Source organism: Salvia splendens, chromosome 22 (assembly GCF_004379255.2).
Source record: "Salvia splendens isolate huo1 chromosome 22, SspV2, whole genome shotgun sequence".
NCBI lineage: Eukaryota > Viridiplantae > Streptophyta > Magnoliopsida > Lamiales > Lamiaceae > Salvia > Salvia splendens.
The window spans coordinates 12,873,169-12,945,257 of record NC_056053.1 but is presented as its reverse complement, the minus strand read 5'-3'; the positions used below and the strand labels follow the sequence as shown (position 1 = coordinate 12,945,257).

General features: G+C 37.5%; 4 protein-coding genes and 3 long non-coding RNA genes across 67 annotated transcripts in view; 2 read left to right on the top strand and 5 right to left on the bottom strand.

Annotated features, from left to right (window-relative positions):
• Positions 1–4,442, top strand: part of LOC121787378 — a 4,997-nt gene extending 555 nt beyond the window's left edge. The window contains exons 2-4 of one of the 3 annotated variants that reach the window (XR_006047477.1): positions 2,635–2,750; positions 3,045–4,039; positions 4,216–4,442. This is a non-coding gene — a long non-coding RNA (uncharacterized LOC121787378). Of the gene's footprint in view, positions 1–1,954; positions 2,751–3,033; positions 4,040–4,215 lie in introns of those variants that run through there. The other 2 variants (XR_006047476.1, XR_006047475.1) reach the window with 2 other exon arrangements.
• Positions 4,443–16,176: 11,734 nt separating this feature from the next.
• On the bottom strand, positions 16,177–18,189 carry LOC121787370 (nodulin homeobox-like). Its single transcript, XM_042186086.1, has 5 exons — positions 18,048–18,189; positions 17,709–17,855; positions 17,512–17,588; positions 16,958–17,098; positions 16,177–16,448 (listed from the first exon to the last, which is right to left on the bottom strand). Exons 2-5 carry the CDS (start codon positions 17,731–17,733, stop codon positions 16,347–16,349), a joined length of 345 nt encoding a protein of 114 aa, XP_042042020.1. The 5' UTR covers positions 17,734–17,855; positions 18,048–18,189; the 3' UTR covers positions 16,177–16,346.
• On the bottom strand, positions 17,864–51,791 carry LOC121787368 (nodulin homeobox-like). Of its 45 annotated transcripts, none has more exons than XR_006047388.1 (13): positions 51,652–51,791; positions 50,325–50,419; positions 50,216–50,234; positions 49,934–50,017; positions 49,718–49,785; positions 49,435–49,486; positions 49,180–49,247; positions 45,830–46,673; positions 45,630–45,711; positions 41,033–41,424; positions 40,512–40,855; positions 39,952–40,092; positions 39,171–39,442 (listed from the first exon to the last, which is right to left on the bottom strand). XR_006047388.1 is itself a non-coding variant. In XM_042186082.1 (8 exons), coding segments are annotated over exons 4-8 (453 nt in total). In that variant the 5' UTR covers positions 42,926–43,043; positions 43,132–43,223; positions 43,645–43,756; positions 44,321–44,496; the 3' UTR covers positions 17,864–18,023. The 45 variants fall into 45 exon arrangements, 2 of the variants coding, with proteins under 2 accessions (XP_042042016.1, XP_042042017.1); XR_006047390.1 differs by having other exon boundaries at positions 50,205–50,266; positions 50,363–50,419; XR_006047392.1 differs by having other exon boundaries at positions 49,934–50,013; positions 50,205–50,266; positions 50,363–50,419.
• LOC121787374 lies at positions 19,916–20,868 on the bottom strand. Its single transcript, XR_006047466.1, has 2 exons — positions 20,567–20,868; positions 19,916–20,251 (listed from the first exon to the last, which is right to left on the bottom strand). It is a non-coding gene; the product is annotated as an uncharacterized LOC121787374 (long non-coding RNA).
• On the top strand, positions 24,326–29,432 carry LOC121787379. Of its 2 annotated transcripts, XR_006047479.1 has the most exons (4): positions 24,326–24,706; positions 27,536–27,651; positions 27,935–28,940; positions 29,117–29,432. It is a non-coding gene; the product is annotated as an uncharacterized LOC121787379 (long non-coding RNA). The 2 variants fall into 2 exon arrangements; XR_006047478.1 differs by lacking the exon at positions 24,326–24,706 and having other exon boundaries at positions 26,840–27,651.
• Positions 51,792–52,378: 587 nt separating the features above from the next.
• On the bottom strand, positions 52,379–59,517 carry LOC121786740. Its single transcript, XM_042185370.1, has 4 exons — positions 57,207–59,517; positions 56,849–57,164; positions 55,375–55,720; positions 52,379–52,579 (listed from the first exon to the last, which is right to left on the bottom strand). The coding sequence occupies exons 1-4, from the start codon at positions 59,515–59,517 to the stop codon at positions 52,379–52,381; spliced, it is 3,174 nt and encodes a 1,057-aa protein (XP_042041304.1).
• A 4,352-nt stretch (positions 59,518–63,869) lies between these two features.
• LOC121787365 lies at positions 63,870–68,004 on the bottom strand. Of its 14 annotated transcripts, none has more exons than XR_006047354.1 (8): positions 67,699–68,001; positions 67,224–67,383; positions 66,892–66,934; positions 66,583–66,801; positions 65,804–65,887; positions 65,556–65,727; positions 65,028–65,464; positions 63,870–64,193 (listed from the first exon to the last, which is right to left on the bottom strand). XR_006047354.1 is itself a non-coding variant. In XM_042186079.1 (5 exons), the coding sequence occupies exons 1-4, from the start codon at positions 67,999–68,001 to the stop codon at positions 65,623–65,625; spliced, it is 651 nt and encodes a 216-aa protein (XP_042042013.1). In that variant the 5' UTR covers positions 68,002–68,004; the 3' UTR covers positions 65,060–65,464; positions 65,609–65,622. The 14 variants fall into 14 exon arrangements, 1 of the variants encoding a protein (XP_042042013.1); XR_006047353.1 differs by having other exon boundaries at positions 66,583–66,741; positions 67,699–68,000; XR_006047352.1 differs by having other exon boundaries at positions 66,892–67,383.
• Between the last annotated feature and the right edge of the window lie 4,085 nt (positions 68,005–72,089).

Here is a 72,089-nt window from a genome sequence, read left to right as displayed (position 1 = left end):
ACTTCAGATAATAAGAAAGCAAGTAAAACCGAGAAGAATCTCGGCGGGTAATTTAGGAATACGCCGACAGATAACAAGTGTTCTGCAACGCTTCTTTAATTCCCCTTTCTAACTACGCATTACTTTATCTAAGCTAAGCTAAGCTATTCTATCTACGCATTACTTTATCTAAGCTAAGCTGTAGCTGTATAGGTCGGCAAATTGGGATTGCGCGTCGGGGTCATCATAATCGGCTTGAAATACGAAGCCATAGTTATGTTGTGGAGGAGGGGGGTCTTCTGACTTGGTGGGTAGTGTTATATTTGGTTTCATATTCGGTGTAGAGAGTGTGCAAGTTAAACTCGAGGGTTTGTTGGATAATGGACCGGTCCGGGCGGGTTATTTGAAATGTTTCTGAGAGGTCTACTCCAAATTCGTCACTGGTATCAGATTGGAATGCTTAAAGGGGGCCAAGATCAATAGAACTCAAATTGTTATAATAAAAATCTAAAATCCTAGAGGTACCGGCTAATTTCCATTTTGTATCCAGTACCTTTGCAATCAAAAACACGGTTGGAATCTCACTGAAATACTTAAGCCATTTTTCAATCATATAATATAAAACACACCTTAATTCAGGTGAAGAGGAAGCATTTTTCATTGCAGTTTTAAAACCAAGTGATATATACATGCAATGCTCTAAAACACGAACAGCAGTACAGTAATAAACACCCGATAATTCGACAGTAGCATTTTTGAAATATTTGAACAAATTAAATAAAGCCACGCTATGTTCCCAACAACTATGTGAAAGATATAAATCATGAACGAGATAGGTTCTATAAAAATCATATAAAGAATCTTCATGCGTCAAAGTAGAATTCAGACAATCATATGTCGAATTCCATCTATGAGACACATCCATAGTAAAATTCGTATATCTAACATTCTTTTGATGGCAATATTTCTTCCATGCTTTGCCAATAGCCAGCTTTTGATGGATTAATCTAACTGCACTTCTAATAGGACTAACATGCTTTTGCCATAATTCAAGCGCATCTTGTACACATAAATTTAAAATATGACATATGCATCTTTGATGAAAATACTTACCTCCAATTACCGGAGCACAAGCCGCAATCAAATCGCTAATACTTGCGGTGTTTGCAGTTGCATTATCAAAACCAATAGAAAATATCTTGTTGCATAATTGAACTCATTAAAAACTTGTATAATCAAAGAAGCAATTTCGGGTGCAGTGTGTGGAGTTTCAAATTCTCTAAAACCTATTAAACGCTTGTTTAAAGTCCAACTATTGTCCACAAAGTGAACCGTAATGCCCATGTATGAATGCCGGTTAAAACAATCAGTCCACACATCTGAGCAAATGTTCACTTTGTGGCCCAAGTACACTAAATAACGTGATAATTCAACATTTTTCTCTGCCTAACGGTAGATCGGTGAACGGTCATTTGCCCTATTCTTTTGATAGCTACGTTTAAACCACTTTGCATAGTAACCTCCCCCGATTCTTGGCCTTTTATCGCCTTTTGTACTTGCTTGATCAGTTTGGCCTTGCTGCCTTGGTCAAGCGGCATTCCTGCATATTTAACACTTGTTTTGCGCGATAAACCGATCAAGCAGCATACATTTTACCCTTAAACCGATGCATGAAATGAGCCTTATCAGCGTCGTCCACTTTAAGGTAACACAGTCAGTTCTAAAACAAAGGAAAAGCATAATTTCACAACCCAGATAGGCTTTGATTACCTATCGCGAAAGGCTGCAATGCCAGTCTGCATATTTCTAAGCTTTACCGAAATCAGATGATATTGGTGTGGTATAGCACTGAACGGATCTAATAGCAAGACATGTCTTTATGCTATCTACTAAAAGACGGGGTCTTGATAAATAATCATTTCTTAATCAATATATTTAGCATTGAACATTCGTTATTGATTATGCATTACTTTGATTTATCAAATGGTGCGGATTTTCGCAACCCAATAATCATGATATTTTGGGTAGTGTTGATTAATATCTAGCGGTGCTAGGATTGCTATTATATTGGAACGTGCGTCTGGTGAGTCTGGTTTAATAATGTCCTCAAGTGGAGCTCGTTTTATTATTCGGAACCTAGCTAGTTGGAATTTTAATTATTCTATGATAATAAAAAAATGTTTCCTGAAGTCCACTGTTGGAATTAAAAAGATATTAATTAATTAAGTCTATAGAAGACATTAATTAATTAATTGACATTTATATCTTAAGCGTGGATAATAACCTTTTAAAAGTGGAAACCCAGATTACTTGTAATTTTGGATTTGGATGGGTAATACAATATTATTATTTAGTTGCTGATAATAATATTCTAATATAAACTTGAATTAAATTGTGGGTTCAATTTAATTAGAAGAGCTAATTGGGTGCGGCCACATCCAACCTCCATACATCCAACCTCCATAGATCCCTGACTTAGCCCAATATGTAACTTAATATAAATAGTAGAATAAATGATAGACATAAGAATAAGTTTATTATTTTTGCTGAAATTTTCGTCCCCCTCTCTCTGAAGGAGTTGGAATTTCTCCCTTTCCTACTTTGTGTGGGAGTTTTGTCTTCTTTATTTAAGTCTTGGTATTTTGATATGATCAGCCCACCTGGTATCGAAATACAGTTGAGGAACCAGTCAGAAGATTTGTGGTCAAGTATTGAAGATCGTCACGTAGAGAAGTAGCAAGCCATCTTCGATTCTTTGGAGAATCAAGAAGGTATAATTCCGTCTCCATAGAAAAGCATGTTTTAGGTTTCAATTAATTAAGAGGATGTTTTAATTCAAGTTTTGAGCATGATACATGTGATAATTGCGCGAATAGAATTTGTCTAAATAATATGCTAAATAGATCTAATTCTCCGATTTATTTGTGCTTCCGCTGTCAACACCATCAGATTGAGTGTCACAAGTTTTCCTTTTCGTCCGTCCAAAATTTAGTGTCTCATTTATTTTTACTACTTTTAGTAATGATCCAACTTTGCTGATCCAACTGCTTAAAGGAGATTGATAGGTCGCCTTGTCTATCTTTGTATCACACGCCCTGACATCACCTTTGTTGTGAACAAGCTCAGTCAGTACCTATCAAAGCTATTCGCAGATCACATGCTTGCTGGTGAACGTGTTCGCAGATATTTGAAGGGCACAATGGGCCATGATCTTTTTTATTCAGCTCGGGCAGATCCCTCCTTGAGCATTCTCTTATGCTGATTGGGCCGGTTGTCCGGACACTAGAAGATCTATCTCCAAATTCTGCTTGTTCCTCGGCACATCCCTGATCTCATGGAGATCAAAGAAGCAACACACTGTGTCAAGATCCTCAGCCGAGGCTGAATAGAGGGCAATGGCTCTTGCTTGCTGTGAAGTTGTGTGGATTATAGCTTTACTCAAGGATTTTGGTTTAGAAGTAAAGAAGTCGGTGCCTCTTTATTGTGATAGCCAAGCGGCCGTGCACATTAGCACAAACCCTGTGTTTCATGAGCGCATGAAGCATATTGAAATTGATTGTCACACCGTGCGTGACAAGATAATTGAAGGAGTGATCAAAACCGTCCATGTTCACAACAATCTACAGCTAGCTGACATTTTCACTAAGCCTTTGGTTGTTGCTCCCTTTAACACTCTATTGTTCAAGATAAATTTCAAGAGTGTCTATACTCCATCTTGAGGGGGCCGATTAGAATAGTTCACACAGCTAGCTCGAGATGATGGAAGAAGATCGAGCTCAAGTGTGAAGATAAAGAAGTGCCAGCGGTTTTGGTAGTTATTCAGTTGAGTAGTTAATTAGTTATAGAGCTTTCATCCTGTGCTTTTCGTTGTATATGCACCGCGCACCGATCATATATAAGGTGCCTTGTATGTATTGGAATTCATTCAATAAGATTCAAGTTTTCTCTCCCAGAATATCTTTCTCTTTTCTATGCAACTCCATCATGATCATGGAGTTTCTCTCATAGATTTGTTATGCAGCTCCTTCTTTGAGCCTAATTTGATCTTGTTGTCTCTGAGGTGGGAGTTTTGTGGACTCTGCAACATATGTATAATTTGATGGCATGTGGGGAGTTCAAATTCATTTTGATTCGTTTTGTATTAAGTTCTTATGGCCATACTTAGTTTTTACTAGATTTTTGCATTATGTGGTACATATTGCAGTCCACCATATGGTTAATTGCTCTCAATTATAGGTTCGAGAAGCAGTTCTGCAAGCCAATCGGTGTCCATGAAGAAGAAGGTCGTGAAGTTGATGACCAAACCATTGCGTCGGTGTGGAAAATGTGTCCCCATGACTCTAGAAATTGTGGCAGACAATAATTCGTTTCGAAATACTTGAAGATTGTGTTAATTCGTTTCGAAGTACTTGAACATTGTGGTCATATTTATTTTTAACTTACCAGCTTGCAGTTTAACTCCATCAATATTACTTTATTGAATTTGTTCATGATTAGTTTATTGAACGATTGCAGATTTGTTCTCGCAGTATTGCTTACTATTGCTTTGTGATTTGTTGTCTTCGGTCAATTACATTAGTACTTGAACAATACAATACTATTAATTGGTAGTTATATACTATTGGTCCGAGATTACATTCCCATTAATTGTTTATTGCTTCCTAAATGGTTGAATTTTTCAAGCGTCGTAATTGCACTGCAATGCTTCACATATTGCAGTACAAAAAGAAAGTATTTCATCTTAAGGTTTCCAAAAATCATAGAATTATATGCCATCAAACAAGTATGCAACAAAGAACATTCAAATTACGTCACCAACATTAGCTACACCAAAATAAAATCGTCTTGTTTTAAGTACAAGTAGTCACCAAATCAAAACATCAGTCAAATCATCTACACAAAAAAAACAATTCAGAAACAAAACCATGTTTGAAGAAGACAAAAGTTCAATAATTGGTCACAGTTTGTGGTAGTCCGTGACCATCTTGTCAACATCTATCGGTCCCTTCTTTGTCCCCTTCTCGAAGTGTTGTACAGTATTTTCCACGAAGGAGCTAGAAGGACTTAGATTTCTTGTTTGTTAGGTCGCATTTCCATTCGTTGAAATTCATGTCCATGTATGTCTCCATATGATGTGAAATGCAAATCCCATAACACGAAACTGCAAGATTTAGTTTGGTAGAATGCAATACACAAGTTAGAAACTTGAATACGCTCATAATGGTATGCCCGACAAAACTGCAAATACATGCACTTAAGTTTGCAAAACTTACTATCATGGAATGAAATATGGGTATTACACATGCAATACTAGCAATCATTCAACTAATGATGCACATTACAATACACAGGATGCATTGCAATATTTGGTGATAAACAATATTGTAATATTGTAAATGATGCAATGCAATATGGGTATTGTTATAGAGTAAAAGGCAAAACAGGGATTTAAGGATTTCAAATAATAAATCAAGGAACTGATAGAAATGACTCTCGTTTTATTGGAAGGGAAAAAGAGATGGAAAACTCCTCCTTGAGGCCACGGTTCTCACCGCCTAACAATGATCTCTCTGGATGCTTTCCTAATCTCCAAGACTCTCCTTTTTATAGGAGTTTACAAGAGAGTCTAAATAAGCTAAACAATCAATCATATCATTATTATAATATAATACTCCCTACGTCCCATAGTATATGTCATACTTGGAGATGACACAAGATTTTAGGAGATGTTATTTTGTGTGTTAAGTGGTGAGAAAAAATATAATTTTATAATTGATGTGAGAGGGAACTTTTTCCAAAAGAGGAAATGTACATCTTTTGTGGGACAAAGGAAACTGTGACATCTACTATGGGACAGAGGGAGTAATAGATAATGATGAGAGTTATTAAAGGGAAATAATAGTTGTAATTAGCCAATATCTGTGCATGTCTCAATTAGCAAATCTTGATCCTGATATCTTCAATCCTCTTCACAACGAACTCCTTAATTCCAGCAATTACCATAATCTCCTTAATTCTTGCTGATTTGGCTACTGATTATAATTCGCCACCTGTTGTGGTCCACGTGTGTAGACCTTCCATCGCATATCCTCTTCATCCACCCATGTTGCCTCATCCGCTGATAATCCGACCCATTGCACTAACACTTGAGCAACTGAGACACCGTCCCTCATAACTGAACGACGATCCAGGACCAGCTCTGGTAAATAAGGTGGATCCACACACAAGAGATCCTCAAGGAGAGATAGTTCAGCAACAGTCGCCCCAATAGCTTTCTTAAGAAGGGAGACATGGAAAACTGGGTGAATGTGAGACTCAGGAGGTAGTTGTCACTCTCCCCACCACATTAAAGGGACCGAAGTAGCGTGGTGCAAGCTTACGATTCTTTGAGCGAAACAACGTCGACTGGCGATATGGCCGGAACTTGAGATAGACCAGATCTCCAACATCAAATTCTTAGTGGTGGCGATGTCTGTTTGCTAAACGTAGCATTTTCTGTTGTGCTCTCTCAAGATGAAAACGTAGGTGAGCTAACGACTCATCACGTACACGCAGATCTTCTGCAACAGCATTAACTCTGACCTCTCCTGGCAGAAAGCTTTGAATAGTGGGGGGAGGACGACCATACACCACTTCGAAAGGAGTAGTATGGGCAGCCGTTTGAAAGCTAGTATTATAGCAATATTCAGCCCATGCAAGCCATTTGCTCCATTGTTTACGCCGCTCTGAAGAGAAGCAGTGTAAGTATGTCTCCAGACAACGGTTGAGGACTTCAGTTTGTCCATCAATTCGGGATGATAGGCGGAACTCATCTGGAGTGAAGTGCTAGAGAATCGAAATAATTCTTGCCAAAATGAACTGAGAAAAATCGAATCTCGATCTAATACAATAGAAGTGGGCAGTCCGTGCAGCCGCACAATTTCTCTAGTGAAGAGATCAGCAACTTGACGAGCTGTAAAGAATTTTGAGAACCTATCTACAACGACCAACACGCAGTCCACACGTCCTGGGCAACCCCGTTATAAAATCCATGCTGATGTCATCCCAAATCCTTGAAGGTATCGGCAATAGTGTAAGCAGGCCAGCATGGGCGCGTGTGTCATACTTGTTCTTTTGGCAGATTGCACAAGCTGCAACGAATTTGATGCGTGCCATCGTTCTCGGGTGCGCCATCGGGCACCATTGTGGGTGCCCGGACGATGCAACGCCCTAAGCCCACTCCCTATGCTTCGTCCGCGGTAGAAGCGCGCCCGATAGGCCATCGGGCGCCTTTGTGGGCGACGCAGACGATGGCGCGCCCGATGGCACGCATTTTTTATTTTTTTTAATGCTAAATTCGAAAATTTTGGTTAAATACCCCCTACCCCACCTTCATTTGTAACATTTCATTTCACTATTCCACTCTCGAAACTCACATTTACTACGAAATGGATTCAAGTCTCAATAGTCCGATGTTTGGGGGTGATGCACGTTGGCCGGGTACAGAACCCGACGAATATCGGTCGTTCGACGCCAACGCGCAGTACTATCCCAAATTAAGTACGAATTTGTACGGTTTGTCTGACATGGATCCGTCTCCAACCCGACCCGTCGCCCCATCCGCCCCTGTCGCCCCTGCCAGAAAGAAGCGGATCCGGCACTGGGCGTACAAGGTGCCACCTCCGGAAACGAATGAAGAGTACGCCCTAGGGATGACGAACTACCAACCGGATGAAACCCTCGTCTTGGCGAGGTGTTGGGTGGTTATTTCGGAGGACTCGGTATTCGCGAACAACCAGAAGCAGCTTGCGTACTGGGAGCGCATCGCCGAGCGCTATAATGAGGCGAAGTCGTCGATCGCGTACAAGCGTCATAGGGAGCAGCTCCGCAAGCACTGGGACCAGGTGAAGAAGCAAGTCAACCTGTTCGCGGCGGAGTACGAGAAGTGCTCGAGGGAGCAGGGAAGCGGCGAGAGCTTGAGCGATGTGCGCGATAGAGCGTTGTTGTCGTACCAGTCCATGTACGGCGACTTCAAGCATTTCAACATCTGGGCGCTCTTGAGGGACAAGCAGAAATTCCAAGGCGTGATTCTGCACACCGGTGCGACAAAGAGGATGAAGACGATCGAAGCTGGTGGTTACATGAGCAGCGAAAGCAGAACTCGTCCGGTGGACCTCAACCGGACGTACGCGGAGGATGAGAGTTCCGGCACACCGATGTCCTCCCGGCGTCCCATAGGCGTCAAGGCTGTGAAGAACAAGGGGAAGGCGACGGCGACATCATCCTCGACCGCCGCCGCCCTATCGCCGATCCCGGTCTCGATCCCGATCCCGACCCCAAGCCTGACGGTCGCCGCCTATGTGGAGTTGACAACAGCCTCGATGGCGCGGACGTTGTTGCAGACGCACAAGGCCCTCGAGAAATGTACGGACCCCACCAAAGCCAAATACCTCCGGGGGTTGATCGATGAGCTGCGCCGGAAGTTGGGAATTTCGTAGATTAGCCAACTTGAATCGTGTAACTTTTGTTTAATCAATGCAGTCTTCGTCGGTTTTTATTTAATCATTGTGTTTTTTAATTAGTTTGCATTATATATTTTGAAAATATTTAAATTAATTAACTAAACAATAGTAAAACCTATAGGGCGCCCCACTGCAGGTGGAAGGGTAGGAGGACAAAAAAGATGACGTGGCGGTGCATAGGGCGCGCCTTAGGGCGCCCCATTGCTAATGCTCTAACAATTCTTGACCATACCAGGCCAATACACATTAGCAGCAAGTCGGCGATAGGTGCGATAAGCCCCAGCATGGCGACCTAGGAGATATGGTCTCCAATGTTGGATAGCGCGCACGAGGGCCATCATTTCTTTTTCATAGGCAGATTTGGAGAGAAGGTGTGGAGAGATTGTCTTGCTAAAGTAGGCAACGGGTTGGTTCTCTTGCATCAGAACAGCGCCAAAACCATGCCCCGAGGCATTACATTCCACAATGAAATCTTTTGAAAAATCTAGCATTCAGAGCAAGGGAGCTTTGGTGAGAGCAAGCTTGAGATTTTGAAAAGCTTCATCTGCCTCCTTCGTCCACTGAAACTTCTTGCCATCGGGTTTCTTTAACAAGGTTGTGAGAGGTGCAACAATTTTACCATAGTCACGAATGAAACTGCGTTAATAGCTGGTTAAGCTGAGGAATCCTCTAATGCCGCGCACTGTTGATGGAGTCAGCCAACGCATGATAACAACTATCTTCATAGGATCCATACGTACTCCCTCGAATGACACAATATGCCCCAGATATTTTACATGTTGACTCCCCAAAATGCATTTCTTTAGATTAAGTATCGGGGCATATCATACAGCAGCTGAAAAACTTGATGGAGATGACCAATATGTTCTTCCCACGTATGGCTGTAGACGAGGATATCATAAAAAAAGACTAGAACAAACTTTCGAAGAAATGGTCGAAAAAAATCGTTCATAAGGCTCTGAAATGTGGTTGGTGTGTCCGTCTATCCGAACGGCATAACAAGGAATTCATAGTGGCCTGAATGGGTACGGAAGGCAGTCTTAGCCACATCTGATGGAGCCACACGAATCTGATGATAGCCGGCACGGAGATCGAGTTTACTAAACCACTGTGAACCGTGTAATTCATCCTTGGATCACCGGGATGGGATACTTGTTTGGCACGGTCCTTTTATTAAGTTAGCAATAATCAACACAAATCGCCAGGACTCATCTTTTTTCCTGAGTAAGAGTACTGGACTTGAATATGGGCCTGTACTCGGCTATATAATCCATGCGGTTATAACGATAGGGTCGGACTCGGCTGTTTAATCCATGCGGTATAATCGCCATACCAACTTCTCCATTTCTTCCTTTTGTGTGTGGTTATAACGATAGGGTCGGACCGACACTGGTTCCGATCACGGTAGCAGCGTGATGCGATGATCCGTCGTGCGATGGGGTGGCAGCGAGGTGGCTGATGTAGAGATAGCCGGAAATAGCCGGAAATGCTATCACGTACTTTATATACAATAATAACAATCATTCAACCAATGATGCACATTATAATACACACGATGCAATGCAATATTGCAATTGATGCATTGCAATATTTGTTGATAAACAATACTGCTATATTGTAAATGATGCACATCAATATATAACCAACAATTCTGCAATATCAGTATCACATATATAACCAGCACAACTCAGTAGTACATTTTTGGAAGGCAACTAAACAAATTTGTAACAATACTATATATGAAACTAGAATTCGAAGATGTTCATCACAATACACATGAATGCAAGATAGGGTATTATGATGCACTGCAATGTTGTAAATGAGCACTGCAATATTTGGTGATAAACAATACTGCAATATTGTAAATGACGCACTGCAATGTATAACTAGCAATACTGCAATAGAAGTATATCAAATCAATAAAGTCAATGCAGCGGAAACAATAAAGCAAGCAAGCAACAACCAACCAAATCAATACAGTACATCAAACCAAAACACTATGGAAACGTATAGCAAATCATACAACAATATAGCGGAAACAATAAAGCAAGCAAGCAACAACCAAACAAGCAACATTCACAAAATATACAGCGGATACAATAAAGCAACCAATCGACTACCAATCAAGCGCGAATCTTGGTTTGCAAAAACATCTACGCAAATCGTCAAGAATTGAGTCCAAACGTCAGATTTATACAACAAATCTTTCAAAAAACACCGATCAACATTAAACAGACCAAATATCAGAGGAATTGTACTTCAATCGCATTGCAACCATGAAAAAATCAAGCAAACGTGAATAAAAATTGATAAATACGGAAACACACACACTAATCTGCATGCATAGTAACATTCCAAAAGGAAGTCCGATCAAATTGCAAACAATTCCAGTCAAATTACCTTGTTGCCGAAAAAAGTGTAGAGTCGGACTGAAATCGTGGTGTAGAAGCAATTCGAAATCCCAATTTAAGTTGTTGCACGAGGGAGCCGTGGTTTGAGATCGCCGACGCACGGTGTAGAGGAGGATTGAGGGGAGAGAGAAAAAGTCTGAAAAAGATTTAGGGTTTTCAAAAAAGAGGAGGATTGGAGAGAGATAGGGGTCGATGCAGATTAATGGTGGAGTTGGGTGAGAGTCCTACTATTTTCTCAAATTGATACGCAAGAATTAACCCCCCAAAATTTTGGGTGTTTCAAATTTGATTCAACTTTAAATTTTTCGAAATGACTAAATTAGCCCCGACAACAATTCCTAATCCATTAGACAACAACATTTACTCTGTGTGCGAGATTTAATCATGAGCATTGGATTTCCAGATCTAGTGGACTATATTGGTGGTATGGTGTTACTCTATATATGGTGGCACCATAGTACTCCCCAATAAATAAATGTTGTATGTTCGAAATGTCTAACTAAATTACATTAAAATATCTATAAAAAAATATTACATAAACCATAATCGATTAATATATTTTGGTACTATTTTTGTGGTTTTGAATATTTTTCTAATATTATATATTCGACTGTAATATTACAAAATTTTAAAAATTTAGAAATTACAAATTTATAAAGTAAAAAATTAAAATGTAAATTATAAAATTTTAAAATTGAAACAGCAAACTCAATTATTATTTATATATTATATATCAAATTTCAATTTATTTTTATGATGTAATAAATTAAATTAAGAACTATAATATTTTATGAAACACATACACTACACACATTACGTAAAACAAATACACTACACAATACTCACAAAGTAGTCTACGTAAAACACATACACTACACACTACACACTACAAACATACAAAAAATACATGCACTACAAACACACAAACAGATTACACAGAATTCATAGACTATACACAAAATACAAACAGTACATATTCAAAAAACACACAAAAACAAAATACATGCACTACAAATACACATTGCAAAAACTACAAATACTTATACAAAGTACACTCACTTCACACATAAGCACAAAACACACACAGTTAGTACACTACACACATTACAAACTATATTCAAAATACAAACATTGTGCTAAACACACACAATAATCACATACATACACAAATTTCATAGACTATACACAAAATACACACACTACAAATTCAAAAGCGCACACAAAAACAAAATACATACACTGCAAATACATATACACACATTGCACACACTACAAATACTAATACAAAATACACTCAGTTCATATAGAAGCACAAAATACACACAAAATACACACAGTTCGTATACTATACACAAAATATACATAATTCATACACTATACACTAAATACACACTCACACGCATATGTAAAATACACACACCATGTTACAAAATACATACACTATATACATTGGACACAATACAAACTATATTCGAAATACAGATGTTGTGCTAAATACATACAATACTCACACTGCACACTACATAAAACACATACACTACAAACATTGGACACAATACAAACTATATTCTACATACTCAAATTGTGCTAAACGCACGCTAACACACAATACTCACACAGCACACTTCGTAAAACACAACCACTACACACATTATACACACTACAAACATACAAAATTACATGCACTACAAACACATATAGACAGATTGCACACACTGCAAATAATCACACATTTACACACAATTCATAGACTATACATACACACACTACAGATTCAAAAACACACACAACAACAAAATACATGCACTGCAAATACACACATTGCAAAAACTACAAATACTAATACATAATACACTCACTTCACACATAAGCACAAAATACACAGTTCATACAATATACAAAAAATATACACAATTCATACACTATACACTAAATACAAACTCACACGTAAAATAAACACATTGTGTGACAAAATACACACTACAAATACACAAACACACATTGCACACGCTACAAATACTAATACAAAATAAACTCAGTTCATAAAGAAGCACAAAATACACAGTTCGTATACTATACACAAAATATACATAATTCATACACTATACACTAAATACACACTAACAGGCATTCAGAAAATACACGCACTATGTTAAAAAATACATACACTATTTACATTTGACAAAATACAAACTATATTCGTAATACAGACATTGTGCTAAACCACAACATTTACACTCCACACTACATAAACCCATACACTACACACTTCATACACACATAAATACAAAATACACATAGTTCATACACTCGACACTAAATACACACTCATGTTGTGTTACCAAATACATACGCTACAAATATTACACACCTAAACAAATACACGCATTGTACACACTATACACCCACTATATACACAATACACACTGCCTACACTACACAAATACACACAATTTACACACAAACATACAAAACAAACACTACACACACTATACACACACTACACTTAGTATACTAACACAAAATACACACATTTCACAAAACACTACATACACTGCACTTAGTATCCTAACACAAAATACACACACTTCACAAAGAAGCACAAAATATACACATACACTATATAAAAAATACACACTTTAAACATTACATACACAAAATAGAGAAAATATACTACACACATTATATACAAAATACACACTACATACACTCAAAATGCATGCACCGCAACTACATATACATCTACGCACATTACACACACTAAAAACAAAATACACACAATATATAAAATATACACGCAATGCACATACACGTACAAAAAATATACCAACATATACATAAAATGCACACACTAGACACACCACATACTATACACAAACACACACAGTAAATACACGGTACACTATACACAACACAAACAAAATACACAATATGCTACACACACTATGCACAATACACACCACATATTATACACAAACACACACACGGTAAATATACGGTACACAATACACAAACAAAATACACAATATACTTCTATGCACAATACACACACTACATAAAACATATATTCCTTCCGTTCCAAAGGAATAGAGGCATTTCATTTTGAGCCCTCGTTTTAAAAAAATGATAATAAATTATTAAAGTAGAGAAAGAGTAAAGTAAGATAGAGATTGAGCACTCGTTTTTAAAAAATGATAATAAATTATTAAAGTAGAGAAAGAGTAAAGTAAGATAGAGAATAGTGTAGAGAAGAGTATCTACCATATTTTCTATCTTACTTTACTATTTCTCTACTTTAACTATGTATTATCATTTTTTCAAAATGAGTGCTCAAATTAAAATGCATCTATTATTGAGGAACGGAGAGAGTACAAAATTCATGCACTGCGCACTCATATAAACAACCACATGCATAAAAAACACATACAGATTACATATATTGCACATAATAGGCACACAAAATACACGCATTGCGCATGTACACACTACGCATTGCCCAATACACACACACTACACAAAATACAATTAAAAAGTATACACACACTACACATACTATAAACAAAATAAACACTACAAATACTATAAACAAAATACACTGCATATATTACAAACAAAATACATGCACTTCAAACACAACCAACACACATCAGACATACAAGCACAATACACAAACTACAGAAAATGCACTACACACACTATATACAAAATACACACACTACACAAACAAAATTCAAAGTATGCTACACACAAAAAACACATATTATACAATACTATAAACAAAATACACACAAAATAAACACTATACACAATGCACTTCAAACACACCCACTATACACCCAACACAAATTTCAAACGTACACACTATACACAAAACACATACAATGCACTTCAAACACACCCACTATACACCCAACACAAATTTCAAACGTACACACTATACACAAAACACATACAATGCACTACACACACTATATACAAAACATACACGCTACAAAAACAAAAATACACAACACACCACACAATTAAAATACAAAGTACGCTACACAAAAAATACACATATTACACACTATGCACAAAATACATGAACTTCAAACACATATAAACACGTTGCACACTCTGTACAAAATAAGACAACGCTACACGGTACACAAAATACACGCAATATGCACTACACACACTATACACAAAATACACACTACACGATATACACAAATACACACATCATACACAAAATATATGCATTGCACACAATATACGCAAAATACAAACATTGCGCTTCACACACTACACTCAGTATACACGCGCTGCACATACTACACACTATACACAAGATACACACTATACATACACAAATACATACACAAAATATACATACATATACATAAAAAGCACACACTATACACACTATATACTATACAAAAACAAAATATACATTATACCAACACAAATTACACACACCATAAACACAATACTCACACTATACACAAAATACACACATTGCACACATATACACAAGATACATATAATGCACACTCTACACACACTACATACTACATGCACTACACAAAATACATATGTTTTGCACACATTGTACACAAAACATTTACATTGCACACAATACACAAAATATATATGTTTTGCACATACTATACACAAAATATTTGCATTGCATACAATATTCACAAAATACAGATATTGCGCTTCACACACTATACACAAAGAACACACACTAGATTTGGTATACACAGGCGACACATACTACACACATTGCACACACTATAAACAAAATACACACGGCAAACACACACATTGCACATACTATTAAAACTAACAAAGAATACACATACTTCATCCACAAACACAAAATCACAGTACGCCGTACACAAAACACAAACACTACATACAATACACACACTACAAATTACAAGTTACACACTACACACGAAATACACACACCACATACACTACATACATTACACATAATACATATATTATACAAAATACACACAATACACAATGCACATTATATATTCAAAATAAAATTATAGACTATACGCATTACATTCTAGCCTTTAATACACACACTGTGCACAAAATAGAGACAATATACACTGCACACATACATAAAATAAACATACTACACACTATTAAAAAAATTAACACACTTTACACACACTATAGACAAAATATACATACTTCACGCACTGCACATACACTACACTACACAAAATATACATACTTCATACACTACATTCATCATTGCACCCAGTAAACACACTTCAAGAAATAAAATTTACCAAGCATATAGACTGCACATAGTATCCACAAAATACACATACTACATATACATACACATACACATGAAATACATGCACTTCAAATGCAAAAACACAACACACACACTGCATGCTAAGAAAACACATGCACTACACACATTATACATATATTAGAAACACTATAAACAGATCCACACACTATACACCAAATACACGCATTTCATTTGGTTTGAGAGTCCAATATAGGAAGCTAGTTGTTCTGTCCACTCCTTTCCAAGCTCCTGCAACAAGAAACAAACTTCATTAAAGTCTGCAAGAAGACAACAAATATGATGAATAAATGTGGTGAGTGAAGCAGATTTGTTAAAGAAAAAAAAGTGTAAGAAGCAGCATAGTGACAATGAGCTAGACTGTTTCATTACCTAAATTGCAAACTAAGAACGATAGGACATGAACACATAACTAATGCCTAGTTTCTGCATGGAAGGAAGGCATACATTCAAATTACCTCAACAGTTATACATCATCTTCATTCAAAACTCCTGCAACTAAAGTGTATCAATTTACTTTCATAAAATTAATATCCATTTGTTAAAACCAGCAATTTGATCAAAAAAATATCTTCAAGCACATCATTGGTGTGTTCAAATAAGCAAAGACATTTTCTAAGAAACTCAGATGTCATGCTTCGAGTCTTTTCGACCTTCAATCATGAATAGCAAAGAAACCATGGCACGGAATCCATAGCACTCTAAAATTTTAAAATTAGTTGTACTGATGGAAAGCTTACAAAGTTTATCATGATGAATGACCTAAAATTTGAATCATCTGAGAAGACATCTGCCAAGCGCATTGCATTAAGTTCCAGTTGCCCCTTCGGATAGCTTGCCTCAGAGGGAGCATTAAACAAATTTTTTAGCAACGCAAGAACCTATACAAAACAAATGCCCATGATACCACCAAGTAAGACAAAATGACAAATTGACAACTGCATATGTATTGGAGGCCGATATTGCAATGCTTATTGTATAGGAAATACTATAAACATTCGTTATAGACCGGATTGCGACTGAGTAATACTACAAACTAGGATTATAATAGGCAGTTAAAATCACAAGAAAAAGTTTGAACATATTTGGGTTTTCTCGATGTGTAAAATTTCGGCACCACATTTAAGATTATTTTAGTTTCCTTTTCAGTGTACAAAACTTGCTGGTTTTTCAATGTAATTGTAACAATAGATCTAAAGGGTCTGGAAATTCTTTTTCTATTATAAATGCAATGAAACATGTATATCTATCAAAGTTGTAACAGAAACTGCATGATGCTTTGATTTTAGAATACCTCGAGTCCAACAAACTTTGCTATATCCTGAGTTGCTGTGTTGCTGGCCACCTCATCTAGGTAGGATACACTTTCAGCTTCACAAAAGTGCAAAAGCAACAACGGAAAAAATCAGATTTACTTTAAAAAATAAGGGGCTGTTCACACAACCACACCAAGCACAAGCACATAAAATTTTAATGGTGTGCTAACTTCACCAGCAGTTGTAATATTCAAAGACATATATCCACTTATTCAAAGAGATAGCATCCATGTATGAGGAAATATTGTTTGAGCCCGATAACTTTAAGTCCATGACGGCCTGACCAGAATAAGAACAGAACGCCTCCATTGCCACACAACTCCTGAATTAATAAACAGGTCACAGGGAAGAAACAAATAATAAAGAAACAAAAGGGGTAAAGGAAAAAAGAGAAAGTAATCAGAAACAAAGTGTGAATTTTAGTTAACTAGTGGGATATAAGTGCTATTAATAGAACTTGTAATAAGCTAATTCACATATGCAGGTTCAACTACTTAACAGGAAGATAACTTACTATGCTTAATACCTCCATATGTGGATCAGAAGATTGAATAAGTCCAAGTCGGTGATCAGTATAGACACTATGGCCAACATCAGGTTCAGTATGAGAAGCTAAAATCTTATTAAGTGCCCTCTCTATAAATGCTACAAAGTGCAGGATATGATTGCGGTACTGTGGCCACCCAATGAGACGGTCCACAAACTGCTCCAATGCCTTAGTCCCAAAGAAAATCATCTGAATGTCATAAAGTCATGGCCAGACTGAAATTCACAATAATAACATTAACTGATACCTAGGAAGGAACAAACTTTTGAATCTTCAGGCTTCCTCAAAGTATCTAAAACAGCTCGTAAAGCAATGCCCAGCATAAGGTGAGTAACAAGCTGATGCTTAATGACTGATCCTGAAGCAAGAAGCATTCACGAAGGATAAACATTAGGCAGGCTGAATATTTTAGAACAGGAAAACATTACAACTAACATAGTTAGGTTGAAGAGTACTTTACAACACTATTTATCAGTGCTCATGTTCAATCAGTAACCCAGAATTTGTTGTATCAAGCATATCATCAACGGACCAATAAAGATAACAAACTCAAACACAGTAGACTATGTATAAAACTACCTAATTGACATATAAGAGATGTTAAGTTCAAATTAAAGTGTTGAGGAACTTGACCAAACAAATCAAGTCTACAGATAAAATATACAGAAATCAGAGTAGGGCTATAGTCCATACATTGTAATTAAATTATTTACTGCACGAAAATTGTTTGCAAAATAAAGTAATGAAGGAAAACTTCCCCCAATATGTAATTCAAATTATTAATTAGATTTTCCTACATGGGCCTATATAACTTTTGCAGTCACCCTGCCACTGTAGATGCAACAAGCTACACCTTATATGATTGATCGATTACATTGTTTTCTTTAAATATATACTGCCATCTTTCCTATCATCTTTACAAGATAGTCTTACCTTCGTACCTTCCTTTTCTGCATTAAAACTCCTTTTAGGACGCATATTCCCTACAAAACAGTGTAAAATCATTTGCATATCATGTAAGACCCTGAACAAATTAAGTGTTATTAAACATGGTTTTTATTTACATGATTTTCAAATATTAAGTAAAAGGAAGTAAACGTTTTATATCATAAAAAAAATCCTTCGTTTTCCTTTATCAAGTATAAGTTTTGTCTTACATCACTAGAATAGGTAATTACAACATCACAAGAAAAGATATATGAGATGATCTCTTACAGAGAAAATGTAGCGTTGGGCTACTCTTTTTTTCATCTGGGCTTAGAGTCCAACACAGGAAGCTAGTCCTAAAGGTAATATAAAAAATGGTTAGTGATAAAATATATATGTGCTAAGGTAAATATCATTTCTACTAAGCCCCAAAAACAGATGCACTTAACATTTTAATGGAAAAAGGTGTGAATGATATCCCATAGGTTAAGCATGAGAGGTTTTACATGGACTAATTTTTCTCAGATGCAACACGAACGATCCGGGACACAAACTGAATTATAAATAACCTACAAAGAAGATTGCCTATCTACAAAATGCACATAATGAATAAATGTGGTGAGTGAAGCAGGTTTTATTAAAGAAAAAAAAGTGCAACTACAAGAAGCTGCATAGTGACTATGTGCTAGAATGTTTCAGGGGGGGGGGTGGGGGGGGAGGGGGGGGGGGGGGGGGGGGGGGTGGGTGGGGGGGGGGGGTTTTTTTTTTTTTCCCAACAAACACAGTTCCAGCATCACACACTGTTTTACCATCAAAATCGAGAGAGAAATGAGTCATCTGGGTCTAGCTTCAACATGGCTTAGACCAAATTCTAAGATAAATGCTCAAAGGAATAACACCAATCTACAAATAAACAAGCGATGACCTGCTCTTTCAACCCAAGAATGTTTGGACATCACAATAAGTTTAATAGCTTCACAAATCAAGATGGGAACCCATATATCATGACCCAGATCTAACTCCCTAACATATCTAGCCAAACAGGAAGATAAAATTTATAAACTGGAAAGTTAATGGAAACAACTTAGTTAGGCCGAGAAGTCCACGGCAGTCCACCGCTGCAACGACTGCTTGGTGGATTCTGGAGAGCCGCTCAGAGAGAATCGGCGGCACCGAAATCAGACGGTGAGTCCGTGAGGAGGTCGACGGTGACGTGTATCCCGCCTCGTCGATTTAAATAAACACTGACATGCAACAAAGACAGTGAAATTCCAAAAAGGAACACAAAATAGCAGGAAAATACAAATAAACAAGGAAAAGGACAATACCGCCAAGAAATTTAACAAATTAAAACTCCATAATACACCTAATCACCTACACCCATTTTTTGTAGCTTAATTTGCACGCATTATCACAAACTACAACTTCGCCCCCAACACTACCACTCAGTAACGCGCCGCTGGGAACTAAACCAGTTTCGCAAACCCATATCAAACTCCATTTCCACAAAACTAAAATAAACATAGAACTAAAAGCAAATTCAGCGAGAAAAAAGTTACCGGAGATTGCTTCGACGTCGGCGGCGCCTGGAGCCACGATGAGCAGCCGGAATCGGAGGCGTCGTCGCAGCCGGAGAAATCGAGACTAGAAAGTGAGGCGGTTAATGGGAGTGATGCTTTTTCTAACGGGAATTCTAATTTGGGGGAATTCAAATCGAAAAAGAATTTTAGATAGAAAGGGTAATTTATTTGGGCTGGGATTAATTCCTTGATGGGTGTGTTGAAGGGAACGAATCCTCTGATGTCTATAAAAACACAGCACCGTGCATTAAACGCATAGGAAATGGAGTAAAACGCAGACATACAAGTTATCTTCATTTTCAACCCATTTTCCCTTTTATTATGGTTTAGGCAAATATTAATACAAATTGAATTTCAACCCCATGGCCCACCATACAGCACGACTTCTTTCATACTCCGTATAGTACACGTATCATTTTTTACAAAAGTTGGTTTTTTATTTTTATCACTAATTACTTAAGACTGATTTGTTTTATTGATATATTTATAAAATATATTATAAAAATATTTTTTAATTTTTACGTTGAATACTCCATCCGTTCCGACGACATTCGGATGATGGCATTATATAAGTTATGTAATGTCATGTTTTGTCTTGAGCATTGTCTATCTGTTTGACTAGCAAAGGGGAGCATACCTACTTGATAAATTATGTTACTACTGAATTCAGGTCCTTGCTCAGACTAGTCGGGCGTCATCCTTCAAGTTGGTTAGTCTAGTGACTGTCGTGGAATGTGGTCACATTCCATGTTAAAGTATGTTTAGATATGATATATGTTAAAAGAACTTAGACTAAATTAGAATTTTACGTATGAACTATTTTAGTGTTTCTCGGGCTGTTTTAAAATAAAATGTCGCGTTAATCAATTGTGGCTTAAAGTTTCTTTTCCGAAAAATAAAATTGTGCAGGTTGAGCGGCAACGATGATAGGATATGTTGAGCAGAGATGACAAGCTTTTAATAGTATAATGTGGAGTGCATTATGTATCCATACATAATGTCATTCATTCTTGAACCATTCGCTACAATTTAAACTCGAGTCTATGTTCATTATATTATGCGTGTGCTCTGATATATTTTATGTTGATCCCAAGTCATCTATATCTATACATATAAAAGGGAAGTTTTGAAGAAAATAACAGAAGTGTCATTATGATATTATAAATTAAAATAATTGATTACATATCATAAATTTAGAGAAGTCAAAAAGTTTTTGTTATTATCATAATAATAATGGGGAAGTGAATGGTTTTTTAAGAAGACGAAGTGAATTATATTCTATGAACCATATATTTGTTATTAATATTCTAAATATATATTAAAAGTTGAAGTAAGTGCATATAAAGTTTATTAATTCGAATTATATTAATGACAAGTCATAGTTGAATGCAAACTCAATCAATATTATTATCTTTTTGATTCATGTGACAATGGCAATTGTATATGTCTACTTTCATACTCCTACGTAAAAGAAACATGAAGAGGCTTCAATTAGAAAAGCCATTGTAGGACGAGTAAAGTGCAGGACATGATTGGGGAAGAGTTTACATATGATTTTATGGAACATATAGATGTAATAAACACTTATGGATTCATGCGATGAACTGGATTCATGTTAATAAATTTATTTGTTTAATTTAATTAATTATATTTTTGAATTTGATGAAATATGAAGGCAAATTATATTTTAAATATTTATTTGTTATATAGTTTGTTATTATATTTTTCTATAATTATTATAAATTGTATATTAATAATTTCAAATTAATGGTGTTTTGGTATTAAATTGCACTATCATTGTTAAAATGTGAATATCTTTTTTGAAGTAAGTAGTATATATCAAAATATTTCTATTTAATATGTGTCTTTGTTGTTTTAACTGAGTATTACTATAATTTTAAATATTATAATCATGCTTTGAACTTAAACTGCATAATTGGGTTTAAAATGTTACTTATATTACTCTAAATCAAGATTAGAATTATTAATTGTGATTTAGTTTATAATATTTTTATTTTATTCACACTTACAATTATACCAACATTTCTCTTTAATTAAGTTGTTATTAGTATCAAATATACAAATTTTAAATTACAGAAATAGAACAATATATATTTACAAGATTTCAATTTACCATGCATAGCATGGGGGAGATATTAGTTTCAATTAAGTTGCACATTTTTTTCCCTTTCTTTTTCGCTTCATAACATCCCCTAGTCACGGTAAACCGAGCTTTGTATCCTTAGAAAGTGCTTCGTGACATATCATGTATTATGACATATTTTGTTTTCCTTACTAATTTTACTGATACTTCCTCCGTCCATGATTGTGTTAGAGTTTTGTATACTAGAAATCACATTCGAGTGATTGCATACTATACAAACACTTATTTTAATTTCTAAGGAAAAAAACAGATTATTTTTGTAATAATGATTGTTATGTTTTACATTTAACGGTTGTTTATGTCACGCCCGCATTTTCTAAGGATAGAAAACACGGTTGATCGCGACTAGGGGAGGATTTAAGAAGTGGGGAAGAAAGGGGAAAACAACGCAACTCGACCATAGCTCGAAACAACTGGGAATAGCTCGAATAAAATCAGAGTATCTCAACAATCAACAACTCAAAAATGAATATTATCTCAGCGATACAAGATCTCAAAAGAAGGACAACTACTCAGCGGAAGCATTTGAGAGAAGGAATATGCCACGTGTGAAGACATGACACATTCTAAACACTTAAATTTCTTGCTCAACACTCACCGCACCCGTCACGCTCAACCTGCACATTTTTAAAAAGAAATGTAGGGCTGATGCCGAAAATATTTTATAAAAAGTATTTATCATGCCACCATTGAGTGACCTCGGGGTTTTAACTTTAGAAATTCCCGAGACACTAAAATAATTTCCATTGTAAAATTCGGCTGATCAACCATTTTCCCATAGCTGTCTACCATATCTGATCCATTGATGACAAGGAATGTGGCCACATTCCAAGTCACTAGACCGGCCAACTCGAATAGATAGCGCATGATCTCCATAGGTGTACACTAGCCTGAATAGGGACTCTCTCCCTAGACAGACCCGAATTCGATTATCCATTGATGGCAAAAGCCACATCAGATAGGTTCCATATAATAAAACAAAACACAGCATGACAAATATTCATATCATTTTCACATAAAAATATACTTAGGGCATTGCCCTTATTTAAAAAGAAAGCCCACCTCAAACGCTTAACTCCTCAATCACTTTTCGTTCCCACCGCAAACAACGTGCACAAGTTCACCCTTTTTGAAATAACATGATATGCAAAATTAGACTTTGCAAAATAAATAAATTTACCAATGCATGCATTCTAAGTGTGTGCGCTCAATTTATCCTTGTTCTTTTGTAACTAAACTCCATATATTAGAACTCAGTCCAATGACAGATTTGGAAACAATAAATCACGTTAATCAATTAGACACAAAACTCCCAAACGTCACTTATTTTGTCGATGGTCACTGAAATGAAATAGGCCAAGTATTTAAATTCCCAACATCATAAATTCCAATTATTTAATAAACTAGATCAGCCCATGGACCAAACATTATTAGTAGTACTACTTAACTAGCTATACGATTAAGTCCAAAAGAAAAGTCAAATCAACAAATACTTGATACTCCCACATCACTACTCTCTCATTTTTTTATCTCATCTCAAAACAACATCTTTCTCTCTCTCTCTACAGCTCACGTCTCTCTCTCCCTCAATTTTTCATCCAAAGACATGAACAGGGTATCCATCTCCCTCACTCTACACGTCTATACTCCCTTAACCAACACATGTATATGTATATCAAGGAAAAGGAGTAAATAATACTCCTATATACTCCCAGCCATAGCCACACGTCTTCTTCATCAACCCAAAACAACTCTCTCTCTCTCTATAGTTATCAAAATTCACTTCTCTCAGTCATCTTCTACAATTTACAAAACCGGAAAATCCCAACTTCCATCTCTTATTCATCTCTTCCTTATCCAAGTTCTCGCTCGCCGCCGCTTCTGCAATTCCCCGGCGTCCGTCAGCATCAGCGTCTCCGTCGTCGCCGAGCTCCATTCACAACTGAAATCACGATGTCCGGTTACGTTTTCCCCTTTACCCTTTAATTAAGTTTTCTTTTAATTGTTATTCAGAGTATTACATTTTGTAATTGGGAAAAAGGCTAAGTTGAGAGCGGAAAAGTAAATGCGAGGATGAAAACGAAATAACTTTGATTAAACTAAATTCAGAGCAATACAGCGTGAAATTGAAACTAAGCTAATACTTCAGATAATAAGAAAGCAAGTAAAACCGAGAAGAATCTCGGCGGGTAATTTAGGAATACGCCGACAGATAACAAGTGTTCTGCAACGCTTCTTTAATTCCCCTTTCTAACTACGCATTACTTTATCTAAGCTAAGCTAAGCTATTCTATCTACGCATTACTTTATCTAAGCTAAGCTGTAGCTGTATAGGTCGGCTAATTGGGATTGCGCGTCGGGGTCATCATAATCGGCTTGAAATACGAAGCCATAGTTATGTTGTGGAGGAGGGGGGGTCTTCTGACTTGGTGGGTAGTGTTATATTTGGTTTCATATTCGGTGTAGAGAGTGCGCAAGTTAAACTCGAGGGTTTGTTGGATAATGGACCGGTCCGGGCGGGTTATTTGAAATGTTTCTGAGAGGTCTACTCCAAATTCGTCACTGGTATCAGATTGGAATGCTTGAAGGGGGCCAAGATCAATAGAACTCAAATTGTTATAATAAAAATCTAAAATCCTAGAGGTACCGGCTAATTTCCATTTTGGATCCAATACCTTTGCAATAAAAAACACGGTTGGAATCTCACTGAAATACTTAAGCCATTTTTCAATCATATAATATAAAACACACCTTAATTCAGGTGAAGAGGAAGCATTTTTCATTGCAGTTTTAAAACCAAGTGATATATACATGCAACGCTCTAAAACACGAACAGCAGTACAGTAATAAACACCCGATAATTCGACAGTAGCATTTTTGAAATATTTGAACAAATTAAATAAAGCCACGCTATATTCCCAACAACTATGTGAAAGATATAAATCATGAACGAGATAGGTTCTATAAAAATCATATAAAGAATCTTCATGCGTCAAAGTAGAATTCAGACAATCATATGTCGAATTCCATCTATGAGACACATCCATAGTAAAATTCGTATATCTAACATTCTTTTGATGGAAATATTTCTTCCATGCTTTGCCAATAGCCAGCTTTTGATGGATTAATCTAACTGCACTTCTAATAGGACTAACATGCTTTTGCCATAATTCAAGCGCATCTTGTACACATAAATTTAAAATATGACATATGCATCTTTGATGAAAATACTTACCTCCAATTACCGGAGCACAAGCCGCAATCAAATCGCTAATACTTGCGGTGTTTGCAGTTGCATTATCAAAACCAATAGAAAATATCTTGTTGCATAATTGAACTCATTAAAAACTTGTATAATCAAAGAAGCAATTTCGGGTGCAGTGTGTGGAGTTTCAAATTCTCTAAAACCTATTAAACGCTTGTTTAAAGTCCAACTATTGTCCACAAAGTGAACCGTAATGCCCATGTATGAATGCCGGTTAAAACAATCAGTCCACACATCTGAGCAAATGTTCACTTTGTGGCCCAAGTAAACTAAATAACGTGATAATTCAACATTTTTCTCTAAACATTGCCTAACGGTAGATCGGTGAACGGTCATTTGCCCTATTCTTTTGATAGCTACGTTTAAACCACTTTGCATAGTAACCTCCCCCGATTCTTGGCCTTTTATCGCCTTTTGTACTTGCTTGATCAGTTTGGCCTTGCTGCCTTGGTCAAGCGGCATTCCTGCACATTTAACACTTGTTTTACGCGATAAACCGATCAAGCAGCGTACATTTTACCCTTAAACCGATGCATGAAATGAGCCTTATCAGCGTCGTCCACTTTAAGGTAACACAGTCAGTTCTAAAACAAAGGAAAAGCATAATTTCACAACCCAGATAGGCTTTGATTACCTATCGCGAAAGGCTGCAATGCCAGTCTGCATATTTCTAAGCTTTACCGAAATCAGATGATATTGGTGTGGTATAGCACTGAACGGATCTAATAGCAAGACATGTCTTTATGCTATCTACTAAAGACGGGGTCTTGATAAATAATCATTTCTTAATCAATATATTTAGCATTGAACATTCGTTATTGATTATGCATTACTTTGATTTATCAAATGGTGCGGGTTTTCGCAACCCAATAATCATGATATTTTGGGTAGTGTTGATTAATATCTAGCGGTGCTAGGATTGCTATTATATTGGAACGTGCGTCTGGTGAGTCTGGTTTAATAATGTCCTCAAGTGGAGCTCGTTTTATTATTCGGAACCTAGCTAGTTGGAATTTTAATTATTCTATGAATAATAAAAAAATGTTTCCTGAAGTCCACTGTTGGAATTAAAAAGATATTAATTAATTAAGTCTATAGTAGACATTAATTAATTAATTGACATTTATATCTTAAGCGCGGATAATAACCTTTTAAAAGTGGAAACCCAGATTACTTGTAATTTTGGATTTGGATGGGTAATACAATATTATTATTTAGTTGCTGATAATAATATTCTAATATAAACTTGAATTAAATTGTGGGTTCAATTTAATTAGAAGAGCTAATTGGGTGTGGCCACATCCAACCTCCATACATCCAACCTCCATAGATCCCTGACTTAGCCCAATATGTAACTTAATATAAATAGTAGAATAAATGATAGACATAAGAATAAGTTTATTATTTTTGCTGAAATTTTCGTCCCCCTCTCTCTGAAGGAGTTGGAATTTCTCCCTTTCCTACTTTGTGTGGGAGTTTTGTCTTCTTTATTTAAGTCTTGGTATTTTGATATGATCAGCCCACCTGGTATCGAAATACAGTTGAGGAACCAGTCAGAAGATTTGTGGTCAAGTATTGAAGATCGTCACGTAGAGAAGTAGCAAGCCATCTTCGATTCTTTGGAGAATCAAGAAGGTATAATTCCGTCTCCGTAGAAAAGCATGTTTTAGGTTTCAATTAATTAAGAGGATGTTTTAATTCAAGTTTTGAGCATGATACATGTGATAATTGCGCGAATAGAATTTGTCTAAATAATATGCTAAATAGATCTAATTCTCTGATTTATTTGTGCTTCCGCTGTCAACACCATCAGATTGAGTGTCACAAGTTTTCCTTTTCGTCCGTCCAAAATTTAGTGTCTCATTTATTTTTACTACTTTTAGTAATGATCCAACTTTGCTGATCCAACTGCTTAAAGGAGATTGATAGGTCGCCTTGTCTATCTTTGTATCACACGCCCTGACATCACCTTTGTTGTGAACAAGCTCAGTCAGTACCTATCAAAGCTATGCGCAGATCACATGCTTGCTGGTGAACGTGTTCGCAGATATTTGAAGGGCACAATGGGCCATGATCTTTTTTATTCAGCTCGGGCAGATCCCTCCTTGAGCATTCTCTTATGCTGATTGGGCCGGTTGTCCGGACACTAGAAGATCTATCTCCGGATTCTGCTTGTTCCTCGGCACATCCCTGATCTCATGGAGATCAAAGAAGCAACACACTGTGTCAAGATCCTCAGCCGAGGCTGAATATAGAGCAATGGCTCTTGCTTGCTGTGAAGTTGTGTGGATTATAGCTTTACTCAAGGATTTTGGTTTAGAAGTAAAGAATTCGGTGCCTCTTTATTGTGATAGCCAAGCGGCCGTGCACATTAGCACAAACCCTGTGTTTCAAGAGCGCATGAAGCATATTGAAATTGATTGTCACACCGTGCGTGACAAGATAATTGAAGGAGTGATCAAAATCGTCCATGTTCACAACAATCTACAGCTAGCTGACATTTTCACTAAGCCTTTGGTTGTTGCTCCCTTTAACACTCTATTGTTCAAGATATATTTCAAGAGTGTCTATACTCCATCTTGAGGGGGCCGATTAGAATAGTTCACACAGCTAGCTCGAGATGATGGAAGAAGATCGAGCTCAAGTGTGAAGATAAAGAAGTGCCAGCGGTTTTGGTAGTTATTCAGTTGAGTAGTTAATTAGTTATAGAGCTTTCATCCTGTGCTTTTCGTTGTATATGCACCGCGCACCGATCATATATAAGGTGCCTTGTATGTATTGGAATTCATTCAATAAGATTCAAGTTTTCTCTCCCAGAATATCTTTCTCTTTTCTATGCAACTCCATCATGATCATGGAGTTTCTCTCATAGATTTGTTATGCAGCTCCTTCTTTGAGCCTAATTTGATCTTGTTGTCTCTGAGGTGGGAGTTTTGTGGACTCTGCAACATATGTATAATTTGATGGGATGTGGGGAGTTCAAATTCATTTTGATTCGTTTTGTATTAAGTTCTTATGGCCATACTTAGTTTTTACTAGATTTTTGCATTATGTGGTACATATTGCAGTCCACCATATGGTTAATTGCTCTCAATTGTAGGTTCGAGAAGCAGTTCTGCAAGCCAATCGGTGTCCATGAAGAAGAAGGTCGTGAAGTTGATGACCAAACCATTGCGTCGGTGTGGAAAATGTGTCCCCATGACTCTAGAAATTGTGGCAGACGATAGTTCGTTTCGAAATACTTGAAGATTGTGTTAATTCGTTTCGAAGTACTTGAACATTGTGGTCATATTTATTTTTAACTTACCAGCTTGCAGTTTAAGTCCATCAATATTACTTTATTGAATTTGTTCATGATTAGTTTATTGAACGATTGCAGATTTGTTCTCGCAGTATTGCTTACTATTGCTTTGTGATTTGTTGTCTTCGGTCAATTACATTAGTACTTGAACAATACAATACTATTAATTGGTAGTTATATACTATTGGTCCGAGATTACATTCCCATTAATTGTTTATTGCTTCCTAAATGGTTGAATTTTTCAAGCGTCGTAATTGCACTGCAATGCTTCACATATTGCAGTACAAAAAGAAAGTATTTCATCTTAAGGTTTCCAAAAATCATAGAATTATATGCCATCAAACAAGTATGCAACAAAGAACATTCAAATTACGTCACCAACATTAGCTACACCAAAATAAAATCGTCTTGTTTTAAGTACAAGTAGTCACCAAATCAAAACATCAGTCAAATCATCTACACAAAAAAAAAACAATTCAGAAACAAAATCATGTTTGAAGAAGACAAAAGTTCAATAATTGGTCACAGTTTGTGGTAGTCCGTGACCATCTTGTCAACATCTATCGGTCCCTTCTTTGTCCCATTCTCGAAGTGTTGTACAGTATTTTCCACGAAGGAGCTAGGACTTAGATTTCTTGTTTGTTAGGTCGCATTTCCATTCGTTGAAATTCATGTCCATGTATGTCTCCATATGATGTGAAATGCAAATCCCATAACACGAAACTGCAAGATTTAGTTTGGTAGAATGCAATACACAAGTTAGAAACTTGAATACGCTCATAATGGTATGCCCGACAAAACTGCAAATATATGCACTTAAGTTTGCAAAACTTACTATCATGGAATGAAATATGGGTATTACACATGCAATACTAGCAATCATTCAACTAATGATGCACATTACAATACACAGGATGCATTGCAATATTTGGTGATAAACAATATTGTAATATTGTAAATGATGCAATGCAATATGGGTATTGTTATAGAGTGAAAGGCAAAACAGGGATTTAAGGATTTCAAATAATAAATCAAGGAACTGATAGAAATGACTCTCGTTTTATTGGAAGGGAAAAAGAGATGGAAAACTCCTCCTTGAGGCCACGGTTCTCACCGCCTAACAATGATCTCTCTGGATGCTTTCCTAATCTCCAAGACTCTCCTTTTTATAGGAGTTTACAAGAGAGTAAATAAGCTAAGCAATCAATCATATCATTATTATAATATAATACTCCCTCCGTCCCATAGTATATGTCATACTTGGAGATGACACAAGATTTTAGGAGATGTTATTTTGTGTGTTAAGTGGTGAGAAAAAATATAATTTTATAATTGATGTGAGAGGGAACTTTTTCCAAAAGAGGAAATGTACATCTTTTGTGGGACAAAGGAAACTGTGACATCTACTATGGGACAGAGGGAGTAATAGATAATGATGAGAGTTATTAAAGGGAAATAATAGTTGTAATTAGCCAATATCTGTGCATGTCTCAATTAGCAAATCTTGATCCTGATATCTTCAATCCTCTTCACAACGAACTCCTTAATTCCAGCAATTATCATAATCTCCTTAATTCTTGCTGATTTGGCTACTGATTATAATTCGCCACCTGTTGTGGTCCACGTGTGTAGACCTTCCATCGCATATCCTCTTCATCCACCCATGTTGCCTCATCCGCTGATAATCCGACCCATTGCACTAACACTTGAGCAACTGAGACACCGTCCCTCATAACTGAACGACGATCCAGGACCAGCTCTGGTAAATAAGGTGGATCCACACACAAGAGATCCTCAAGGAGAGATAGTTCAGCAACAGTCGCCCCAATAGCTTTCTTAAGAAGGGAGACATGGAAAACTGGGTGAATGTGAGACTCAGGAGGTAGTTGTCACTCTCCCCACCACATTAAAGGGACCGAAGTAGCGTGGTGCAAGCTTATGATTCTTTGAGCAAAACAACGTCGACTGGCGATATGGCCGGAACTTGAGATAGACCAGATCTCCACCATCAAATTCTTCGTGGTGGCGATGTCTGTTTGCTAAACGTAGCATTTTCTGTTGTGCTCTCTCAAGATGAAAACGTAGGTGAGCTAACAACTCATCACGTACACGCAGATCTTCTGCAACAGCATTAACTCTGACCTTTCCTGGCAGAAAGCTTTGAATAGTGGGGGGAGGACGACCATACACCACTTCGAAAGGAGTAGTATGGGCAGCCGTTTGAAAGCTAGTATTATAGCAATATTCAACCCATGCAAGCCATTTGCTCCATTGTTTACGCCGCTCTGAAGAGAAGCAGTGTAAGTATGTCTCCAGACAACGGTTGAGGACTTCAGTTTGTCCATCAATTCGGGATGATAGGCGGAACTCATCTGGAGTGAAGTGCTAGAGAATCGAAATAATTCTTGCCAAAATGAACTGAGAAAAATCGAATCTCGATCTAATACAATAGAAGTGGGCAGTCCGTGCAGCCGCACAATTTCTCTAGTGAAGAGATCAGCAACTTGACGAGCTGTAAAGAATTTTGAGAACCTATCTACAACGACCAACACGCAGTCCACACGTCCTGGGCAACCCCGTTATAAAATCCATGCTGATGTCATCCCAAATCCTTGAAGGGATCGGCAATAGTGTAAGCAGGCCAGCATGGGCGCGTGTGTCATACTTGTTCTTTTGGCAGATTGCACAAGCTGCAACGAATTTGATGCGTGCCATCGTTCTCGGGTGCGCCATCGGGCACCATTGTGGGTGCCCGGACGACGCAACGCCCTAAGCCCACGCCCTATGCTTCGTCCGCGGTAGAAGCGCGCCCGATAGGCCATCGAGCGCCTTTGTGGGCGACGCAGACGATGGCGCGCCCGATGGCACGCATTTTTTATTTTTTTTAATGCTAGATTCGAAAATTTTGTTTAAATACCCCCTACCCCACCTTCATTTGTAACATTTCATTTCACCATTCCACTCTCGAAACTCACATTTACTACGAAATGGATTCAAGTCTCAATAGTCTGATGTTTGGGGGTGATGCACGTTGGCCGGGTACAGAACCCGACGAATATCGGTCGTTCGACGCCAACGCGCAGTACTATCCCAAATTAAGTACGAATTTGTACGGTTTGTCTGACATGGATCCGTCTCCAACCCGACCCGTCGCCCCATCCGCCCCTGCCGCCCCTGCCAGAAAGAAGCGGATCCGGCACCGAGCGTACAAGGTGCCACCTCCGGAAACGAATGAAGAGTACGCCCTAGGGATGACGAACTACCAACCGGATGAAACCCTCGTCTTGGCGAGGTGTTGGGTGGTTATTTCGGAGGACCCGGTATTCGCGAACAACCAGAATCAGCTTGCGTACTGGGAGCGCATCGCCGAGCGCTATAATGAGGCGAAGTCGTCGATCGCGTACAAGCGTCATAGGGAGCAGCTCCGCAAGCACTGGGACCAGGTGAAGAAGCAAGTCAACCTGTTCGCGGCGGAGTACGAGAAGTGCTCGAGGGAGCAGGGAAGCGGCGAGAGCTTGAGCGATGTGCGCGATAGAGCGTTGTAGTCGTACCAGTCCATGTACGGCGACTTCAAGCATTTCAACATCTGGGCGCTCTTGAGGGACAAGCAGAAATTCCAAGGCGGGATTCTGCACACCGGTGCGACAAAGAGGACGAAGACGATCGAAGCTGGTGGTTACATGAGCAGCGAAAGCAGAACTCGTCTGGTGGACCTCAACCGGACGTACGCGGAGGATGAGAGTTCCGGCACACCGATGTCCTCCCGGCGTCCCATAGGCGTCAAGGCTGCGAAGAACAAGGGGAAGGCGACGGCGACGACGACATCATCCTCGACCGCCGCCGCCCTATCGCCGATCCCGGTCTCGATCCCGATCCCGACCCCAAGCCTGACGGTCGCCGCCTATGTGGAGTTGACAACAGCCTCGATGGCGCGGACGCTGTTGCAGACGCACAAGGCCCTCGAGAAATGTACGGACCCCACCAAAGCCAAATACCTCCGGGGGTTGATCGATGAGCTGCGCCGGAAGTTGGGAATTTCGTAGATTAGCCAACTTGAATCGTGTAACTTTTGTTTAATCAATGCAGTCTTCGTCGGTTTTTATTTAATCATTGTGTTTTTTAATTAGTTTGCATTATATATTTTGAAAATATTTAAATTAATTAACTAAACAATAGTAAAACCTATAGGGCGCCCCACTGCAGGTGGAAGGGTAGGAGGACAAAAAAGATGACGTGGCGGTGCATAGGGCGCGCCTTAGGGCGCCCCATTGCTAATGCTCTAACAATTCTTGACCATACCAGGACAATACACATTAGCAACAAGTCGGCGATAGGTGCGATAAGCCCCAGCATGGCGACCTAGGAGATATGGTCTCCAATGTTGGATAGCGCGCACGAGGGCCATCATTTCTTTTTCATAGGCAGATTTGGAGAGAAGGTGTAGAGAGATTGTCTTGCTAAAGTAGGCAACGGGTTGGTTCTCTTGCATCAGAACAGTGCCAAAACCATGCCCCGAGGCATTACATTCCACAATGAAATCTTTTGAAAAATCTAGCATTCAGAGCAAGGGAGCTTTGGTGAGAGCAAGCTTGAGATTTTGAAAAGCTTCATCTGCCTCCTTCGTCCACTGAAACTTCTTGCCATCGGGTTTCTTTAACAAGGTTGTGAGAGGTGCAACAATTTTACCATAGTCACGAATGAAACTGCGTTAATAGCTGGTTAAGCTGAGGAATCCTCTAATGCCGCGCACTGTTGATGGAGTCAGCCAACGCATGATAACAGCTATCTTCATAGGATCCATACGTACTCCCTCGAATGACACAATATGCCCCAGATATTTTACATGTTGACTCCCCAAAATGCATTTCTTTAGATTAAGTATCGGGGCATATCATACAGCAGCTGAAAAACTTGATGGAGATGACCAATATGTTCTTCCCACGTATGGCTGTAGACGAGGATATCATAAAAAAAGACTAGAACAAACTTTCGAAGAAATGGTCGAAAAAAATCGTTCATGAGGCTCTGAAATGTGGTTGGTGTGTCCGTCTATCCGAACGGCATAACAAGGAATTCATAGTGGCCTGAATGGGTACGGAAGGCAGTCTTAGCCACATCTGATGGAGCCACACGAATCTGATGATAGCCGGCACGGAGATCGAGTTTACTAAACCACTGTGAACCGTGTAATTCATCCTTGGATCACCGGGATGGGATACTTGTTTGGCACGGTCATTTTATTAAGTTAGCAATAATCAACACAAATCGCCAGGACTCATCTTTTTTCCTGAGTAAGAGTACTGGACTGGCCTGTACTCGGCTATATAATCCCTGCGGTTATAACGATAGGGTCGGACTCGGCTGTTTAATCCATGCGGTATAATCGCCATACCAACTTCTCCATTTCTTCCTTTTGTGTGTGGTTATAACGATAGGGTCGGACCGACACTGGTTCCGATCACGGTAGCAGCGTGATGCGATGATCCGTCGTGCGATGGGGTGGCAGCGAGGTGGCTGATGTAGAGATAGCTGGAAATAGCCGAAAATGCTATCACGTACTTTATATACAATAATAACAATCATTCAACCAATGATGCACATTATAATACACACGATGCAATGCAATATTGCAATTGATGCATTGCAATATTTGTTGATAAACAATACTGCTATATTGTAAATGATGCACATCAATATATAACCAACAATTCTGCAATATCAGTATCACATATATAACCAGCACAACTCAGTAGTACATTTTTGGAAGGCAACTAAACAAATTTGTAACAATACTATATATGAAACTAGAATTCGAAGATGTTCATCACAATACACATGAATGCAAGATAGGGTATAATGATGCACTGCAATGTTGTAAATGAGCACTGCAATATTTGGTGATAAACAATACTGCAATATTGTAAATGACGCACTGCAATGTATAACTAGCAATACTGCAATAGAAGTATATCAAATCAATAAAGTCAATGCAGCGGAAACAATAAAGCAAGCAAGCAACAACCAACCAAATCAATACAGTACATCAAACCAAAACACTATGGAAACGTATAGCAAATCATACAACAATATAGCGGAAACAATAAAGCAAGCAAGCAACAACCAAACAAGCAACATTCAAAAAATATACAGCGGATACAATAAAGCAACCAATCGACTACCAATCTAGCGCGAATCTTGGTTTGCAAAAACATCTACGCAAATCGTCAAGAATTGAGTCCAAACGTCATATTTATACAACAAATCTTTCAGAAAACACCGATCAACATTAAACAGACCAAATATCGGAGGAATTGTACTTCAATCGCATTGCAACCATGAAAAAATCAAGCAAACGTGAATAAAAATTGATAAATACGGAAACACACACACTAATCTGCATGCATAGTAACATTCCAAAAGGAAGTCCGGTCAAATTGCAAACAATTCCAGTCAAATTACCTTGTTGCCGAAAAAAGTGTAGAGTCGAACTGAAATCGTGGTGTAGAAGCAATTCGAAATCCCGATTTAAGTTGTTGCACGAGGGAGCCGTGGTTTGAGATCGCCGACGCACGGTGTAGAGGAGGATTGAGGGGAGAGAGAAAGAGTCTGAAAAAGATTGAGGGTTTTCAAAAAAGAGGAGGATTGGAGAGAGATAGGGGTCGATGGAGATTAATGGTGGAGTTGGGTGAGAGTCCTACTATTTTCTCAAATTGATACGCAAGAATTAACCCCCCAAAATTTTGGGTGTTTCAAATTTGATTCAACTTTAAATTTTTCGAAATGACTAAATTAGCCTCGACAACAATTCCTAATCCATTAGACAACAACATTTACTCTGTGTGCGAGATTTAATCATGAGCATTGGATTTCCAGATCTAGTGGACTATATTGGTGGTATGGTGTTACTCTATATATGGTGGCACCATAGTACTCCCCAATAAATAAATGTTGTATGTTCGAAATGTCTAACTAAATTACATTAAAATATCTATAAAAAAATATTACATAAACCATAATCGATTAATATATTTTGGTACTATTTTTGTGGTTTTAAATATTTTTCTAATATTATATATTCGACTGTAATATTACAAAATTTTAAAAATTTAGAAATTACAAATTTATAAAGTAAAAAATTAAAATGTAAATTATAAAATTTTAAAATTGAAACAGCAAACTCAATTATTATTTATATATTATATATCAAATTTCAATATATTTTTATGATGTAATAAATTAAATTATGAACTATAATATTTTATGAAACACATACACTACACACATTACGTAAAACAAATACACTACACAATACTCACAAAGTAGTCTACGTAAAACACACACTACACACTACAAACATACAAAAAATACATGCACTACAAACACACAAACAGATTACACAGAATTCATAGACTATACACAAAATACAAACAGTACATATTCAAAAAACACACAAAAACAAAATACATGCACTACAAATACACATTGCAAAAACTACAAATACTTATACAAAGTACACTCACTTCACACATAAGCACAAAACACACGCAGTTAGTACACTATACACATTACAAACTATATTCAAAATGCAAACATTGTACTAAACACACACAATAATCACATACATACACAAAATACACACACTACAAATTCAAAAGCGCACACAAAAACAAAATACATACACTGCAAATACATATACACACATTGCACACACTACAAATACTAATACAAAATACACTCAGTTCATATAGAAGCACAAAATACACACAAAATACACACAGTTCGTATACTATACACAAAATATACATAATTCATACACTATACACTAAATACACACTCACACGCATATGTAAAATACACACACCATGTTACAAAATACATACACTATATACATTGGACACAATACAAACTATATTCGAAATACAGATGTTGTACTAAATACATACAATACTCACAGTGCACACTACATAAAACACATACACTACAAACATTGGACACAATACAAACTATATTCTACATACTCAAATTGTGCTAAACGCACGCTAACACACAATACTCACACAGCACACTTCGTAAAACACAACCACTACACACATTATACACACTACAAACATAGACTATACATACACACACTACAGATTCAAAAACACACACAAAAACAAAATACATGCACTGCAAATACACACATTGCAAAAACTACAAATACAAATACAGAATACACTCACTTCACACATAAGCACAAAATACACAGTTCATACAATATACAAAAAATATACACAATTCATACACTATACACTAAATACAAACTCACACGTAAAATAAACACATTGTGTGACAAAATACACACACTACAAATACACAAACACACATTGCACACACTACAAATACTAATACAAAATAAACTCAGTTCATAAAGAAGCACAAAATACAAAGTTCGTATACTATACACAAAATATACATAATTCATACACTATACACTAAATACACACTAACAGGCATTCAAAAAATACACACACTATGTTAAAAAAAAAATACACTATTTACATTTGACAAAATACAAACTATATTCGTAATACAGACATTGTGCTAAACCACAACATTCACACTCCACACTACATAAACCCATACACTACACACTTCATACACACATAAATACAAAATACACATAGTTCATACACTGTACACTAAATACACACTCATGTTGTGTTACCAAATACATACGCTACACAGTACACAAAATACACGCAATATGCAGTACACACACTATACACAAAATACACACTACACGATATACACAAATACACACATCATACACAAAATATATGCATTGCACACAATATACGCAAAATACAAACATTGCGCTTCACACACTACACTCAGTATACACGCGCTGCACATACTACACACTATACACAAGATACACAAATACATACACAAAATATACATACATATACATAAAAAGCACACACTATACACACTATATACTATACAAAAACAAAATATACATTATACCAACACAAATTACACACACCATAAACACAATACTCACACTATACACAAAATACACACATTGCACACATATACACAAGATACATATAATACACACTCTACACACACTACATACTACATGCACTACACAAAATACATATGTTTTGCACACATTGTACACAAAACATTTACATTGCACACAATACACAAAATATATATGTTTTGCACATACTATACACAAAATATTTGCATTGCATACAATATTCACAAAATACAGATATTGCGCTTCACACACTATACACAAAGAACACACACTAGATTTGGTATACACAGGCGACACATACTACACACATTGCACACACTATAAACAAAATACACACGGCAAACACACACATTGCACATACTATTAAAACTAACAAAGAATACACATACTTCATCCACAAACACAAAATCACAGTACGCCGTACACAAAACACAAACACTACATACAATACACACACTACAAATTACAAGTTACACACTACACACGAAATACACACCACATACACTACATACATTACACATAATACATATATTATACAAAATACACACAATACACAATGCACATTATATATTCAAAATAAAATTATAGACTATACGCATTACATTCTAGCCTTTAATACACACACTGTGCACAAAATAGAGACAATATACACTGCACACATACATAAAATAAACATACTACACACTATTAAAAAAATTAACACACTTTACACACACTATAGACAAAATATACATACTTCACGCACTGCACATACACTACACTACACAAAATATACATACTTCATACACTACATTCATCATTGCACCCAGTAAACACACTTCAAGAAATAAAATTTACCAAGCATATAGACTGCACATAGTATCCACAAAATACACATACTACATATACATACACATACACATGAAATACATGCACTTCAAATGCAAAAACACAACACACACACTGCATGCTAAGAAAACACATGCACTACACACATTATACATATATTACAAACACTATAAACAGATCCACACACTATACACCAAATACACGCATTTCATTTGGTTTGAGAGTCCAATATAGGAAGCTAGTTGTTCTGTCCACTCCTTTCCAAGCTCCTGCAACAAGAAACAAACTTCATTAAAGTCTGCAAGAAGACAACAAATATGATGAATAAATGTGGTGAGTGAAGCAGATTTGTTAAAGAAAAAAAAGTGTAAGAAGCAGCATAGTGACAATGAGCTAGACTGTTTCATTACCTAAATTGCAAACTAAGAACGATAGGACATGAACACATAACTAATGCCTAGTTTCTGCATGGAAGGAAGGCATACATTCAAATTACCTCAACAGTTATACATCATCTTCATTCAAAACTCCTGCAACTAAAGTGTATCAATTTACTTTCATAAAATTAATATCCATTTGTTAAAACCAGCAATTTGATCAAAAAAATATCTTCAAGCACATCATTGGTGTGTTCAAATAGGCAAAGACATTTTCTAAGAAACTCAGATGTCATGCTTCGAGTCTTTTCGACCTTCAATCATGAATAGCAAAGAAACCATGGCACGGAATCCATAGCACTCTAAAATTTTAAAATTAGTTGTACTGATGGAAAGCTTACAAAGTTTATCATGATGAATGACCTAAAATTTGAATCATCTGAGAAGACATCTGCCAAGCGCATTGCATTAAGTTCCAGTTGCCCCTTCGGGTAGCTTGCCTCAGAGGGAGCATTAAACAAATTTTTTAGCAACGCAAGAACCTATACAAAACAAATGCCCATGATACCACCAAGTAAGACAAAATGACAAATTGACAACTGCATATGTATTGGAGGCCGATATTGCAATGCTTATTGTATAGGAAATACTATAAACATTCGTTACAGACCGGATTGCGACTGAGTAATACTACAAACTAGGATTATAATAGGCAGTTAAAATCACAAGAAAAAGTTTGAAATGTGTCATATTTGGGTTTTCTCGATGTGTAAAATTTCGGCACCACATTTAAGATTATTTTAGTTTCCTTTTCAGTGTACAAAACTTGCTGGTTTTTCAATGTAATTGTAACAATAGATCTAAAGGGTCTGGGAATTCTTTTTCTATTATAAATGCAATGAAACATGTATATCTATCAAAGTTGTAACAGAAACTGCATGATGCTTTGATTTTAGAATACCTCGAGTCCAACAAACTTTGCTATATCCTGAGTTGCTGTGTTGCTGGCCACCTCATCTAGGTAGGATACACTTTCAGCTTCACAAAAGTGCAAAAGCAACAACGGAAAAAATCAGATTTACTTTAAAAAATAAGGGGCTGTTCACACAACCACACCAAGCACAAGCACATAAAATTTTAATGGTGTGCTAACTTCACCAGCAGTTGTAATATTCAAAGACATATATCCACTTATTCAAAGAGATAGCATCCATGTATGAGGAAATATTGTTTGAGCCCGATAACTTTAAGTCCATGACGGCCTGACCAGAATAAGAACAGAACGCCTCCATTGCCACACAACTCCTGAATTAATAAACAGGTCACAGGGAAGAAACAAAAGGGGAAAAGGAAAAAAGAGAAAGTAATCAGAAACAAAGTGTGAATTTTAGTTAACTAGTGGGATATAAGTGCTATTAATAGAACTTGTAATAAGCTAATTCACATATGCAGGTTCAACTACTTAACAGGAAGATAACTTACTATGCTTAATACCTCCATATGTGGATCAGAAGATTGAATAAGTCCAAGTCGGTGATCAATATAGACACTATGGCCAACATCAGGTTCAGTATGAGAAGCTAAAATCTTATTAAGTGCCCTCTCTATAAATGCTACAAAGTGCAGGATATGATTGCGGTACTGTGGCCACCCAATGAGACGGTCCACAAACTGCTCCAATGCCTTAGTCCCAAAGAAAATCATCTGAATGTCATAAAGTCATGGCCAGACTGAAATTCACAATAATAACATTAACTGATAACCTAGGAAGGAACAAACTTTTGAATCTTCAGGCTTCCTCAAAGTATCTAAAACAGCTCGTAAAGCAATGCCCAGCATAAGGTGAGTAACAAGCTGATGCTTAATGACTGATCCTGAAGCAGAAGCATTCACGAAGGATAAACATTAGGCAGGCTGAATATTTTAGAACAGGAAAACATTACAACTAACATAGTTAGGTTGAAGAGTACTTTACAACACTATTTATCAGTTCTCATGTTCAATCAGTAACCCAGAATTTGTTGTATCAAGCATATCATCAAACGGACCAATAAAGATAACAAACTCAAACACAGTAGACTATGTATAAAACTACCTAATTGACATATAAGAGATGTTAAGTCAAATTAAAGTGTTGAGGAACTTGACCAAACAAATCAAGTCTACAGATAAAATATACAGAAATCAGAGTAGGCTATAGTCCATACATTGTAATTAAATTATTTACTGCACGAAAATTGTTTGCAAAATAAAGTAATGAAGGAAACTTCCCCAATATGTAATTCAAATTATTAATTAGATTTTCCTACATGGGCCTATATAACTTTTGCAGTCACCCTGCCACTGTAGATGCAACAAGCTACACCTTATATGATTGATCGATTACATTGTTTTCTTTAAATATATACTGCCATCTTTCCTATCATCTTTACAAGATAGTCTTACCTTCGTACCTTCCTTTTCTGCATTAAAACTCCTTTTTAGGACGCATATTCCCTACAAAACAGTGTAAAATCATTTGCATATCATGTAAGACCCTGAACAAATTAAGTGTTATTTAAACATGGTTTTTTATTTACATGATTTTCAAATATTAAGTAAAAGGAAGTAAACATTTTATATCATAAAAAAAATCCTTCGTTTTCCTTTATCAAGTATAAGTTTTGTCTTACATCACTAGAATAGGTAATTACAACATCACAAGAAAAGATACATGAGATGATCTCTTACAGAGAAAATGTAGCGTTGGGCTACTCTTTTTTTCATCTGGGCTTAGAGTCCAATACAGGAAGCTAGTCCTAAAGGTAATATAAAAAATGGTTAGTGATAAAATATATATGTGCTAAGGTAAATATCATTTCTACTAAGCCCCAAAAACAGATGCACTTAACATTTTATGGAAAAAGGTTTGAATGATATCCATAGGTTAAGCATGAGAGGTTTTACATGGACTAATTGTTTCTCAGATGCAACACGAACGATCCGGGACACAAACTGAATTATAAATAACCTACAAAGAAGATTGCCTATCTACAAAATGCACATAATGAATAAATGTGGTGAGTGAAGCAGGTTTATTAAAGAAAAAAAAGTGCAACTACAAGAAGCTGCATAGTGACTATGTGCTAGAATGTTTCATTACCTAAATTGCAAACTAAGAAAGATAGGACAAACAAATAATTAATGGCCGATTTCAGCATGAAAGGAGGGCATACATTCTTATTATCTCAACAGTTGTACATCATCTTCATTCAAAAATCCTGACACTAAAGACTCCGCATGACTTAATAGTGAACCAACATGCAATAATGTATAGAATATAGATATGTACTACTACTTGATTAATCAAGGGAAGAGTTAGAAGCAGGCATACATAAGTTCTTGCTAATTGTGGATACTTTGTCAGCTCTGAAGTAGAGAAAAGAATCCATCTGACAGTTTCTGATAGTCCTTCTATATGAACCGAATGAATTTGTTGACAGATCCTTCTCATCTGGGATTGAAACAAATGTAATTAGTTACTAAATAGTAGTAGCAAGCGGCATACCCTGACTAAAAACGAAAATTACTAAATCATTTACCCTGGCATACATCAGGAACAAAGCAATGAAGGTTTGAAATCACTTTATTCAACACCAAAGTTCTCTGATGAGCATAAGAGGATCGAGGTACACTGCAAGGGGTAAATTCAAATTTAATGTGTCTATATACATTGATGACTTAGGGTGTTTCAGACAATGCAATAGTTGTAATAAGAATTATCTAGGTGATGCATATAATACATAGTCTAATGGTGCATCCTCTTCAGAAACTAGAGGGTCAGATGAGCACCAGCCAGATACAAACTCTCCATGAGGGAATAGAAAGATTGCAGCTAAAGGTTCCCCCTAAATCAGGTTCAGTACGAGCAGCTGAAATCTTATTAAGTGCCCTCCCTATAAATGCTACAAAGTGCAGGATAAGATTGCAGTACTGTGACCACCCAATGAGACGGTCCACAAACTGCTCCAATGCCTCAGTCCCAAAGAAAAACATATGAATGTCATAAAGCCATGGTCAGACTGAAATTCTCAATAATAACATTAACTGATAACCTAGGAAGGAACAAACTTTTGAATCTTCAAGCTTCCTCAAAGCATCTAAAACAGCTCGTAAAGCAATGCCCAGCGTAAGGTGAGGTAACAAGTTGATGCTTAATGCCTGATCCTGAAGCAGAAGCATCCACAAAGGATAAACATTAGGCAAGCTGAATATTTTAGGTTGAAAAGTATTTTACAACACTATTTATCTGTGCTCATGTTTGTTCAATCAGTAACCCAGAATTTGTTGTATCAAACATAATCATCAAACGGACCAATAAAGATAACAAATTCAAAGACAGTAGACTATGTATAAAACTACATAATTGACATATAAGCGATGTTAAGTCAAATTAAATTGTTGAGGAACTTGACCAAACAAATCAAGTCAACAGATAAAATATACAGAAACCACATAATGGTACAAGTATCTAGTTGAACATAGGTAATGATTGACAATTCAAGAAACGGAAATTGATTCGAGAATACAACCATTTTTATACATATGATTGAGAGTGCTATCAGTTAGCACATAGGTTACCAGAGGAACCGATCAAAATTACAAGTCATTTAAGTAAGGAGTCCATAACAAGGAAGAAAATCCTCAGAGTAAAGCATGTGAAAACCAAAATAATCAAGATAAAGCGTAAACAGAGACCAAAAAAAGTATAAGACAGCTACATCCAATCACCTCTATGGAAGTTTCTCTTCTCTCAGCTGTAACACCAGTCCCAATGTTAATGTAATCAACAAACACACCATGAGAAAAGTAGCACAGCTAAAAGTGATAATTTTATTGCTGAGGTTGATCTAGAAGACCGTGGAAAACCCACGAGGCAGATTGTATTGACAGCATAGCGCCACTGCATCACTGCATTGTGGGTTTGAGTAGATTAGCTCTCAAAAATACAGTCAAAACAATGTAAAAATAGAAAAAGTATCGAGTGAACTACATCAAAGTAGACAAAGACCCTATTACTTGCCTAGGGAATGGTAGGTGTGTTGTGTTGGCTTCATGAAATTAGGAGTCCACTCTCATCCAGAGAACTTGGTGGTCTCTGTTGTAGTGGGATCAATGAGGGAATTGCTAATCCAGACAATATGCTGCCGGGTCCGATCAGAGAAAATGGTGGGCCTGCAATCTGAAAACAAAAGGACGCAATTACAGTGATCATGAGTTCATGCAAATCACTTGGAATAGAAGTATTATCCACAACTACATAGACATGAGAAACCAGAAACCACATATAGGCATGAGGGAAGATGATTTTGGATGATGACATCCAGATAGCAATTTAACATTTGTCATGTTTTCAAGGAAACAGTCCTCTGTTCCTCATATGCAGGTTCAATAACTTAACAGGAAGATAACATTAATACCTCAATATGTGGAGCAGAAGATTGAATAAGACCGGGTCGGTGATTAGTATTGGAACTATGGCCAACGTCAGGTTCAGTATGAGCAACTGAAATAGCTCTTAAAGCAATGCCCAGCGTAAGGTGAGTAACAAGTTGATGCTTAATGACTGATCTTGAAGCAGAAGCATTCACAAAGGATAAACATTAGGCAAGCTGAATATTTTAGAACAGGAAAACATTATAACTAACATAGTTAGGTTAGAGTAGGCTAATCAAGTAATCAAGTCAACAGATAAAATATACAGAAATCGGAGTAGGCTAGAGTCCATACATTGTAATTAAATTATTTACTGCACGAAAATTGTTTGCAAAATAAAGTAACGAAGGAAACCTCCCCAATATGTAAGTCAAATAATTAATTAGATTTTCCTACATGGGCCTATATAATTTTTGCAGTCACCCTGCCAAAGTAGATGCAACAAGCTGCACTTTATATGAGACTGGCTGCCAAGATGGGGGAGAGGCAGCAACATCAAGGGGTATCTCAATTTAGTTTAGTGTCGAAATAATTCCACATTTCACCTCATGCATTCTTGGTGGTTGTGAAGATCAAACATCCTTATTTAAAAAATCAGGATTACCTTCAAATTGTCAAACTACATCCTTTAGAAGAGAAGAGGGTGTGACATCCTTGAGGTCAACACTTAAATGCTTAAACAGAACCTGAAACCAAAGAGATATCAACAAAGAAAATTGTCCAAAATTTATGATTTGGAATCCAAAACAAAGATTAACCAGATATGTTTATACAGAATTACTTTAATCTTAAATTTGAGATTACCACTGCCCAAGGGTGAGGAGGCCCGTATGCAATGCTGTTTGAACAGGCTTTGAAAATCTAAAACAAACACATTTGAGTTGAAATAAACTTGGACTCGCAACTACATAAAAAATAAACCATGGATCGTACCTTTGAGGTAAAAGAATTAACAGGCATCATGCCTGAGTCCCTTAAAAGCATTCAACAAATAATATACTTCCATGTGTCAGAAAAAAAATTTGAATCAACAAGATGAGATAATAATATTTATTGCAACATGAGGATTTCAGACAACCCAACTCCAGTGTTTATGAAGTAAACTCAAAAACAAAACAGACGAAAAGAAACCTCTACAATCAAAGCTTTTGAATCTACCACTCGTTCCCTTAGAACTTCCCAATAGTAATCTTCCCAAGCCAGGTTCCTAAATTTTCAGCAGTGATAGTTCTTCCACACTAGATATTACAAGTTCTGTTTAAAACAGAACCTAGACATAGTACAAATACCAAGAATAAAAACCGGCTTTCCAAAATGAATAAAGTAAGTAGAAAAATCAAACCTGGCAGTTTACATAAATGGCTTGCACAATATCTCTGTTCAAATGTTTCAATTTTATTTCAAAATATTTCAAAATGCCAAACAGAAAGAGTAACTCCAAAGGTAAATTCCATCCAGAGAACTGTTTAAGGTAAGGAATGTAGTGCCAAGCTAAATCTCTCCCTCTCTATAACTATATACAACGCTAACCAGGGATAGTATAAAATTCAAAATTTCAATAAACTCTTTAGCTTTAGCCTCAACATTTGCAGTGGACAAGTTATTTATAATAAAAAGATATCTAGTCCTGAGCTTCTGATGCTGGAGCCTGTTCCAAACATGGACGGAAGAGTTAGATACTAAAAGAGAATAACAAAACAACAGATTAGACAAACATCATAGGTAATAATAGAATAGAATATCAGAGACTATACACCGCTGATAATTCATATAATACCGAAACATATTCTAAGTAGGACATACCAACATACGGACAAGTACAACATAAAACTCCAAATTATCTTAGAAAATACCATGAATACCACATTTACCTTTGCCAAGATTGAGGACAGTAACAAATGCTCTAGCATATAAATCACTTTTACCTTTGCAGATATTTGTAGAATTCTATAATGACCATTTGATACCAGAAACAACATAACCATGTACATACATTTAACAGATATATTAAGATGCCAGATTTGACAATCAATGGGGTTTATATATCAAAGAAACACTACTAAAGCACATATTTGTACACGGCATATGACACAGAAAAATAGAATATTATGTATGTGTTAATTATAAAGCTGCAAGGTAGCAAAAAAGTGGATTAGAAAAAGTAGAAACACGTCATGCACAGTATAACTCACAAAAATATAATATATGTAACAGATAAATTATAAAGCTCGCCCTCAAGCAAGTTAGACAATTAAGCACACTCACAAGACATTAGATAATCCTCTACTTCAATTCAGGCCAAATCGCACAAATCATTAGAGAAATTAGGTTGACCCTGAATTCTCTCGCGGGTAAGACTTTAGAACAACAACTGTACACGAACTAATTCCCTAAGAGCTAGGCATCCCAATGCTTCAATCTAAGTTCGAGTTATGTCTTGGGAGTCTCAAACCATCGTCGCTAATTCCTAAAGAGAAGTTCTTCCGGCTATTCTTTATTTTAAGCACATAAGATCTTTCTCCCAAACTCAAACAAAATTCATTGCTCACAAGTCAATATGATGCATAAATGAAAAGGTCTTATTCATTTGGATGTAATGGGGCTTTTGGTAAAGGTGTGATCATATATGGTCAAGTAGGTTACCACCATTATTAAAATGCTAGCACATCCATCAAAACATCCTTCACATCTCACTCAATGCGTACAAAATTCTGATAGCTCAACACCCCAAACTTGATATTTTCTACCATCTAAACCAATTCATCTTATTCTTTTGAGCGTTCTTTAACTATTTCTAATTTTCGCTCGATATTTTTTTTTCTAGCCTTGGCTTTTTATTAACATAAAAGGCTGCCTTTTTTTTCTAGCATTGGCTTTTTTTACACATGAAAGGCTGCCTTTTATTTTTATTTTTTTCCTGCCTTGCCTTTTTTTTACACATGAAAGTCTGCCTTTTTCTTTTTTTTTTCGAGCCTTGGCTTTTTTTAAACATGAAAGGCTGCCTTCTTATTTTTTTTTTCGAGCCTTGGCTTTTTTTACACATGAAAGGCTGCCTTTTTCTTTTTTTTCGAGCCTTGGCTTTTTTTAAACATGAAAGGCTGCCTTCTTATTTTTATATTTTCGAGCCTTGGCTTTTTTTACACATGAAAGGCTGCCATTTTACTTATTTTTTTTCGAGCCTTGGCTTTTTTTACACATCTCAGAAAAAATGAATATCACCAAATGAATGTTCCAGGACTTCCATCTTTTTCTTGCCACCATAAATACTCTCCCAAGAATGTGCTAGCACTTTAATTTTAGTGACGGGTAGAAAATATAGGCCAACGAATGGATATAATAGATAGGCTAATAGAGTGACTTCAATATTTTTAACAAAGAAATTAGGCTTTGGGGGCTCAAACTGGCTCACTAGGGTTTTATGCAGGGTTAGGCATGTGATAATTTGGATATGAGGCTTTTAGTCCTATTGCCCAAATCATTATTATGCACCAATATCAACAAGATTGCAACTCGTAAAGCTCTCATTTAGTCGATCGACCATATGGCTTTTCAATTAATTTTTCAAAACCGGAATAGTTCTCTCTCCTTAGCTCAAGAAATCGGACACCAAAGAACACTATTGTCACCTTATTTGAAGCACGGGAAACCTAGCTCTCCAGAAGTTAGTAAGCAACAACAAGTTTGCAGACCAACCCTTGAGGGAAACGAAGTCTACACTAATAACCCATAAAAAAGTGTGCTAGTTACAATCAATATAGAGAAGATCTTGCATGCACACACAAATAGCAAGTGGTGAAAGTCTGTTCGTGGAAGCTTTTTGTTCTCATAACAAAGCAGTATAGTACTAGGGCACTTTCGGATATTTATGAAGCTAATATCCCTTGTTTATCTATTGGTGATGCATCTGAATTCATTAAAAAATAGGGAGATGCACATATTAAAGAACCATGACAGACAACCTTTCAGAAATTTACTCTCAATAATAACATGTCAGTTACAAAGAGAAAATAACATTTCAATTCTCTATAAAATTAACATTTCAGCCACAGGTGAGAATAAATAGCAGCTAGGCTCTCATGTATAAGTAGGAAACATTACAAGTTGAGTATATACAAGTTTGAATAACACCCGAATAAGATGAGAAGTAAACTTACCAGAATCCTCAAAGACTAGGATTTGATGTAGAGTTACCAGAATCCTCGAATACGTATGGGAAAACTACCTGCTGACATACCAAAATGCTGAAAACAAACCTCTACCAGTATATCTTTAGCAGAACAAAAAAAATTACTCTGTCAATTTAGATCATCTTCGAAACTTTGCGACATTCAATTTTGATTGATCAATTACATTGTTTTCTTTAAATATATAGTGCCATCTTTCCTGTCATCTTTACAAGATAGTCTTACCTTCCTACCTTCCTTTTCTGCATTAAAACTCCTTTTTTATGAAGCTTATTCCCTACAAAACAGTGTAAAATCATTTGCATATCATGTAAGACCCTGAGCAAATTAAGTATTATTTAAACATGGTTTTTTTTACATGATTTTCAAATCTTAAGCGAAAGGAAGGAAACATTTTATATCATAAAAAAATCTTTTGTTTTCTTTTATCAAGTGTAAGTTTTGTCTTACATCACTAGAAAAGGTAATTACAACATCACAAGAAAAGGTACATGAGATGATCTCTTACAGAAAAAATGTAGCATTGGGCGACTCTTTTTTTCATCTGGGCTGAGAGTCCAATATAGGAAGCTAGTCCTAAAGGTAATATAAAAAATGGTTAGCGATAAAAATATATATGTGCTAAGGTAAAGATCATTTCTATTAAGACCCCAAAAATAGATGCACTTAACATTTTATGAAAAAAGATGAATGATATCCATAGGTTAAGCATGAGAGGTTTTACATGGACTAAATGATCTTCAGATGCAGCACGAACGATCCGGGACACAAAATGACTTATAAATAACCCACGAACAAGATTACCTATCTACAGAATGCACATAATGAATAAATGTGTTGAGTGAAGCAGGTTTATTAAATAAAAAAAAAAGAGGAACTATAAGAAGCAGCATAATGACCATGTGCGAGAATGTTTCATTACCTAAATTGCAAACTAAGAAAGATAGGACAAACAAATAATTAATGCCCGATATCAGCATGGAAGGAAAGCATACATTGAAATTACCTCAGTAGTTGTACATCATCTTCATTCAAAAATCATGACTTAATAGTGAACCTACATGCAATAGTGTATTAGAAGCAGGCATACATAAGTTCTTGCTAATTGTGGATACTTTGTCAGCTTTGAAGTAGAGAGAAGAATCCATCTGACAGTTTCTGATAGTCCTTCCATATGAACCAAACGAACTTGTTGACAGATCCTTCTCATCTGGGATTGAAACAAAAGTTATTAGTTGCTATATAATACCAAAATTACTAAATCATTTACCCTGGCATTCATCGGGACAAAGAAATGAAGGTTTGCAATCACTTTAATCAACAAAGACGTTCTCTGATGAGCATAAGAGGAACGAGGTACACTACAAGGGGTAAATTCAAATTTAATGTGTCTATATACATTGATGACTTAGGGAGTTTCAGACAATGCAATAGTTGTAACTGACTGATTTGGTGAAATATGAATTATCGTGGTGATGTATATAATTCATAGTTTAATAGTGCATCCTCTTTAGAAACTAGAAGGTCAGACGAGCACTAGCCAGATACAAACTCTTCATGAGGGAAAAGAAAGATTGCAGCTAAAGCTTCCCTCTAAAGGAACGCATTTTTTGTGTCAGAAAAAAAATGCAAAATTTCCATGAGAAAAGATTATAACAATTGATAAATTAAAATAATTGATGTCTATGGTATGGCATACCTATTTTCATTATACTTGAGACATGAAACGTCAAACAAAATAAATAATTAACCATCATACATTGACAAATAGCTGAAACTCTTCTTACTAATCATTTGTATCTGATTGCAGTGACAAAAACCAAATGAGGAAATGATGTCACTTGAACAGTTCGTGGAAGTTTTTCGATTAGATGATTAAAATGACAAAAATATTTATACTGGTAAACTTACAAATTCATTGTATGTGCTAAGTGACTTGTGAACATAGCAACAACAGTTTGGGAAGCCCTCATTATTCCATTTCACAAGATACCAGCATATTCAAAAAATTTGTTGGTTAGGTTTGAGTTCATAATTTGCCACTAGATCCATAGGCACACTATACTTGCAAATTTACTTGCAAATTACATGCAAAATACAAATAACATTGTCCACAGATGACATAGTACTACCATTTTAAGCTAAGATAAGATCGGAGGTGATCGACAAGTCTAGGTTATTGCAGGTGCTCAAACTCTCACGTTTTCATTTAAAAGTTACTTTCACAAAATTAACATCCATTTGTTAAAACCAGCAATTTGATCAAAATATCTCTTCAAGCACATCATTGGTGTGTTCAAATAGGCAAAGACATTTTCTAAGAAACTCAGATGTCATGCTTCGAGTCTTTTCGACCTTCAATCATGAATAGCAAAGAAACCATGGCATGGAATCCATAGCACTCTAAAATTTTAAAATTAGTTGTACTGATAGAAAGCTTACAAAGTTTATCATGATGAATGACAGAAAATTTGAATCATCTGACAAGACATCTGCCAAGCGCATTGCATTAAGTTCCAGTTGCCCCTTCGGGTAGCTTGCCTCAGAGGGAGCATTAAACATTTTTTTAGCAACGCAAGAACCTATACAAAACAAATGCCCATGATACCACCAAGTAAGACAAAATGACAAATTGACAACTGCATATGTATAGAAGGCAAAATCTTCTCAAAGTGCAGATATTGCAATGCTTATTGTATAGGAAATACTATAAACATTTGTTATAGACCGAACTGCGACTGGGCAATACTATAAACAAGAAAAAGTTTGAAATGTCAGATTTGGGTTTTCTCGTGTGTAAAATTTCTGCAGCACATTTAAGATAATTTTAGTTTCATTTTCAAAGTACAAAACTTGCTGGTTATTCAATGTTATTGTAACAGTAGATCTAAAGGGTCTGGGAATTCTTTTTCTATTATAAATGCAATGACACATGTATCTCTCTGAGAGTTATGACAGAAACTGCATGATGCTTTGACTTTAGAAACCAATACCTTGAGTCCAACTGTCACGACCGCAGTTAGCTAAGGATAGCATAATCCGGGGAATTCGCGACTAAGGAGGGATTATAAGAAGCGGGGATAGAATTTAGGGGAAATTAAAACCAAAGCAAAACGAGACACACATAATAACTTAAATACGGAAATACTTATAACCAAAATACACTCGATCATGTAGAATCGAGTGACCGTTCATACAAGTTCTGATTATCAGAGTAAAGAGTAAGATAGACACTGCCTCTTAACCGGCACAGCGGAAACGAAAGAACGCGGTCCATGTATGGAGACATGAACCTCCGGGAGTTTTGTTCATAGTTATCTACTAGATTGCTCTCCACAGCACTTATCCCTTCCCCTTTCCACGACTCAATCTGCACGTTTAGAAATATGCAGGGCTGAGTACAAAAAGTACTCAGTGAACATAATGCCGAAAATTACAAATATACATTTGAAAATATTGTCAAGCCATCATCGCAGTAATACTCGGGGTTTTATTGAAAAGACCCGAGCTTACTAAAATATTCACTTTGGGCCCTTTTTCCTGTACTTAGCCATATCTGATCACCTTGTGCCGTCGAGATGGTGTTCTCGCACGGTCACCTTACATGCATGTGCCGGGAAGGTGGCCACCTTCCACGGTCACCTTCTCTGCCCAACATGTCAGAGGTATCCTTGTGCCGGGAAGGTGGCCACCTTCCTCGGTCACCTGCTCTGCCCAACATGACAGAGGGAGCTTGTGTACACTAGTCCGAGCGGGGACACCACCCTCACTGGGACCCGAATTCGACTTATATCATCATTCATAATTCCTTTGGCCTTAGCCAAACAGATAGGCATCATACAAAAACATTTATGGCAAGACAACATCTTTAAGAATCACGAACATGTGTTCGTGTTTTCATAAAATACGATTTGTATTTTTAGTATAGGAAAGCTCACCTTGATCGCTTATTTTCCTTACTTGAATCTCTTACTCCGACCTTACTTGCGGAGATAACCTTTTGAAACAACACAATAGGAAAAAAAAATAAATACTAATTCAGTTTTAAACTAATCTGATTAAATGAGAAATAAAATCTCAAGGTTTAACTTTATTATTAACATTATTATTATTATTATTATTATTATTCGAAATTTCCAAATCTTGCATTATTTACTTCCACTTCGTTTGCTAGTTAGATTCCAACCAAAATTTGATATTCTATACTTTACTAATTACTCCTAAAAAAATAAAACAATTTGGGTCACAACTATTTATTTTAGCTTACTTAACCATTTCATTCTTAGGCCCGGAATAATTTAATTTCGGAATGGACCTCAAATCAATATGCATTACAGCCCCAAGGTCGCCGAATCGGCTCGGAGGCTTCACGTTCCTCGCCGGCCCTGTCTTCGCAATGGATACTTCCTCCCTTGCTACACTCTGCTCCTCGACCGGCTCTTTCCGAGGCTGTAGGTCTGCCGGAGTCGTTTCCTACTCCCTGCTCGGCTCATGCCGAAGTTGTAGCTCGGCTGGGACCATGCTCGGCCCTGGCCGAGGTTTCAGCTCGGCGGGGACCATGCTCGGCTCTTGCCGAGGTTTCAGCTCGGCGGGGACCATGCTCGGCTCTTGCCGAGGTTTCAGCTCGGCGGGGATTGTATCCACCAGCCCTCCCCTCCCTTCCAGCGCCGTCGCCGTCGAGACCCTCATCTCCAGCGGCCGACGCCGTTTCCGACAGGTAGGTGATCGGTTTCTTCATCCCCTCCCCCTTTTTTTATTTATTTAGGTTTTAAATACCTTTGTGATAATAGACTTTGTTAATTTCATTCCAAGATTTCTAGATTCATGGAAAGAAAGCAAGGATGCGTTTTTGGAGCGTGGGCTGCCATCGTTGACGACGGAGCGCCGAGCTCGCTGCCGGAAGTTCCTCACGGCAGATTTACAGATTGTTTCAAGATGAGTTTCTATATTTATTTCAGAGGTCTACATAGAATTGTTATAAGAGTCACATGCTTTTTGGTGTTGTCTAAAGCATCATTAAAAGTCCTATGTTTCATGGATGTATGTATTTGTATTAAAAGTTAAGAGAATTACAAATTACCTTAGAAGTAGAAAGTAAAAAAAGTGTCTGGTATGGCTGAATCTGGGACACACACTGCTATGTCTGATGTCTTCTTAAAGTTGTTGCAAGTTGTTGTTACGTGGAAGAAGTTGGGGTTTGATAGAGATGAGTGGTGAAGAAAGTGACTGTTATACATGTGGATGTATCTAAACTTCTACATGATACGTTGGCAGCAAGTTTGCTGACAGCAAGTTGCCAACATTCTTCCCCTTAGTCATTCTCCTTTTGTATAGCATTTAATGCATTCTCTGCTAGCATTTAATGCTATAATAAATGATATGCCAAAATCTATCTTAAAAGATCTGCACCATAATTATCTCATTCGATTATTCTTTTGGAAAGAAAGAAAATTTTATTTGTTTATTTGTTTGATTTAGCGCTGGAAAAAAAAACCAAGGTCAGATCGGAGCTACTCTTGTTGACGTACCCGATTTTTCTTTAGAAATACTAGGAGTAATATATATATACATATATTTACGCTTTCTATTCACTTGTCTAATCATCAAAATAATAACAACGACAAATTATTGTAGCTCGAATCTAATCGCATAAAAGTTACTAATATAAGTAATTTGGCTAATAATATTGTTTCTAATAATATCGGCTTAGCGGGTCGTTACATACTACCCCTCTTAAAAGAAATTTCGTCCCGAAATTTAGGATGTGTTTAAACAAAAAAACTCGGGATATTTCTCCTTCATTTTCTCTTCTAGCTCCCATGTTGCTTCTTCCTGTCCGTGGTTTTTCCACAAAACCTTCACTGTAGTAATCGACTTGTTCCGAAGCTGTTGCACCTTTCGGTCTAGTATTTCTATCGGCTTTTCTTCGTAGCTCAGGTCAGGTTCTAAAGCGATTTCCTCGTGACGAATGACATGCTTCGGGTCGAACACGTACCTCCGAAGTTGGGAGACGTGGAATACGTGGTGCACATTACAAAAATTGGGTGGTAATGCCAAACGATATGCTACCGGGCCCACTTATTCCAGAATTTCATAGGGTCCAATAAATCGTGGTTTCAGCTTTCCTCTGAGTCCAAATCTGGTTATCCCTTTGGAAGGAGATACTTTCAAAAAGACTTTCTCTCCGATGTTAAATTTCAAATCCGTTCGACGCTCATCTGCGTAGGATTTTTGTCGGTCTTGCGCTTCCTTGATTCGACTCCGGATTCGTCTCACGATTTCAATCATCTCCGCCACGGATTCTGGGCCTAATACCTTTCTCTCCCCTACTTCGTCCCAATAGAGTGGAGACCGACATTTTCTTCCATATAGTGCCTCATAAGGTGCCATGTCGATGGTGGCTTGATAACTATTATTATAGGCAAACTCTATCAGATGCAAGATGGATTCCCAATTTTCTCCTCTATCGAGTACGACGGCCCTCAACATATCTTCTAGAGTTTGAATTGTCCTCTCGGATTGTCCGTCGGTCTGGGGGTGGAATGCGGTGCTGAAATTTAATCTCGTACCCATTTCCCTTTGCATGCTTTGCCAGAATCTGGATGTAAACTTCGAGTCTCGGTCTGACGTGATTGTCACAGGTACTCCATGCAGACGCACAATTTCCCTTACGTATAACTGTGCTAGCTTCTCGGATCCATACGTGATGGGAATAGGGATGAAATGAGCACTTTTCGTGAGTCGATCAACAATTACCCAAATGGCAGTATTTCCACGCTTGGATCTGGGCAGGCCTGTCACGAAATCCATGGCGATATGTTCCCATTTCCACTCGGGAATTTCCAAGGGTTGTAATTTCCCGTAAGGTCGTTGGTGCAATGCCTTGACTCGCTGGCAAGTTAAACATCTCTCGACAAACATTGCGATGCTTCTTTTCATGCCGTCCCACCAAAACTTTCTTTTCAGATCCTGGTACATTTTTGTGCTTCCCGGATGAGCGGTATACGGAGTGTCGTGTGCCTCAATCAATATTTCATTCCTAAGGTCCGGATTGGCCGGTACACACAGTCTTCCTTCAAAAGTGAGGGCATTGTCCGCCTCTTCTCTATAATTGCTTTGCTCACCGGTCCGCACTTTTATTCGTATTTTCTCCAGCGCTTCGTCGTGTCTTTGGGCGTCAACTATTCGTTTCCTCAGGTCGGGCTGCAGCACCAAAGTTGCGATTTTAGCTTCCACCGTTTCCGGTGCTTGTATTATTTCTATTCTCATCTTGGCGAATTCTTGTATTAGTATTCCCTCCCTGGTGGCTAGACAAGCTTGTGATTGGGACTTTCGACTCAGTGCGTCAGCTACCACATTTGCCTTGCCAGGATGGTAGTTTATGGTGCAATCGTAATCCTTCACCAACTCAAGCCATCTTCTCTGTCGCATGTTTAGATCCCTTTGTTCGAAAAAGTACTTTAGACTCTTGTGGTCAGTGAAAATCTCACACTTAACCCCATATAGGTGGTGTCTCCAAATTTTTAGTGCATGCACTACGGCTGCTAATTCCAGATCGTGAGTGGGGTAGTTCAGTTCGTGGGGTCGAAGTTGTCTCGACGCGTAAGCTATCACCTTCCCGTTCTGCATTAGGACGCACCCAAGTCCATTTTTCGAAGCATCTGTGTAAACCACGTAGTTTGATCCTGGTTCCGGCACGGCTAACACGGGGGCGGTGGTTAGTTTCTCCTTTAGCAGTTGGAAGCTAGCTTCGCATTCAGGGGTCCACACGAACCTGATGCCCTTTTTGAGTTGTTGGGTCATTGGCCTGGCAATCCTTGAGAACCCTTCGATGAATCTTCTATAGTAGCCAGCCAGTCCTAGAAAACTTCGAATTTCGTTCGGGCTGGTTGGTGATTTCCAGTTCTGTACGGCCCCTACCTTTGCTGGGTCTACCCGGATTCCTTCTGCTGTTACTATGTGTCCAAGAAAATTAACCTCCGTGAGCCAGAATTCGCACTTGCTGAATTTAGCATAGAGTCTCTCGGTCCTTAATATTTCGAGGGTAGTTCTTAGATGTTCCGCGTGTTCTGATCTATTCTTTGAGTAAATGAGGACGTCGTCTATGAAGACCAGGACGAATTTGTCGAGATATGGATGGAAAATGCGATTCATCAAATCCATGAACACCGCAGGGGCGTTGGTCAATCCAAAAGGCATTACTACAAATTCATAGTGACCGTACCTGGTGCGAAAAGCTGTTTTGGGTATATCTTCAGACCGAATCTTCAGTTGGTGGTATCCGGACCTTAAGTCAATCTTAGAAAATATACTGGCCCCCTTGAGCTGGTCAAATAAATCATCTATCCTTGGCAATGGGTATTTATTCTTGAGTGTCACCTTGTTCAATTCTCGGTAGTCTATGCACATCCTCAACGTCCCATCCTTCTTCTTGACGAAAAGTACAGGAGCTCCCCATGGTGACACGCTGGGTCTGATAAAACCCAGGTCTAAAAGTTCTTGCAGTTGTAGTTTCAGTTCTCCCAGTTCCTTTGGGGCCATTCGGTATGGCGCTTTTGAAATTGGCGCGGCTCCTGGTTCCAAATCGATGGTGAATTCCAGTCGTCTGTCTGGGGGTAACCCGGGTAGCGTGTCAGGAAACACGTCTGTAAATTCACGTACAATCTCCACGTCCTCAATCTTCTTTTCTTCATTATGTTCTCTGCTTAAGTAGACGAGGTAGGCGGGACACCCTTTTCTCACCAGCGCGGCTGCTTGTAGGACCGAAATTATGGATTTGCGCTTGTTCATAGTGATTCCATGGAGTTCAACTTGCCCTTCTCCTGGAGTTTGAAAGGAAATATGTCTTTCACTGCACTTGATGGTGGCGTGGTTCTTGGCCAACCATTCCATTCCTAGTATAATATCGACATCTTCCATTTTCATGACCCCCAAGTTATTAGCAATAACCTTACGTTCTCCGAGCGTGATTTCTAGATTCGAGCACTTTTGTGTGATTTCTATAACTCCTCCTACTGGTGAGGACACCGTTACTCTAGGTTCGGCTGGTTCTGGTGTGAGTTCTAAAGTGCTTACACACGAGGTTGATATGAAGGAGTGCGAGGCACCAGTATCAAACAATAGGACAATAGGTACGTTCAGTAGAGTGCCCATACCTGCCAAATTCCCATGGTTGTTGTTCTGTTGGTTTCGTCCCAATGCATATGCCCTAGCTTGAGTTGAGAGGCTCGGTCGTTGTGGATGCGGGGTCTGGTGGTTCTGGGTGTCTGCATGTAGAGCTCGCAAGTGTTGACGTTGTGCTGGCTGGTTAGTTGGTGCACTCCTTCTCTGGGGTCCATTTTGACAGTTCCTGGCGATATGGCCATACCTTCCACAAGTAAAACAAATCATTTCTCCGGCCCTGCAGATTCCGCTGTGGGGCTTGTTACATTTGGGACAAAGATTGGGCCTTGGTTGAGTGATTCCTGTGGGGTTAAAGATAGGCTGCCTTGCAAAGTTTTGTGGGCGGGGTGGTCCATGCCATGGCTTCTTTTGTCTCCACTGGTTCTGGTTTCCTTCCCACTTCCTTTTGTCCCTTGGGGCTTGGGACGAGGTCTGCAGTGACATATTTGTAGGGTTTGGTGCAGGTCTTTCCTTAGGCAATGCAGCTTCAATGTCTAAGGCCAGTTTTAGAGCTTCGGTATATGGTATTCCGCCACGGCTAGCCAATGCTACTCTTATTTCGTGCCTCAAGCCAGTACAAAATTTCTCGGACATCTTTTCATCCGTATCCACTTGATCAGCTCCGTACCTGGACAGGTCAAAGAAGGCGCGATCATATTCTGTCACTGACATTCGTCCCTGTTTCAAGTTGTAAAACTCTGTTTCTTTTTGCTTTTTATAGCTCTTAGGGATGTACTTGTCATAGATTCCTGTCTTGAACTGTTCCCAGGTTAGGTCCTCTAGCTGCTGCGGGGGCATTATCTTTTTGCGAGCCTCCCACCAATAATCTGCTGACCCTGTCAGTTGGAGTGAGGCACAAATCAAGCGCTCATCATCTGTGCATTGCAGTAAGTCAAACAGGCGCTCTAGTGCACGTATCCACGATTCCGCTTCAGCGGGGTCGCCTTTTCCGTCAAATGTTGGCGGCTTCTTTTTCAGAAAGGTGTTAATGACAGTCCTATCCACTGTCGGGGCAAGTGGAGGCGAAAGTGATCGAGGTGGAGATGGTGGCGGAGGGTTTACGTGTTGTCTTTCGGGCTCAGGGTGCGGCCTTCTACCACGTCCTCTTCCTCTTCCTCGGGGTCGCCCAGCTATCCTTGGCGGCATTTTCTATTGATAAAACACTTCCTTATAAGTTACTATTGTTGGAAAGATTTTAAAGATTAGGAGAGTAGAGAACTTCAATTTATTCAAACAATCATTATCAAATTCTGCTAAAGGCAGAAAGTAAAACATGTATATAGATACATATAAAGTTTATGTACAGGGAAAAATTGCCTCCACGGAGGACTTTCGTACAACCATTCTTGGTGTCGCAAAATATCACATCTGTTACTAAACAGATGTTAGTCAAAATATGTCAAGCCACAGAACACTCACATGAATGTTTCTGTGATGTCAAAATACTATAGCTAGTCAAAACATAAACCAGAACGGTCTCATAACGGATCCGTTTCTGGAGTACACACATATATACAAAGCTGACATCCCTATCTAGTCAACGATCAGACTGGTGTCTCAGTGGCACTCGCACCGGTCCCCGGGTCCTCCTCATCTTCCTCTGGCTCCTCCTCGTCTGAACTCTCATCAAGGAGAATAGCTGACTCCATAGTGCTGCCCGGAGGATGTGGTCCACGGGACACAGCTCCCCAATGGCGTATAGCCCATGCGACGGGTCCACGCTCTAGTGATATAGGCTCGCGGCGACTCGGAATAGTACGACTCGTCGCTCCTGGCAGTGCGTCGAGAGATGCCTCGGAGGGAATGGGCAGTGGCTGTAGGCGACTGGTGCCAACTATGATCTTCTGCTCAACTGACTCACCCTCGTCTGAAAGAGTGGCAGGGGCCTTGCCCCTCCTACGCCTCTCGGCTGCTGCAGCTCGTAACTCTCTCGCCTCGGTGCCTGCCGACCCTACTCCTTCTAGGCTCGGTGCGGGGTCAGGGCTGACTAGGTAGAGGTCCTCCTCAACTCCCAAAGGGGAACGAGATGGTCCAGCCTCAAACTCCCCGCGAGTCCGACGCCTCGGTGGAGAGGGCAGAGGTAGGAGAATCAGCTCGGGCTGCGGATCTGCTGGCTGCGGAGTGACCGGCTCGGGCTGGAGGTCTGCTGGCTGTGGAACTCCTGGGTCTCCTATCGGGGCTAGATCGCCCGGCCGCATGTATGGCCCCCTCGGTGCCTGGCCATGTAGGATAAAACACGAGTGAATCTCCCCGATGAACTCGGGAAAATCACCATGAGGGTCGAATAAAGGGGCTGCAGGAAATATATAATCACGGGATCTGTCGATGGCAAATCCTACCCATTCCGAGGGTAGAAGCCAGATAAGCCGTCGGATACCGTCATAGTGAGTCACTCCAAATGGGTGCGCTCTCTCCCAGAGCCACCTGAACTGTGCTAGAAGTATCCCAAGATCTTCTCCTACGAGCATCACAAATGTGAAGTACTCAAAGAGAATGTCCTCGACTGCAGGATAAACCATCTACAAGAAGGCGTATCGTTCAGATTCTCGTATTCTCATACTTAAATATGTGTACAAATCATAAAGACATAAACGTGATGCGATGCAAAAGCTCGATCATTCCTACAAGTCGTAACCAACTGTGTTATACTTGGGTACTAGAAACAGTCCTAGAAGTCACTTCTACGTCACATCATACATTTCACTATCGTTCGGAACTACTTGTTATAATGTTTTTGGTTTTGTTGCCTCGCTCAGGGAAGCGTTGGCAAATTATGATTGATGTTCCGTTAAGGCTATGTATAAAAAAAAAATTTTAATACACAGTTCAGTAAATAGAAAATACACACTTGCTTTCAAAGTATAATCACTTACCGTTGCTTTGGTTGAGCGTGTTGGGGGTAGGTGCTGGGAGTCTCTTTTATTAGAGGAAAAAGCCTAGCGGAACAATGCTAGACCGAATATTATTGAAAAAGACCCTCGGGTTCTGAGCGAGAAAGAATGCTCTGATACCACTCTGTCACGACCGCAGTTAGCTAAGGATAGCATAATCCGGGGAATTCGCGACTAAGGAGGGATTATAAGAAGCGGGGATAGAATTTAGGGGAAATTAAAGCCAAAGCAAAACGAGACACACATAATAACTTAAATACGGAAATACTTATAACCAAAATACACTCGATCATGTAGAATCGAGTGACCGTTCATACAAGTTCTGATTATCAGAGTAAAGAGTAAGATAGACACTGCCTCTTAACCGGCACAGCGGAAACGAAAGAACGCGGTCCATGTATGGAGACATGAACCTCCGAGAGTTTTGTTCATAGTTATCTACTAGATTGCTCTCCACAGCACTTATCCCTTCCCCTTTCCACGACTCAACCTGCACGTTTAGAAATATGCAGGGCTGAGTACAAAAAGTACTCAGTGAACATAATGCCGAAAATTACAAATATACATTTGAAAATATTGTCAAGCCATCATCGCAGTAATACTCGGGGTTTTATTGAAAAGACCCGAGCTTACTAAAATATTCACTTTGGGCCCTTTTTCCTGTACTTAGCCATATCTGATCACCTTGTGCCGTCGAGATGGTGTTCTCGCACGGTCACCTTACATGCATGTGCCGGGAAGGTGGCCACCTTCCACGGTCACCTTCTCTGCCCAACATGTCAGAGGTATCCTTGTGCCGGGAAGGTGGCCACCTTCCTCGGTCACCTGCTCTGCCCAACATGACAGAGGGAGCTTGTGTACACTAGTCCGAGCGGGGACACCACCCTCACTGGGACCCGAATTCGACTTATATCATCATTCATAATTCCTTTGGCCTTAGCCAAACAGATAGGCATCATACAAAAACATTTATGGCAAGACAACATCTTTAAGAATCACGAACATGTGTTCGTGTTTTCATAAAATACGATTTGTATTTTTAGTATAGGAAAGCTCACCTTGATCGCTTATTTTCCTTACTTGAATCTCTTACTCCGACCTTACTTGCGGAGATAACCTTTTGAAACAACACAATAGGAAAAAAAAATAAATACTAATTCAGTTTTAAACTAATCTGATTAAATGAGAAATAAAATCTCAAGGTTTAACTTTATTATTAACATTATTATTATTATTATTATTATTATTCGAAATTTCCAAATCTTGCATTATTTACTTCCACTTCGTTTGCTAGTTAGATTCCAACCAAAATTTGATATTCTATACTTTACTAATTACTCCTAAAAAAATAAAACAATTTGGGTCACAACTATTTATTTTAGCTTACTTAACCATTTCATTCTTAGGCCCGGAATAATTTAATTTCGGAATGGACCTCAAATCAATATGCATTACAGCCCCAAGGTCGCCGAATCGGCTCGGAGGCTTCACGTTCCTCGCCGGCCCTGTCTTCGCAATGGATACTTCCTCCCTTGCTACACTCTGCTCCTCGACCGGCTCTTTCCGAGGCTGTAGGTCTGCCGGAGTCGTTTCCTACTCCCTGCTCGGCTCATGCCGAAGTTGTAGCTCGGCTGGGACCATGCTCGGCCCTGGCCGAGGTTTCAGCTCGGCGGGGACCATGCTCGGCTCTTGCCGAGGTTTCAGCTCGGCGGGGACCATGCTCGGCTCTTGCCGAGGTTTCAGCTCGGCGGGGATTGTATCCACCAGCCCTCCCCTCCCTTCCAGCGCCGTCGCCGTCGAGACCCTCATCTCCAGCGGCCGACGCCGTTTCCGACAGGTAGGTGATCGGTTTCTTCATCCCCTCCCCCTTTTTTTATTTATTTAGGTTTTAAATACCTTTGTGATAATAGACTTTGTTAATTTCATTCCAAGATTTCTAGATTCATGGAAAGAAAGCAAGGATGCGTTTTTGGAGCGTGGGCTGCCATCGTTGACGACGGAGCGCCGAGCTCGCTGCCGGAAGTTCCTCACGGCAGATTTACAGATTGGTTCAAGATGAGTTTCTATATTTATTTCAGAGGTCTACATAGAATTGTTATAAGAGTCACATGCTTTTTGGTGTTGTCTAAAGCATCATTAAAAGTCCTATGTTTCATGGATGTATGTATTTGTATTAAAAGTTAAGAGAATTACAAATTACCTTAGAAGTAGAAAGTAAAAAAAGTGTCTGGTATGGCTGAATCTGGGACACACACTGCTATGTCTGATGTCTTCTTAAAGTTGTTGCAAGTTGTTGTTACGTGGAAGAAGTTGGGGTTTGATAGAGATGAGTGGTGAAGAAAGTGACTGTTATACATGTGGATGTATCTAAACTTCTACATGATACGTTGGCAGCAAGTTTGCTGACAGCAAGTTGCCAACATTCTTCCCCTTAGTCATTCTCCTTTTGTATAGCATTTAATGCATTCTCTGCTAGCATTTAATGCTATAATAAATGATATGCCAAAATCTATCTTAAAAGATCTGCACCATAATTATCTCATTCGATTATTCTTTTGGAAAGAAAGAAAATTTTATTTGTTTATTTGTTTGATTTAGCGCTGGAAAAAAAAACCAAGGTCAGATCGGAGCTACTCTTGTTGACGTACCCGATTTTTCTTTAGAAATACTAGGAGTAATATATATATACATATATTTACGCTTTCTATTCACTTGTCTAATCATCAAAATAATAACAACGACAAATTATTGTAGCTCGAATCTAATCGCATAAAAGTTACTAATATAAGTAATTTGGCTAATAATATTGTTTCTAATAATATCGGCTTAGCGGGTCGTTACACCAACAGACTTTGCCACATCCTGAGTTGATGTTTTGCTGGCCACCTCTTCCAGGTAGGATACACTTTCAGCTTCACAAAGGTGCAACAGCTGCAGCAGAAAAAAATACATTTACTTCAAAGAAATAAGGGCCGGTTTACACAACCACACCAAGCACAAGCACATAAAAATTTTAAGGTGCGCTAACTTTACCAGCAGCAGTTGTATTATTCAAAGGCATAAATCCACTAATCTTAATTGGAAAGTGCACTCGCAATAGATAAAGCTTTAGATTTTAGGTGAGAGATAGCAGCCATGTACGAGGAAATATTGTCTAAGCCCAATAATTTTAAGTTCATGACGGCCTAAACCAGAATAAGAACGACTACATTACCACACTACTCCTGAATTAATAAACATGACACAAGGAAGAAAATAAATAATAAAGAAACAAAAGGGGAAAAGAAAAAGAGAAAGTAAACAGGAATGAAGAAAGAATTCAGAAGTGTGAGATTTTAGTTCTCTAGCGGGATAAAGTTATAAATGCTATTAATAGAACTTGTAATATGCTAATTCACAGTACTAATCTAGCTTAAAAATAATTGACTGCCCAACATTGTATAATCATTCTCTAGTGTAACAATTACTTTATCCGTCCCCCAGTTCTATAGCACAATTACTATGTCTGGTGTCCCCTAAAATTTAGCACTTTCCATTTTGGTTCATGAAGACACTCTAGTTTATATTTCAAACTTCCAATGACACATTTATCAAAAAACCGCATTTTTTCACAACATAGTGGGACCCTCAATAAAACCCTTTATCCACTTAAACCACATCGACCAAATGTGCTATACTATTGGGAGACAAGGAATTACATTCCCACGTATCAAACATCAACTTTTTCACCCAAGCTCAAATGTAACAAACAAATGTAGGACATACATCAACATGCATCAGATAAAGCTGCAGCCACATAAGCAAATCAAGCTGATTATGGAATCTCTTACTATCTCACTTGGACAGAAATAAATGAAGTCCCGGAGCAGAAACATGTATGCAAAATAGAAATTCCAGCTCAAGTTCCCTGGAGCAGAAACATGTATTCACCACATTTGACATTTTAAAGAAATGTCAATGCTTTCAGGCAGTGAAAACTCTAATCAGATGAAAGGATAAAATCTTGTTCTTCACAATGCATTCCAGGAACAACTTTTGCTGACACAAGGACTGTAGAAATTGAAGAGAAGAATCACACTCTGGCAGAGGTGATTCAAGGTCTCTTCAGTAGTAGGGAAAGCACTTCCAGATGAATCGTTGGTCTGCAGAAACTTGACATCTACACAAACAGCAGCAAATTCTGCCTCTATGAATATGTCCACCTGCCACCAACTCTACTTACTCAGCCACAACATTACTTGATAACACATTGAAATAACAACAATCAAGATGATGGAGTAGGAAGATTTATACCATTAAACAAGTAATTTAATGTTCTTAGTTTTCACCAAATCCTGGATTGCTACCTTGTAATATGCATTCAATGCTTGAGCAACCTCTTGGTAGTGTGGAGAAACAATTTTATAATACAAACTACCAGAGCCGAATGAAGAAGAACCATGCCATTGGGTATGGTGTGAGATTCCTGGATACGAAGTAGTAAGTACATATCTACAAACAACAGAGGAAAGATCTAAACTTTCAAGGAAATGAATACTGACATGTCTGTATGGACCAAGTAGAACTAGCAGATAGAAGACCAGGTCAATCAGTTGCTCTGATATCTTCACATCATCAAGCAATATCTGAAGAAAACATATGATGATATATGAATTAAGGGGGATACAAAGGATGTATACAAATATAACCATATCATGATACACGTAACAAGTATGATGCCAAAAGTTGAGAGTGTCAATAATTTTCAAGTACAATAAACAACAAAGATAAATTAAGAAAGAGCTAGGATCAATGTGAAGATAAGGAGCTGTGAATCATAATTATTAAAGGTTAAAGACCAAAAGGGCCCTGGAGAAGTGGAACTAAAATACCTACACAACATTAAGTAGCGCATTTTATTGGTGAGTTTATGAGCTTAGGAAGTTGTGGTTTATGCAAAAACATTAGCAACTGCACATACCTAAAACTAGAGGAAATTAAGCAGAAAGGTTGTCAGGATAACTAGAAAAAAACTTGTTAAGATACTTTTAAACCTCCATCTATTACAATAGTTTCCTAAAGCAAAAAGAAGGAAAGTGAAAACAAAGATACTGTTACATGATGCAGTGGAAAAAACCACTATAAGAGAATACATGTCACTAGTAAAGTAACCAAGTCAAAATAAAAAATTCTTTCAATCCGTGTACGTTTGTCATCTTGCATCAATCAGCACACAAATCCAATTATAAGTGTAATATAGGGCTTTTGAAAACTAACAAAAATTAGACCAGTGTCGTCTGCTTGATATGATGATAGAAAATACAGTTTGACTTCCGATAACCTGTTCAATTTTGGGCACTCGAGAGGCAAGATGAATCATGGAATGCAAGAGAAGAATTCCACATAGCAAATACTTGAATGTGGATTTGTCCATTTCCCAATCCATAATCACTGCAATAAGGTGACGAGGAAGATTCCTTGCATATTTTTCCATGTCAACCTGCAATAATCATGTAATTCCAACATGTGCATTCCGAAGTATAAATACCAATAACAATATCTGTAACATAAACAGTAATATTTAGAACAACCCTATTAATTTCTACGAGTACATCCCTAATACAACAAGCCAAGAAATTGAAGATTTGACCTCTGCAGAGTTCCCAACAAACTACAGTTCCAGCATCACACAACTGTTTCACCATCAAAATCGAGAGAGAAATAGAGTCAGTCAGTGGGTCTAGCTTGCAAAATGGCTGAGACCAAATTCTAAGATAAATGCTCAAAGGAATAACACCAATCTACAAATAAACAAGCGATGACCTGCTCTTTCAACCCAAGAATGTTTGGACATCACAATAAGTTTAATAGCTTCACAAATCAAGATGGGAACCCATATATCATGACCCAGATCTAACTCCCTAACATATCTAGCCAAACAGGAAGATAAAATTTATAAACTGGAAAGTTAATGGAAACAACTTAGTTAGGCCGAGAAGTCCACGGCAGTCCACCGCTGCAACGACTGCTTGGTGGATTCTGGAGAGCCGCTCAGAGAGAATCGGCGGCACCGAAATCAGACGGTGAGTCCGTGAGGAGGTCGACGGTGACGTGTATCCCGCCTCGTCGATTTAAATAAACACTGACATGCAACAAAGACAGTGAAATTCCAAAAAGGAACACAAAATAGCAGGAAAATACAAATAAACAAGGAAAAGGACAATACCGCCAAGAAATTTAACAAATTAAAACTCCATAATACACCTAATCACCTACACCCATTTTTTGTAGCTTAATTTGCACGCATTATCACAAACTACAACTTCGCCCCCAACACTACCACTCAGTAACGCGCCGCTGGGAACTAAACCAGTTTCGCAAACCCATATCAAACTCCATTTCCACAAAACTAAAATAAACATAGAACTAAAAGCAAATTCAGCGAGAAAAAAGTTACCGGAGATTGCTTCGACGTCGGCGGCGCCTGGAGCCACGATGAGCAGCCGGAATCGGAGGCGTCGTCGCAGCCGGAGAAATCGAGACTAGAAAGTGAGGCGGTTAATGGGAGTGATACTTTTTCTAACGGGAATTCTAATTTGGGGGAATTCAAATCGAAAAAGAATTTTAGATAGAAAGGGTAATTTATTTGGGCTGGGATTAATTCCTTGATGGGTGTGTTGAAGGGAACGAATCCTCTGATGTCTATAAAAACACAGCACCGTGCATTAAACGCATAGGAAATGGAGTAAAACGCAGACATACAATTTATCTTCATTTTCAACCCATTTTCCCTTTTATTATGGTTTAGGTAAATATTAATACAAATTGCATTTCAACCCCATGGCCCACCATACAGCACGACTTCTTTCATACTCCGTATAGTACACGTATCATTTTTTACAAAAGTTGGTTTTTTATTTTTATCACTAATTACTTAAGACTGATTTGTTTTATTGATATATTTATAAAATATATTATAAAAATATTTTTTAAATTTTTACGTTGAATACTCCATCCGTTCCGCGGTAGTTGAGTCATTTTTTTTTTCTGCACTCGTTTTAAAAAAATAATAATAAATAGTTAAAGTAGAAAAATAGTAAAGTAAGAGAGAGTATAATGTAGATAAGACTCTTCTATACATTATACTCTCTCTTACTTTATTTTTTTCTCCACTTTAACTATTTATTATTATTTTTCCTAAAACGAGTGCAGAAAATTAAATGACTCAACTACCGTGGAACGGATGAAGTACTTCTTTATACAATACTTCTTTTATACTAGTAATATTTAAGATATAATAATAGTAATACGTACTTAGTTTTATTGCATGGAATAGGTGTAATTATCAAAAACTAAGTGTTATTGTAATATATACACATACTAATACTACCATAAAAGAAGGACCACAAAGAAACATATTCTCTTATAAGTTAAAAAAAATATCCAGCATATCAATAATAAATATTTGTATTAGTAATTTCTATATGTCAAGTTAATTTTTACAAATGAGAATACAATGACTTTTACACGAAAAAAAATCAGATTAATATAATAGGATCATGGTGAATCAATTAGCATCTTAAGAAGATGCAATAATAGATTTTTAGTTAAATTTTATCACGGTACGAAGTAGGAGAATGAGATCAATTGTTAACTAATTAGCAATCCAAAATTAAGACCAATTTTTAACCATTAGATTAGGAGATCTAGTGGTTGATATAATGTCAAGTAGATTATATTTTAAATTTAAATAATTATTAAATAAAATTAAAGGGTATTAATGTCAACTGCCCTCTTATTAAAATTATCCAAAAACTTTAAATTTACGTAACTCGCTCGATTTAAATTATTTTTTCGTAAAAAATATATCAATTTAAAGGTAATTTTATAAGGATTCTAACGAGATCTCAATTGCATATGTTCCGACGACATTCGGATGATGGCATTATATAAGTTATGTAATGTCATGTTTTGTCTTGAGCATTGTCTATCTGTTTGACTAGCAAAGGGGAGCATACCTACTAGATAAATTATGTTACTACCGAATTCAGGTCCTTGCTCAGACTAGTCGGACGTCATCTTTCAAGTTGGTCAGTCTAGTGACTGTCGTGGAATGTGGTCACATTCCGTGTTAAAGTATGTTTAGATATGATATATGTTAAAAGAACTTAGACTAAAGTAGAATTTTACGTATGAACTATTTTAGTGTTTCTCGGGCTGTTTTAAAATAAAATGTCTCGTTAATCAATTGTGGCTTAAAGTTTCTTTTCCGAAAAATAAAATTGTGCAGGTTGAGCGACAACGATGATAGGATATGTTGAGCAGAGATGACAAGCTTTTAATAGTATAATGTGGAGTGCATTATGTATCCATACATAATGTCATTCATTCTTGAACCATTCGCTACAATTTAAACTAGAGTCTATCTTCATTATATTATGCGTGTGCTTTGATATATTTTATGTTGATCCCAAGTCATCTATATCTATACATATATAAAAGGGAAGTTTTGAAGAAAACAACATAAGTGTCATTATGATATTATAAATTAAAATAATTGATTACATATCATAAATTTAGAGAAGTCAAAAAGTTTTTTGTTATTATCATAATAATAATGGGGAAGTGAATGATTTTTAAAGAAGACGAAGTGAATTATATTCTATGAACCATATATTTGTTATTAATATTCTAAATATATATTAAAAGTTGAAGTAAGTGCATATAAAGTTTATTAATTCGAATTATATTAATGACAAGTCATAGTTGAATGCAAACTCAATCAATATTATTATCTTTTTGATTCATGTGGCAGTGGCAATTGTATATGTCTACTTTCATACTCCTACGTAAAAGAAACATGAAGAGGCTTCAATTAGAAAAGCCATTGTAGGACGAGTAAAGTGCAGGACATGATTGGGGAAGAGTTTACATATGAATTTTTTATGGAACATATAGATGTAATAAACACTTATGGATTCATGCGATGAACTGGATTCATGTTAATAAATTTATTTGTTTAATTTAATTAATTATATTTTTGAATTTGATGAAATATGAAGGCAAATTATATTTTAAATATTTATTTGTTATATAGTTTGTTATTATATTTTTCTATAATTATTATAAATTGTATATTAATAATTTCAAATTAATCGTGTTTTGGTAATGAATTGCACTATCATTGTTAAAATGTGAATATCTTTTTTGAAGTAAGTAGTATATATCAAAATATTTCTATTTAATATGTGTCTTTGTTGTTTTAACGGAGTATTACTATAATTTTAAATATTATAATCATGCTTTGAACTTAAACTGCATAATTGGGTTTAAAATGTTACTTATATTACTCTAAATCAAGATTAGAATTATTAATTGTGATTTAGTTTATAATATTTTTATTTTATTCACACTTACAATTATACCAACATTTCTATTTAATTAAGTTGTTATTAGTATCAAATATACAAATTTCAAATTACAGAAATAGAACAATATATATTTACAAGATTTCAATTTACCATGCATAGCACGGGGGAGATACTAGTTTCAATTAAGTTGCACATTTTTTCCCTTTCTTTTTCGCTTCATAACATCCCCTAGTCACGGTAAACCGAGCTTTGTATCCTTAGAAAGTGCTTCGTGACATATCATGTAGTATGACATATTTTGTTTTCCTTACTAATTTTACTGATACTTCCTCCGTCCATGATTGTGTTAGAGTTTTGTATACTAGAAATCACATTTCGAGTGATTGCATACTATAAAAACACTTATTTTAATTTCTAAGGAATAAAACAGATTATTTTTGTAATAATGATTGTTATGTTTTACATTTAACGGTTGTTTATGTCACGCCCGCATTTTCTAAGGATAGAAAACACGGTTGATCGCGACTAGGGGAGGATTTAAGAAGTGGGGAAGAAAGGGGAAAACAACGCAACTCGATCATAGCTCGAAACAAATGGGAATAGCTCGAATAAAATCAGAGTATCTCAACAATCAACAACTCAAAAATGAATATTATCTCAGCGATACAAGATCTCAAAAGAAGGACAACTACTCAGCGGAAGCATTCGAGAGAAGGAATATGCCACGTGTGAAGACATGACACATTCTAAACACTTAAATTTCTTGCTCAACACTCACCGCACCCGTCACGCTCAACCTGCATATTTTTAAAAAGAAATGCAGGGCTGATGCCGAAAATATTTTATAAAAAGTATTTATCATGCCACCATTGAGTGACCTCGGGGTTTTAACTTTAGAAATTCCCGAGACACTAAAATAATTTCCATTGTAAAACTCGGTTGATCAACCATTTTCCCATAGCTGTCTACCATATCTAATCCATTGATGACAAGAAATGTGGCCACATTCCAAGTCACTAGACCGGCCAACTCGAATAGATAGCGCATGATCTCCATAGGTGTACACTAGCCTGAATCGGGACTCTCTCCCTAGACAGACCCGAATTCGATTATCCATTGATGGCAAAAGCCACATCAGATAGGTTCCATATAATAAAACAAAACACAGCATGACAAATATTCATATCATTTTCACATAAAAATATACTTAGGGCATTGCCCTTATTTAAAAAGAAAGCCCACCTCAAACACTTAACTTCTCAATCACTTTTCGTTCCCACCGCAAACAACGTGCACAAGTTCACCCTTTTTGAAATAACATGATATGCAAAATTAGACTTTGCAAAATAAATAAATTTACCAATGCATGCATTCTAAGTGTGTGCGCTCAATTTATCCTTGTTCTTTCGTAACTAAACTCCATATATTAGAACTCAGTCCAATGACAGATTTGGAAACAATAAATCACGTTAATCAA

Coding starts and splice junctions, on each gene's coding strand:
- LOC121787370 (XM_042186086.1), bottom strand. CDS start 17,733: ATGTCTTTGAATATTACAACTGCTG. Junction 17,589..17,708: donor TTTGAATATTACAACTGCTG/GTGAAGTTAGCA, acceptor ACTTTTGTGAAG/CTGAAAGTGTATCCTACCTA. Junction 17,099..17,511: donor CAAAGTTTGTTGGACTCGAG/GTATTCTAAAAT, acceptor TGTTTTGTATAG/GTTCTTGCGTTGCTAAAAAA.
- LOC121787368 (XM_042186082.1), bottom strand. Junction 18,439..19,021: donor TTTTAATGCAGAAAAGGAAG/GTACGAAGGTAA, acceptor TTCTTGCTTCAG/GATCAGTCATTAAGCATCAG. Junction 18,270..18,343: donor GGAAGCCTGAAGATTCAAAA/GTTTGTTCCTTC, acceptor TATGACATTCAG/ATGATTTTCTTTGGGACTAA.
- LOC121786740 (XM_042185370.1), bottom strand. CDS start 59,517: ATGCCGCCAAGGATAGCTGGGCGACCCCGAGGAAGAGGAAGAGGACGT. Junction 57,165..57,206: donor CTATGCTAAATTCAGCAAGT/GCGAATTCTGGC, acceptor TTGGACACATAG/TAACAGCAGAAGGAATCCGG. Junction 55,721..56,848: donor GCTTCGAAAAATGGACTTGG/GTGCGTCCTAAT, acceptor ACAATCCGAGAG/GACAATTCAAACTCTAGAAG.
- LOC121787365 (XM_042186079.1), bottom strand. CDS start 68,001: ATGTCTGCGTTTTACTCCATTTCCTATGCGTTTAATGCACGGTGCTGT. Junction 65,888..66,582: donor GAGTGCCCAAAATTGAACAG/GTTATCGGAAGT, acceptor TGTTTTCTTCAG/ATATTGCTTGATGATGTGAA. Junction 65,728..65,803: donor TACTTGGTCCATACAGACAT/GTCAGTATTCAT, acceptor CTTCGTATCCAG/GAATCTCACACCATACCCAA.